Below are 59,967 nucleotides of genomic sequence, written 5' to 3'. Positions count from 1 at the left end.
GTCTTTTAACCTCTGAACTTCAGCTTGAGCCTGACTCCCCGAAGCCATGTATTGCTGCGAGCTGGATCCAAAATATTGGGTTGAACTAAGAAAAGATCCTTGAAATTATACCCGACCATACCTTTCAGGACCCAAAACTTCAACAATAATCCGGTTATCAATGTATTCTAGATTAACAGAACTATCACTAGAAGCAATCGCTTCGTACTCCGCCTTTTTATCCTTTAGTTTTTCCTAATAAATAAATCACATAGTTAGGAACACAATATATATTAAAAAAAAACAAATGCAACATAACAATAGTCGCATTACAAGCAATGAATTAAACCATTAGAAAATTAACACTACAACTAACTAAAACAAGTCAAATCGTATTAAGTAAAGGTACCATAATTTCACCAGCTTCAGGAGTCATAGCAAATCCATCTTTCTTCCTATGTGTAATTTCAAAAAGTTGAAGGCGTCCAACTTTTTGACTAGACGACCGTTCCTAAAATATAGTAGTAAAAATATTATTTAATGGAAAGTTATACATATTTGTCAATATTAAAAAATTAAAAATACCTCCGCCTCAGCTACACATGCAAAACTTCTCGACCCGGCTGTGTGAGTGAATTTTTGTTTCTGCCTGCTGCTTTTTCCAACTCGTTCACGATCCTACGTTATGAAATTTTTAGTACGTAAATAGTAAATACTATAAACCAAAATAATTACAATAGTTTGGAAGTACGTCATACCTCGCCTTTCTTCGAATGCCAAAATCTAACCGCATCTTCCCATTGGTACCTCAGCATACCCAGCGAGACATTTTGCAATTTCTCATCGAGGGTTGTTTTTGTCTTGTAATAACATTTCTTCAAAGTACTTTTGTGGTCTCTCCATCTTTTTCCCAATGCCTTCTTTACATAAGCATCAGAGACCTCTAAAGCAAACTTCCCCTACAAAAAACACAAGTTAATAAAGTAAATATAAATGAAACTATTTCCCAAGCATTACAGATGACATTAACATTTTGTTACCTTAATATTATCGAGGGCTTGGTTTTTGTTGCTATCGGGCATTTGATGCCATGACTCGTAGTTGATAGGCAACATATTCGCATTTCGTGCTAAAATGCCCATGTATCCTGCTAAAAGTCGAGCTTCTGATCCAACAGGCTGACCAAAATTGTTTCTGCATACCTTGACACGCTCGACTGGATCTAACTCGTATAAATTTGTAAGTAGCGTACGTCCTCAACCTCTGCGCGTCCCACCATTTTCAGCTGCAAATGGTATATTATAATATAAGAATTTGAAAAATAAATCAATTATAAGTCAACACGCATGTAAATTAAATGTAAAATTACTTTGAACTTCTGTAGGATCCTCAGGTGTAATCGAAACATTTGAAGATCCAATTGTTGTCTGTTGTTCAGTACTATTTGTTTCTGTCGAGTTTGGATCATTTTGAACAATGCTTTCCCTTGGAATTTTTCTTCTAGGCATTTTATCTACAATAAACATAAAATAGTTGAAAACTTAATAACTAATTACAACAATAAACAGCACATATAAAATAGTTGAAATATATAATAAGACCAAGATTTAAATTATGATATTACATATAATTAAACAATCGTAAAATCTTACTACATCATTATTCGTAAATATCTTCATCCGTATCCTGACGAACCCATTGAAATTGTGCACTAGTACTAGGGATATTATCGTTTAAGTTTTGTTCTGGAAAGGGCAAAGCTTCTGATCTGTCGTCGATGTTATCTCTACTTCCACTGCCCATGTCAAACAAGTCTCTAGGGATGTAACGGAGTACAACGTACCAACCCTCATCAGTTGGATCTTTTGAGTAAAAAACTTGTTTGACTTGAGATGAGAATACATACGGCTCATCTATCAGTTGTTGTCCTGTGTGAATCAATCGGGCGAAGTTCACCATTGTAAAACCAAATTGATCTTGCTTAATTCCACGAACAGTATTAACTCCGCTGTCTTCGACGACATGAAAAACTTTTGAAGCCTTGGTATCAGCGGAAAATACCGCAAAATCTTGACCGGCTTCTTTCTTGGTTGTGCATCATTTTCATCGTCGTTCCCAGGTTCTGTGTTTCTATTTATCCAACGTGATTAGCCGCACATATGACAACACTGTTGGTTTCTCCGATCATCCCAATACAACATGCAGTCATTCGGGCAACTATGGATTTTGGTGTACCTAAGACCTAAATCTTTTATCATTTTCTTCATATCCTTGCATGATTGAGGGATTTTTGCAAACGAAAACATCTCTCTCAAAAACTCTAACAGCATTGTCAAAGAGTTCCCGGTCCACCCTCCCAAACATTTTAACTGAAAAAGACGAATACAGAAAGACAATTTTGAGAATTTTGATCCCTCATACAGTTCTTCGTTCATGTCATTAAGTAGCGCATAGAACTTCGCCGCTTCTCCATTCGGCTCTTCATGATGTACACTTGTTCCGGGTTCGGTAAAAGCATTTCCACCGAGATTACAATCATCAAATGCCACAAAGTCGGCTGGGAACGACTGTAAACCATGATTGTGAATATTAAATGCTTCTCGCAACATCCCTTCCATGTCATCCCCTCTAACAGTATGATGGTAAGCAGTGCTATCATAAGATACATCCATCCTTGAAGAGGAAGTACTAGGCGGACATTCTCCATGAAAAAACCATTGTTTATAACCCCGAACAAATCTATCAACAATTAGATGCTTGTATACAACTTCACGATAAAGCCAATTTATGTTGACACACTTCTTACACGGGCAAAGAATCATGTTCTCTTGGCTTGCATATTTAAATGCAAAATTTAGAAAAGTCTATACTCCATTTCGATAACCGTCGCTTACCCTTGACAAATTCATCCAAGAGCGGTCCATTTCTTATTTCTTGAAGTCTGATTGTCACCAGAAATTACAAGGGTAAGTTGTTCAGTGGTAAATATAAATGAGTTATGTAAGTATATCATATGATATATATTTATGTATTAAGTAAATTATGTAAGTTATGTACGTGTATAAGTTATGTAAGTTATGTATTAAGTAAACTATGTAAGTTGTGTATTATGTAACTTATGTAAGTTATCAAAGTAATGTATGTTATGTAAGTTGTAAGTTATTATGTATTATGTAAGTTGTGTAAGTTATGTAAGTTATGTATGTTGTGTAAGCTATTTCAGTTATGTAAGCTTTGTATTATGTAAGTTATGTAGGTTATGTAAGTTGTGTAAATTATGTATTATGTAAGTTTACATATAAGTTTATGTGATAGTTATGTAAGTTTATGTAAATATTAATAAGTTATGTAAGTTCTTGTACATACAAATTTTGGTTATGTAAGATATGTATGATGTAAGTATATCACTTTTATGTATCTTATTTATAACCGATTTAAAACTATAATATATTTTAACAAGTTATGTAAGTAATGTAATATATACTTAAATTTTAGTAAGTAATGTATTTAAGTAACATATTTAAGTAATAAATTTAACTTATATATATTAGTAATAAGTTAAATTAAATTGTAAAAATATAAACATATATATTTTTAATATTAATAAGTTATGATAAAATATATCAATATATACTTTTTTAATATTAATAAGTTAAATAAAAACTAAAATGTGTCAAAATTATATATATATCTTTTAAATATATATAAATTAAGGGATTTATAGAAAAAAAATCTATAAAAGAAATCATTATTGCCTATGTATTATGTTAATTTTCCTTTACAGCACACAGTACTATACAAATTGAGATTCATAATGTTGTTACTTGTAAGATAGAATCATCAAATTGAACCAATCCTCTCTAACATCCTTTTGTCATCACAAAACTCAAAACCACATCAAAAGAAAAACTTTAATTGATGATTTTGACAAATAATATTTTTCTCAATGTTTAGCAATCCGCTGATACAATTTAATCTAAACTGGACAACCTCCTCAAGATGGAGCAGTGGGGGAACCACTCGGTTTTTGTTTCCACTTGCTTCACACTTCATTCAATAGAAAATAGCAAAACAGAAAACAGAAAATAGAAAACAGAAAACAGAAAATAAAGAAACATAAAAATGGTACAGAAACATAACATGCTAGAGAAACAGAAAATTATGTGTCTATATTCCTTTCAAAGTTGCAAGATTTGTTACCAAGTAAAAGAATTGATTTTCATGAAAGAAATCCGAACAAATAAATACATTTTATGATTTAAGCAAAGTCTAAATTTGATTATGAATCAGTTTATAGTTTCTATTCCTAAATAAAGAAAAAGAAAACTATATATAATAAAGAGATTGAATCAAAAAATGTATATAAATTTATATAAATTTTAAACTAGATATTAAAACTATATATATTATATATTAAAAATGTATATAAATTTTAAATATATTATAAAAGCAAAAAATAAAAATAAAAAAGATTGAATCTTAGATTTCAACCAAAAATATTACTTTGCTCTTTAGAAATTTGAACTTACAAGTTTTGAACAGTGTTGTAGTGTTCAGTTCCTTGCCACTATTGAAATTTTTCTAATAGTAGTATAGTAGCCCTGCGATAGCAAATATTAATAGATATCATTCAATAGGTTTTGAACAAGGTAGCAATTTTCGACAGAACAGAACAGTAGTAAATGATTCAACAAGGTAGTAATGGAAACTAACTTTATTACCCATATACTTTAATTACAGTCAAAAAAACTAAGTAGCAGGCTTAAGTATGCAATTTTCCAATACCTTGTAACATGTCATCCCGTTTGTTTTTGGAAAAATCTACATACATACATACATATTATGCAGTTTGGGACAAGCTAATATCAAAACCTAATTTACACAAAACTAAAAAGACGTAGAACCATGTCAGTTAGTTTGCTGGCACAGTTATTTAAAAACAAAAAATAATTCCCACAATCTTGTTTCAATTCTGTATATACATATACATATACATATACATATACATATACATATACATATACATATACATATACATATACATATACATATACATATATATAAATTTTCCCATTTTTTCAGCTCTACTATATGAAATGTCCATATCCAAAGGTCGATATCCATTTCCCGGACATAAAAATCCAATTTTTATTCGGCATTAACAACCTATAACGTTTTCTCAATTTGAAATGAGAAAATCCAAATGCTCAAAAGCCCCAAATTCCAGATATATTCGAAAGACCCTTAATGCATTCACGCAATTAGTAAATATTTGTTCAAATTCGGTATTCCAGAAACATTCGTGCATGAAGAAGATGAAGGAAGTAGTTGAACTTACCGATGGTTGCGGCACCGGACACGGACGAAGGCTGTGATGCTGTAAAGCAGACGGCACCGTAATGTATTATGTCGGGTTTGGGGAACTGTTAGGGATTACGAAAATTTTAGGGGTTTGGGAGAATGAGAGGTTGGGGATGGAGAATCGGGTTTTAGCTTCAGTCAAAAGGATGGGAAAAAATGACGCCGTTTTCATCAAAATAATTAACCCATTTGCGGCGTTTATATACCAGCGCCACTAGTAATATGATCAAACGCTATCGTTTCCCGATCAGTTAACTCAAACTCATGGCGTTTTAGAGAAAACGGCATCGTCCCCATAAAACTTAAAACATATTTGCGGCGATTCAAGAAAAGCGCCACTAAAAACAAGGTAAAACGACGAAGTTTCCTTAACTCATAAAACATTTTTGTGGCGTTTACTAAAAGCGCCACTAAAAGTAAATAAGAAAACGAAGCCATTTTCCTAAACAATTTCTGTAATTTGCGGCGTTTATATATAAGCGCCACTAAATATCAGGCCAAACGCAGTCGTTTAACTCAAACTCCTGGCGTTTTAGAAAAATCGCCACTAATAATATAGATAAAACAGCAGCGTTTGCGTAAATCTTAAAACATATTTGCGGCGATTTAAAAAAGCGCCAGTAATAAAAACTGAAACGACACAGTTTCCTTAACTCATAATACATATTTGCGGCGTTTTTCAAAAATCGCCACTAAGAGCAAATAATAAAACGGCGCCATTTTCCTTAACAGTTACATTAATTTGCGACGTTTTTTTAAAGCACCACTAAAAGCAAATAATAAAACGGCGCAGTTTTTTATAAAATGGTATGAATCTCAGCAAAAAACTGCACCGTTTTGTCTTCATTATTAAGAACATTTTGCGGCGTTTTTCTTAAAACGCCGCTAATGTCTAGTTTATAACGGTGTTTTTCATAAAAACGCCACTAGTACATTAAATTTTCTATTGAAACAGCACCGTTTTGGCAAATTTTAATGCATAGTTTTGTTAATTTAGGTAATATTTAAAAAAAATTAGATAAAATTATCAATTTCAGTTTTTTAAGTAATATTTATAAAAATTAGGTAAAACTAAAAATTTTAGTGTTTTTATTTCTTTTTATTTTTTATTTTAATTTTATTTTTTGTAATTTTTACAATTTTTTTTACAATTTTACAATTTTTACAATTTTAAATTATTATATTCAAATTATTATATATTGCATATCAATTTTAAATTAATAATCTTTACAATTTATTATTATCTCTTTTACAATTATATAAAGAACTTATTTAATATATAAATTAAAAAGTACTAATTAATCCAAATCTTAAACCCTAACCCAACCCCAAATCCCTAACCCCTAACCCCTAAACTTTATTTAATATATAAATTAAAAAACACTAATTAATCTAAACCCTAAACCATAACCCGATCCCTAGCCCCTAGCCCCTAATCCCTAACCCCTAAACCTTATTTAATATATAATTAAAACACACTAATTAATCTAAACCCTAAACTCTAACCTAACACCAAATTTATAAACCCTAATCCCTAGCTCTTAACATCTAACCCCTAACCTAATCCCTAACCCCTAACCCTTAACCCATAAACCCTAAATCACATTAACCCTTAAATCAGAATCCCTAATTCATAATCTCTAATTCCATAATCTATAAAACTTAAAATTGTAACTCCTAAGCCGATCTTAAATCCTAAATTAACCATATATATACCCTAAATCATATTTATTAAACCCTAAATTATAATGATAATTAAATTAAATATTTTAAAATTAATACTATCTTATCTCTTACAATTATATTTGAAATAATTTAGTATATAAATTAAAAATCAATCAGTCATGTACCCAAAAAATTTTAAAATTATGGCTTAATAATAGTATTTTAATTTTTCTATTTTTAACAAATATTTTTCTATGTTTTTTATTTCAATTTATTTCTACGTGTCATTATTTCAAATTAATCCATTTTTAACAAATATTCATTTAAAATTAAATTGAATTTTAATTAATAAAAATAAACAAATTAAATAGTAATTAATTCAATATTTTAAAATTAATACTATCTCTTTTACGATTATATAAGAAATTATTTAATATATAAACTAAAAAAATAGTAATGTAACCAAAAAACTTTAAAATTATTTTAAATAATAGTATTTTAATTTATCCATTTTTAACAAATATTTTAAATTATTTTAAATCCCTGAGTATTAGCGGCGCTTACATACAAACGTCGCTAAATCCCCAAAAGCTCAAAAAACGGCGTCGTTGGGCTTAAGTATTTTTGCGGTGCTTTCCCAAAAACGCCGCTAAAGCCCTGAGCATTAGCGGTGCTTACATAAAAACGCCACTAAATCCCCGAAAGCTCAGTAAACAGCGTCGTTGGGCTTAGGTATTTTTGCGGCGCCTTCCCAAAAACGCCGATAAAGCCCTGAGCATTAGCGGCACTTACTTAAAAACGCCACTAAATCCCCAAAAGCTCACAAAACGGCGTCGTTGGGCTTAGGTATTTTTGCGGCGCTTTCCCAAAAACACCGCTAAAGCCCTGAGCATTAGCGGCGCATATTTAAAAACGCCACTAAATCCCCGAAAGCTCAGAAAACGGCGTCGTTGGGCTTAGGTTTTTTTGTGGTGCTTTCTCAAAAACGCCGCTAAAGCCTGAACATTATCAGCGCTTTCTGGGAAACGCCGCTAATGCTTATTTTCAGTAACGTTTTCCATGAAGCGCCGTTAATGATCGATCTTTAGCGGCGTTTTTATCCAACCGTCGCTAAAAACGCCGCTAAAAGTCGTGTAGTGACACGTAGTTAAATAATGAAGAGGTGGCGGCTAACATAACAACTAGCATGAAAAAATGATGACATTACAAACACTTGACGTGAAAAAATGATAACTAAGTTAATTCTTTGTTTTTTTATATTTTATTTATTTATCTATCTACTTATTATTATCTAACATTATTTTTTATTGTTACTATTATTGACATTAATTTTTCCTTTTGTTGTTGTTTTGCCTTACTCCTTTTAAAATTTTGTAGCTAATTATTATTTGACAATTTTTTGAAGTTTTTGTCGCCAACAATCGAAGTGTTTTCGGTTCTTCGGCGATAAAACACGCCGGTTTAAGAAAAAAGATATGATCATAATCTCTTGCATTTTCAATTTTTTGAACTTTGAAATTTTAATTTTTAAATAAGGATTTCCCATTTTATTTCTCCTTCGCCTTTTAAAATATCAATTTTAATCCTTCGATTTTTTTAACTCTTAAAATTTTTAAATTGCAAAAGTGTCAATCAAATAATTTTGTTTCTCATATGTTTTACATGTCTTGGTAAAGTCAATTTTATATATAATTTTTTATTTTAACGTATTTACATGATGTATATCGCTTTTTATGGATGTATGATTAATATGTATAGTGTAAATATGATTTATTTATAATTTTCGATTTACAAAATAAACTTGATGTATAGAATTTACGTATGAATATGATATATAACTCTTATTTTTATAATGCATGATATATATATTCATCAACTTTTTATGCATTATTTTATAACACATTTATATATTGTCATATGTATTAGGTACATTAAATTTTTATGTATATTTTTTATTTATAAAATTTGTATATATTTTTATGTATAATTTTGTTCGTAATTTATATATAATATTTGTGAAAAATTATTTTAATTGTAAATATTTTTTAACTTCTTAGCTCAAACACACCCTTGTTCTGCCTTTGTATCGCATAGCAGCAATACAATTCGAACATTTATCACTAGACCCATATATTTTGACTGAGGGTTTGTGCATCAGTAAAGAAAATGCTCTGAGGGTTTGTGCATCAGTAAAGGGTTTGTGCATCAGTAAAAAAAATGCTCTGCCACTGGAAAGTATTTTTCCAAATTTGTCTTTTTTACTAATTTACACTGTGTAAATAATGAATAATGAAAGTTGCTTCTAATTTATTTTATTTAAAAAATAAAATAATTTATATTTAATATTGTTAGGAATCAACCCGATTAAGCAACGAACAAGTAAAAATAGCAGAAGAAATTGAGAAATTGAACACACAAATTTAATGTGAAAAAACCTTCCAAAGAGAATAAAAAACCACGGGAAAAGATAATTTTACTATAATGGCAAAAGAACGAAGAGTACAAAAGATGAATATAAAAACTAAACTCCGAAAACCCGAAAACAAAGAACCCGAAAAACATAAACATAAAATTCTCTAAATGTGTTATGAGTTCTAATCTAATGGGTGTATATTTCTAATGTTGTAAAAGAGTCTATTTATAGACTAAATTAGTAAGTCAAATAAACTATATTAATAAATATTAAATATATTATACTAATAAATACTAAATCTTCTAGAAAGAAAATATATTTTTGTTTAACTTGACTTGCAAGCAATCTCTTAGAATTTGAGTCACACAACTCTAACAATTTCCACATTGACACAAATTATTTCAATGCCATCTTTGCCAAAGCCCGCCACGAGCCTATCTTAAACTATGCAGGGAATTAACTGAGTCAAATCTGTGCTTAGAAGCTGGAAGACTTTTAGCCTTCGACTTGTGCGCTGCCAAATCAAAACCAACCCGAGTTTGATTTTCACGAACACAGTGCCCTAACTTTTCAAAACCTACATCCAAAAGAGAACCTCTCTTCAACGAAACGGTCATACCTTTTTCTCTCCTATGACCAAGTTGCCTCCACTTCAAACGAATTGACTTTGACTCTGTAACGGACGAGGGATGTAACACCCCCTAACCCCTAATTTAACAATTTGTTCAACATGAATCATGTTCAAAAATCTAAGAACTTACAAAATTTTAGCTTAAATTCAATAAAACTTTGTTCTAAGACTTCTAAAACATCAAAATTAAAAGAAAAAGACTTGATTGACTTACTAATTAAAACTTCAAGCTTTTAATCCTTAGTTTTTCCTTCTATTTTTCTTTCTTTCTTTTTCCTTCCCCTGTTTCGAATGGTCTCTGTAACTCTTTCTCTTTTTCTTTTGTTTCTTTATAACTTATTAATATATATATATATATATATATTAGTTTATAATAATTATTATTATTATAAAACTCTATTTTATAACAAATACTTATATTACAATTGGTCAATTATATATTTTATACTTGTCTCTATTTAATTTGTTTACCTCATAAAAATTTTATAATTCAATTAATTATCTAGTAAACATCTTTTATTTAATAATAATAAATAATAAATATCTATTGTATAATTAATCACATATACACATTTGTACACACATAATTTATTACATTTGTACATCATCTATGTCATACATTTGTCATCATTTATTTTATTTATCACACACACAACAGCAAAACAGGCTTTTAGCGGCGTTTTTTTAAGCCTATAGTGGCGCTTTTAAGCGCAGTTAAAACTATTTGTGGCGCTTTCACAACCAAAACAGATGGGTGTCGAATCCACCAATATAAACCTACACCTAATTTGCAATTTAAGCAGTATATGGAGTAGGGTCGATCCCTCAGAGACTGTGTTTACTACAAATTGTTGCTCTCTTGACCAGATTTATGTCGGGACAATTGTTGTGCCCAAGAAGTTCGGGGGGATAAAATTTGAAACCTGAAATAAATAAATAAAATGCGTAAAAAGTAAAAGCTGAAAATAAAATAATAAAAAGTAGTTAAATAAATCTGAAGCAAAAATGAATTAAACTAAGCTCAGCTTTAGGCACGGATTTTTCTCGTCTTTGAACCGATCCTGGAAATTAGATGAATCCCTCTTTTCCAATAAGCTAGTTATAGCTACCAAGGAGACACCAACTCTTCATTGTGTAGATTAGTTATGGAACGTCCAATAACTAACCCTTACCGATCGAACAACCAACGAAATGTTCGTGATTTAGAACTCAGGCAGCTTTGCATTCTAGAAGAGCCTAGCTCGAACCAATGCCCTCAACCGCGTGAGACATTTAAATCCGGTTACTACTTCCCTTGACGGAACCAAACAGCAATACCCACTTGGCACGCCAATGTGTTCACGGAAAACCAATCAGATAATCGATCCATTCGGGATTCCAACTATACATCTAATCACACTAACTCAAACGACGTTTTTTTGACTTAGTGTTGATCTGACTTTGTGAGTTGACAAAATCATACTCTTAATCCGAAGAAATAATAAGTATTAAAATTTAGGAGTTAAATTGCTCGGATTCGTAACTCACGGGTTTTGACGAGGCTAACTCCGACCTAAAGCTGAAAATGGATTTAGTTAACTAAGGTTTAGGGCATTTTAGTATTGGGCATAATTGGATAAGATTGAATAAATGAAAAAGAGATGAAAGTAAATGGTGAAGGTGACGCAAGATTGGAAACTAATAGATGGAAAAATATAAGGAATTTGTGTCAGCAACTAAATTTGCAAAAAGGAAAGAAAAGATTGAATTGCAAGAGATAAAAGCTTAATTGAAAAACTTAATGATTAAAAACTTGATGGAAAATTTTATGAAAAGACTTTATGAAAAACTTAAAAAGAACTTGATGCAAAACTTAATAGAAAAGACCTTGATAATTAAAATTTTGATAAAAGAACTTGATGAAAAACACTTGAAGAAAGAAAACACTTAATGAATGACTTAATTGAAAGCTTGATTCATGAATTAATTGAAAACTTGATGAATAAATGAACAATGTAGGCCCCTATTTATATTAGTAGGCTTGCTAAATTAAGAGCCACTAATCATAGAAAATCAAGGAAATAAAATATTAAAAACTCCTACATAATCTCCCATTAAGTCAACAAAAATTTCAGCTAATTATATATTAGAAAAATTCTGCTTTGGTCCTCCTTCGTTGCTTCTTTCTTCAATCTAGCCCAATTGTTTCATTTTTCTTCTATTTAGCCCTAAATTGCATCCCTGTATAAAATTCAACATAAACATGGAAAAAATCGGTGGTGCACTCTCATAAATTAACCAATTTAATTACATAAAATATGTAATTTTAGCATTTAATCAGCCGCAAAAAATGCTGCTATAGACGACGCCGCTAAATTTTACGGCGTTTATGATAAAAGCACCGCTAAAGGTCATGTTCTTTAGCGGCGTTTGTGATAAAAGCGCCGCTAAAGAACATGACCTGTAGCGGCACTTTTATCATAGACGCCGCGAAAAGTACCGTTCTTTAGTGGCGTTTTTTCATCCATATACAACCCTTCCTATAGCATGAAATCCAACAAAAAATAAAAAATCTAAATAATACTTCAAATTCAACGAAAGATATATGATATAAATTGATAACTGAATTCAAAATATCCTTACAATAATGTTAAAAGTTACAATGTTAAAAATATTCTTACAATAAGAAAACAAATGTCTCTAATTTTCTATTAATTTTCTCTGTTTCTTCTAATCTCTCTAATTTTTGGTGTAATCTCTAGATTCTCCTTTTTTCTCCTTCAGCCCTACCCTAGTAAAAGCCAATATTGGAATAAAGCTTAGGGGCATGGATTTTCAAGACAAAAATAGATAGAAGTGAATACACGTTAACTCAAAACACAAATAAAATTACAGAGGTTAGTTTGACCTTCATCTCAATGTTTTTCAGGGCATTATGCGAACCCCAACCTCCAAGACACATACACACACACAGAGGAATAGAATGTACCAAGCATGAATCTTTGGTAAGAACTTGTTCTTTTTCCTTTGGTAATCTTTCTCGGTCATGTTAACCTGCAGGTTCAATACAATCCGGAAACAATGAAAGATGAAAGAAACTACTTCCTTTAAACGAGTAACATTATCAGAACAAGCAGCTACAACATGCAAATTGGTAAGGTATTACACAATATAGCAATAAGAAATTGAGAAGTAAAATAAAAGGAACACCGACCAAATAAACAACCGGCTTGGCACTAAGCAATTGAAAAGTATTCAATATCTCAATATCAGCTAATTTCCAGTCCCCAAGGCGAACATCTTTTTCATCTGCAAGCCATGCCTTAATCTGTAATATAACAAGCAACATCAATTTTTTGCATTTGTATAGCCCACCCCATAAACAAATTTAGCTCAATAGCATACGCTCATAAAGAATAAACCTGATAATCTGATTAAATGAATCCTTGACTATGCTAACTAGTCCTTAAAAATTACAATAAAAAATATAAATTAGATAAACATAGACTTATATATGGTGATTGCTTGTCTTTAACAGTGACATTTGACCACCACCAAAGTCATGGTCTTCAGGATTTGAACTGATGATTTTAAATCAGTCTTACGTGTTTAATTTTAGCAACATCTTTTAGGTTGTGGGCATAAGACCATGAACCATAAGGTGAGGGAATGGCAACAACTTCTAGGTCTTGGTCTCCAGTGGTCTTCAGTTTTGGAGTCAAAAGTTGTTGCTAAAAGTAAGAATTCTTAGATCAAAGCACCACTATAAAGACAGAACAGAAGCGGGCTTCCTAGATTTTACACATTAAAAAAAGACTAAAGTTGGCAAATTAGATAAAACCACAAAAAATTAATATCGAAGTCCCTAGACTAAACTTTAAAGGGCTGCCAGCTGGAAGAATCATGAGACAAATCTCCTCTATTTACATCACATTAGCAACAACAACAGAACAGAGCCAATGAACAAGACCCACAGAAAATGAAAGAGATAATGAGACATGCAGTAAAACTAAAAGATCGCGTTCAAAACCCTACCCTTTCACACAATTCATGCTCTATTTTTAAATTGCTTGTCATTACTCCTCTTCACGCTCTTTTCAATATCCTCTATCTTCCTTTCCATAAATTCAGCATCCTAGAGAAAATGAAATTAGAATAAGTAATCAGAAAGGTCCTGTTAGGTTCTTCAATGTTGAAGTAAAAGTAGAATAAAAAAATATTATCAAAGCGAAAAGGAAATTCATAATGAATTAATAGCAGGATTCCAAGTGTAACAAGCTGAAAATAGTATACCGAGTGAAATCTTTTAGATGGTGCCACAATTTAAATTTCAAATATGTATATAGCTAAATTTCTTCAAATATTAAAAACCAACATAAATATATTAATGAATAAGGAGATGACAAATATTAGGAATACAAAAAAATCCAAACAAAGCCACGTGCAGACAACAAGTGCACGAACATACATGTCTACATGTATTAATCTTTTTAATTCAAATTTCATTTTCAAGCTTATTAAATGTGTTACTTAATCTTCCAACTCCAAATGAAAAAGCAGACTATTTGAATTGTATTATAGAAATCAAAGTTCCAAATACCTATTGCAAGAACATAAGAATTCAAGAACAAACCTTTAACCTTAACTCTGCACTAATAGTCTTTAAATCCCTTACAGGATCCACAGAGTCATCGACATGGAAGATGTTTGAATCTTCAAATGCACCTATAAGATTGAGTGGAAAAATAAGATTCCAAAGAGTTCTTACAAAAAAACCACAGAAGTAAAAACTGTCAAATCAAAATTGGTTTTAGATAACCTCAAAACAGTACCAACATAAACCTTTTGATAACTTTTAACAAGCCCTCTGTCGTACATGCAAAATTTATATACAACAAGATAATGATAGACTTAAAACCTTACGCTGCATATTAAGCAAAAGCTACCATTTTTAATAGAAAAACATAAAATAGAGATATTTCCAGCTCAAAAGACTAGGTATCTTACGTAAAACATGAAAAATGCCATCAACTGCACGAATGTGAGACAAGAAGTTATCCTTGCCCTTCATGACTCATGAGCACCTCTAACCGGTCCAGCTATATCATGAATTTCTAGGAAAGCTGGAACCTGTTGCATCGAACATCTCAAAGTTTTAAGAGGAAACAAGCTAAAAAAATAATAATACGTGTACAATCTACCTTGTAGATTAAAAATGGTTAACACACTAAAAAAACCCCTAAACGATTTCACTTGAGTAAGCCCCTACACTTGAATTGCACCTAAACAAGCCTTCATTTCAAATGAATGGCTAATTATAGTAAACACTGAAGGTTCAGGACTTATATGGCTATAGTAAAAACATAGCGGCTTAAGTGCAATTAATGCTAATTACATGCAAAGACAATCAGAACAAAGCAGAAAACAGATCACACCTCACTTTTGGGCTTGAACAACTGGCAAAGCCATTCGAATCGCTCACTAGGGGCATTAACTCGGGCTTCATTAGGCTCGATTGTACAAAAAGGGAAGTTCTCAGCTGAGATTGAAAGCTTAGTGAGCGTGTTGAAAAGAGTAGACTTCCCAACATTAGGCAGTCCCACCTGCAAATGAATGAAAAAGAGATCCAAAAGAGGAAAAAGTTTAGCTTCGAGAAGTGAAATGAAATGAAATATATATAAGAAGAAAGTTACGATTCCGATCTTGAGATGAGAAGAGAATCGGTCGAGGATGGGCCTCTCCGCTGGCTTAATAGAAGAATGCCAACGAAAGCGAAAGACCTGCGATTGTAAGTCGACAAAGAGAAAGCCCTAACTACTTTTCCAATGGCTTTCTAAAGGGTGTAATGGAGCGATTTTTTTTTAAAGTAAAATGATTTTTGGAAGCATTTTTATAAAACTTATCTTTTGAAAAAAGCAATAAAAAAATCGTTTATTTTTTCTGTTAAAAAATATTAATTAAGTAATTTTATAAAATATTTATTATTACTATTTTTTATAAATTGGATTTTTATAAAAAAAACTAAGTACTCTCAAAATAAATATCGTATATTTTAATAAAAAAATAATTAATTTGCTATAATTAATTATTAAATTAGAGTTATCTAAGGTAAACAATCAATCTCTCACATATCAAATTTCTATTAAAAATTGAGACGTTAATCATGATTTTATATTATTCTCTTCTGATCTAATTTCCATTTTATTAGAAATATTTCTTCCTAACTAAAATATAATTATTTTGCTAGATGTTCGATGTGGAATGATTTTAGTTTTTTATTTCATTTTTATTTGTTATAATTTGTTTCTATTCAAAATAGATAGTTATCTATCCATATCAATCTGTTACTTATTTATTTATTTATTTATCAATAATTTTTAAAATCTAATATTTAAATATATCAAATGGTTTAGATTAAATATTTTTAAATATAAAAGCATTAATTGATTATAGAAAATTTTATCATTTAACAAATCTCAAGTAAACCTTAAATCCTAAACCATTTAATATATATAAAGTTTATCTATTATCTCTTAAATAATTTAAACTATAACCATAATTTTAATATATTAAAATTAATATTATCTCTTTTACAATTATATGAGAAATTATTTAATATATAAATTAAAAAAACAATCAGTCATGTACCAAAAACTTTAAAATTATTTTAAATAATAGTATTTTAATTTTTTTCATTTTTAACATTTAATATTTTTCTATGTTTTTACTTTCAAATTTTTTCTACATGTCATTATTTTTTTCTGAAGAATTTAAATATTCAATTAAAAATAAATTATATTTTAATTCATATAAATAAACCAGTTATATAATAAATAGACATATAAAATGTTTTTTGTGGCGTTTTTGATAAAGCGCCGCTAAAACTCGATCTATAGCGACGTTTTTTAAAAAGCGCCGTTAATGCCACTAAAGCTCAACATAAAATGATGGCATTGTGCTTAATTTTTTTTGTGGCGTTTTTCAAAAAGTGCCGCTAATGGTCGACCTATAGCGGCGTTTTTTTTTTAAAAGAGCTGCTAAAGCTCGATCTATAGCGGCATTTTTCAAAAAGGGTCTCTAGTGCCACTAAAGCTCAACATAAAACGACGGTGTTGTGCTTAATTTTTTTGCGGCATTTTTTAAAAAACACCGCTAATGGTCGACCTATGGCGGAACGCCGCTAAAAACCTGTTTTGCTATAGTGACAAAAATCTTATAATTTAATTATTTATCTAATAAATATCTTTTAACTTAAAATTTAAGTAATTATATGTTTATTTTACATTTGTACTAATATTTTTATTACAATTGTCATTATCTAATTTGTTTATCATACCAAAAATCTTATAATTTTAGTTATTTATTTAATAAATATCTATCTAATAATTTAATATAATTATTACAAATGTATATATTTCTATCAATACATTTGTATTAAATCACTACTATACATTTGTCTTTGTTTAACTTATTTCATAATATAATGATTAATATAATTTATGATTTAATATTAAACCTTAATGATTATTAATGAAATTTTAATAAAAATATCACATAAAAATCTTCAATCTTACCCAACTTATATCGCCTCATACTTGTGAATTGACTTAATTGCCATTTTGATCCTTTATACTTTCTTTTAATCTATAATTAAACTTTTACCCTTTACTCAATTTAGTCTTTTTTGCTAATTACCCTAAATTAAGCTAAATTCATCTAATTAAAACCTAATTAAACACACTACTAGACTCACAAATATTTCTGATAATTATCTACAGGTTCAATTTTCTAAGACAGAGGCCTGATACTACACTTTTCCGATGCTAGTGAATTTTGGGTCATTACAAGGGACATCCAATTTCACCAGTCACTGAAGAACCTTCCAGAATATAAAGACTGTCGGTTCTTTTACCTTTTAACAAAACGAGAGCTCCATGAGATATTTTAATGTCGCTCGACTCAATGTTGATTTTGCATCCTTTCAAGTCTAAAATACTCAATGAGATGAGATTCTTTCATAAATCAAGTACATTCCTGACATTTGAAAGTGTCCTAATCGTCCCATCGTGTATCCTAATTTTAACAGTACCAATACCAATTACCTTACTAGATGAATCGTTTATCGTGCGCACAACTCCGCCTTCAACCGAACTGTATGTAGAGAACCATTCTTTATTGAGACACATATGGAAAGAACATCCTGAATCTAGGATCCACTCAGACGTAAGCTTGGAGTTATCGCTCGTTGACACTAATAAGAAATCATCACTGCCTTCATCGACTAAATTAGCACCAACTACATCTTCCTCGTTACTCTCAACAGCTCTTTTATTTCGTAGTTTATAACAATCTGTTTTGATGTGACCTAACTTTTTACAATAGCGAAACTTTTTGTCTCATTTCTTTGATGCTACCAAAATGGAAGCTTTCCTATCTACCTTGCTATCCAAACCAAACTTATTGTTGAGTTTGTCTCTACTCAACAATTAAATCTTCACATTTTTGAACGAGAGTTTGTCTCTGCCATAAATCAAGGTCTCCTTGAAAGACTTATATGAAGGAGGTAAAGAGAACAATAATATCATAGTCTAATCTTCATCGTCAATATGAACCTCAACGTTCTTTAAATTATTTAAAAAAAGTAATGAATTGACTGATGTGATCTCTAAGAAGCTCACATTCGTTCATACAAAACATAAATAGACGTTATTTCAACACTAAACGGTTAGTTAGAGACTTAGTCGCATAAAGAGTTTCTAACATTTTCCACAAGGCAGATGAGGTCTTCTCCATCAATACCTCTTGCAATACCGTATTCGCGAGGCACAACTGGATTGCAGACAAGTCCTTTTCATCAAGCTCTTCCCATTCTGTTTGATTTAGATTCTTAAGCTTTTTCTCTATAACAACTTTTTTAAAGTCGGTTTGAACTGGAATTGCCATCATCCGAACTTGCCATAGATTGAAATTTGTCTCACTATCGAACTTTTCAATTTCAAATCTTATTGCTGTCATCTTTGAACGAGTTGATTTATGAAAATTGAACTAGCTCTGATACCACTTGTTAGTAATCAATTTGATTAAGCAACGAACAAGTAAAAATAGCAGAAGAAATTGAGAAATTGAACACACAAATCTAACGTGAAAAAACCCCTCTAAAGAGAATAAAAAACCACAGGCAAAAATAATTTTACTATAATGGCAAAAAAACGAAGAGTGTAAAAGATGGAGATAAAAACTAAACCCCGAAAACTTGAAAACAAAGAACCCTCAAAACGTAAATACAAAATTCTCTAAATGTGTTATGAAATCTAATCTAATGAGTGTATATTTCTAAGGTTGTAAAAGAGCTTATTTATAGGCTAAATTAGTAAGTCAAATAAACTATGCTAATAAATGCTAAATATATTATACTAATAAATACTAAATCTTCTAGAAAGAAAATTTATTTTTGTTTAACTTGACTTGCAAGCAATCTCTTAGAATTTGGATCACACAACTCTAACAAATATAATATAATAAGCTAATACAATATAGTTTATTATTTAACTAATATATCAAAAAAAAGTAATCACGTAAATATTAAATAATAAAATATATTATTGTTAAAAATATTCAATTTTTGTTTTCTTAATTTATTTTTAAAATAAGTCAATTTTAATTTTAGTTTTAATAATATATTCTACATTTTACATATGCTTATTTTATCTAATATCATTTTTTATTTTATCATTTATCGCACCACTATTGATGCATTTGAATCAAAATGATAAAAGTATCATGGAGGTCCCTGTATTAGAAGTCAAATTGTATTTTGCACCCTTTAGTTAAAAAATAGTTAAATTAGTCCTTGTGCGTTAGATTAAAGAATAAATTGGTTATTTCTATTAAAAATTTAATCTACTTTTACTGTTAAAAACTGGCTCGGCTAATGGAATCACTAGACATTACATGTGGTGTGACATATATGACGTACAAGAACTATTTTTTAACAACAAAAATGAATGAAATTTCTAACAGAAAAACTAATTTGTTCTTTGATCTAATGTATAATGATTAATTTACCTATTTTTTTAATAAAGAGGTAAAATAAATTCGACTCTTAATATAATGACCTTTATGATACTTTTATCAAATTCAAGCATATATTTTATCATTGATTTTAATATTACTATTACAATATCTCATTTCACTGCTACAATCTCATTAGTGATCCAAAGAAAGTGTGAAATATAAAATCAAGCTAATTCATTTTTAGAACAGCCCAAAGGCCAAAGCCCAAAGAAAGTAGAAGACCAGAAAATCAAAACTGAAGCCAGTAACTAGCTAGTAAGCGTGTTGTTTACTTACTGTTACGGAAACAGTCACCCTTATCTTTCTTTATTGTTTAAAGAAACAATATATTCTAAGTAAATAATTAAAAAAATAAAATCAAGGTAGTCGCCACTCGCCACCAGGAAGGGGAAAATTCCCTTGTAAAACACTTTGCTTTCGATCTGAGAATTTGCCAAGAGAAATCAAATCCTATATCTTCAATTTCTGGTAAGCTCAGCTTTCTTTACACTGATCCCACACTTCTTCTTGTCATTCTTTTTGTCTGAAGAATGAAAGGGTTCCTTTTCGTTATGATTTTTTTTAACGAATATTGGTTCTTATTGATTTTGTTTAGCAAAATCTTGTTGGTTAATGAGTATTTCGAGAGAACATTTTAATGGGTCTGGAAAGTGAAATATAAGAATCACGCTACCTAATGTTAGCTGATATGGTTTCTGTAAAATTTCACGGTAATTTAAAGAATTTTGATTCATCATGCTTGGAGGTCTAAATTGCATGATTGATTGCCGCAACATTTTCCATTTTCCGTTTCTAGGTTTAATGATTACTAGTTATAAATTCCGGACTGCTTATAATTTACAGTGGTGGTGGAATTTCTGCACTCTACAAACACGCTTTGTACTTCTCTATAACTATAGACAAGAACATGAAACGAATTTATACGGAGATTTCAGGCTCCATTGCTGCTTTGTAGAATCATAAAATCGTAATATTAACTTATTTTTAGTTTGTTTTGGCAACCCTGGCAAATGGTATGCATGGGGCCTGGGATCTTCTATTTTGATGAAATGCATAATAAAATATGAAGGTGATTATTACTTTAATGCAGTGAAGTTTTCTTTAATTGGAGGCTATTAACCCTTTGTGTGGTTGGGAATTTTCTTCTTTTCTGAAGCATATTTTTCATATTTTTCTGAGGAATTGCAGATAGAAAATTCACGCCACGAGGCATAGGTTATTGAAAAATCTGCAAGTACTTGAATTTGTGTGAAGGAAAGATGCAAAATCAGGATGGAGCGGTAGCTGATAGGGAAAAGGAATCTGCTGTATCCATTCCCATTTCTGAAGTTGATGACTGGGCAAATTTCGCAGATGATGATATCATGCAGCAACAATCTGCCATTCATGCTGAGGAGGCCAAGAAAATTCCATTTGTTGGTGACAAGGTGAGAAAAACACATGACTCTTCAAGATTACTTAACATGGTTGCATAATTGCATTTGGATTATATTTTGGGTCTTTTTTTTTTCTTTTTTAATATTCAATTTGCTGCTCTGCATTATATAAAAAGCAGTCTGTCTATTTTTCTGTTCTTGAATTTATCAGTTCATATAGGTAGTATCTTTTGTGTTGCAATTTGACTGTTCTTGCATCCTACTTGCTTTATGCTGTCACTTTGTTCCAAGGCAATTCCTTCAGTGTTGTTTCCTTATCAAACACCAATTATCCAATGCCAATGAAGAATGGATGGTAATTTCTATGTATGTTCATGTTGAGTCATTTTTTTATGTGGATCACTTGCATCACCATTTTTGTAAAGCTTAAATAACTAGTATGCAAGTCTTGGTATCGTACTGTTGTTCATTTGATATTCGAAAATCAACTGGGCTATTTTGTCGCTTGCTTCATATTTTGGCTTTTCATGAACATTACGATGCAAGGACAGTTTTCATTATTTTTGCTATACTGATCACATGTGGGATTGAGAAATTTTGTTATATGGAACTGCAGGAACCACTCTCTATGTTGGCAGCTGAATATGAATCAGGAAGTCCTATATTGCTAGAAAAAATAAAGGTTTCTTGCTTTCATGGCTGTCTGTCCATTTGTTCTTTTTACTGCCTGGTGCCACAATTGTTTGCTTATTTAGTTACTTTTCTAAACAAGAGGCGTTGGTGGTTATCCTTAATGCAGGTGCTTGATCAGCAATATGCAGCCATTAGAAGAACGCGAGGAGATGGAAACTGCTTTTTCCGGAGTTTTATGTTTTCATACCTTGTATGTCATAGTACCTTTTATGAATGCCTTTTATTTATATTCTTCTAATTGATCTCCAAGCTTCTTGTTGGAGGAACGACATTTTCTCTAGGAGTGGTAAGTTATAAAATTTTGAATATGGAATAGGAACATATTTTGGAATCTCAAGACCGTGCTGAGGTTGATCGTATCAAAGGCAATGTTGAAGAATGTAGAAAGACACTTCAGAGCTTAGGCCACACAGATTTTACATTTGAGGACTTTTTTTCGGTAACCTATTATATCTTTCTAACTTTTTTCTTTCTTAGCTGATGGGTTATTTTATTCCATTTCTTATGTATTTGGCAATTAGATGTCTTGGTTTTTTTCATTTTGCCTCATTATAACAAATGTTGAGGTGTATGCTTGAAGTAGACATCTTTAAATACCTTATCATGCAAGGATTTCTGGAAAACCACTATTACCATCAAGTTGTAATTCTACACCTTCCAGATTTGTTATTATTACATCCCCCCCCTCCCCAAGAAGCCTCCTCTTGAAAGTGGTGGGTATGGGTAAAAAAGGGAACTATAAGTTCTTCAAGGCACTCCTTGTAAAATCCAGTTCTGACAGATTTGTCAGATGTTACTCTTATGCAGTGGGAATCCCAGTTCCTATTATATGCATGTTGGGTTGCAGTAGCACTGGTTCATTCCACCTAATTGTCTTGCTTCTGGCTTAAAAAAATGTTTGGGACAGGGTAAATCAGGAACTATTTAGCCATCATGGTATTTCAATCCCTTTTACTATTTTCAAACATAGGGGCCTACTTTACCATTCCAAAAATGAATTATTAACTCAACGCATATCAAGGTTATTTTACAATTTCTTATTAGATGTTTTATTGCTGCTTGCTCATGCATTTTCATACTTTCTTCAGGACAGAAGCCCTTAGTATTTATCTTGTTTAATTTAACTCTAGGTTTAATGTCTTCTAGAGAGTATGGAAGCTATAATATTTTAATTTCTAGGTTGCAGCTTATTTTCTCCTGCACTTGAAGAGTTAGTTTTCCTGTGTTGCTTTTGGGTGCAAAGTTTTCTTTCTATTTCATGAGTTGTTTTTAAGCACCTTGCTTATGTTTTCTCATCTGTAATACCAATATTTTGTATATGTGCTTCCATGTGAAAAAAATTTTCAGTTATTCCTTGAGCAGCTGGAATGCGTTCTTCAAGGAAATGAAGATTCCATAAGGTGTGTACATATTTTTACTTTGCCTTGATATTTTCCTTGTTTAAGTTGCTTTCTCTTTTCATACCACATGTACTGATAACCATGACCGACTGATAGCCGTGTAGCTTGAATTTAGTTGCCTACATCTATTGGTAATTAAACTAGACTGATCTTCTGAACAAGGATTTCCCCATTTTTCAGTCAGGATGAATTAATACTAAGGAGTCGAGATCAGTCAATTTCCGACTATGGTGAGTGTGTTATAAGATTTTGAGGTATTGATCTGTCTTTCTCCTTGGTATATTTCATAACAAGTTTGGTTGGTTAGTTGTAATGTTCTTCAGGTTTGTTACCTCTGGTGAAATACGAAAGCGATCAGAGTTTTTCGAACCCTTTATTTTGGGATTAACAAATGCAACAGTGGAACAGGTTTGTTTAATATGATAAAACTTTTTTGTATGCTAACAAGAACATGACATCCCTTCATGCATCATTAAAGAAATGGGGTTTTGAATGGCACTTTATTTATAAGCATGCTATTTACAGATGCAATCTTTGTTCTTTTTCTTTCAGGGTTGAACCATGTTTGATTACTGGTTCATGCTAACATAATGCATGCAGCAACTGTTTCCTTATGCCTTCTTGACAGTTCTCCAAGTCGTGTATTGTGATAATGTTTATAATATTGAACAGTTTACATCAACTGTTTCTTCCAATCATACCAAAATTCCTTTGCATGATCACATTTAATACTAATGCATTCTGGTAAGTTGGTGATCTTAAATTTCCCTCTCATCATTTAATCTGTTTTGTAGTTTTGCAAGTCATCCGTAGAGCCAATGGGTGAAGAGAGTGATCATGTGCACATTACTGCCCTTTCAGACGCTCTGGGCGTGCCAATTCGTGTTGTGTACCTTGATCGGAGCTCTTGTGACATTGGTGGTGTTAGTGTAAACCATCATGATTTTCTTCCTACTTCGGGCGATAAGTCAAATGCTAAAGGTGGTAGCACTGTCCCTGTCAAGCCTTTTATTACCTTGCTATATCGTCCAGGCCACTATGACATTCTCTATCCAAAGTGATGCATTTGCATTTTCTGGTAAGTGGTTCCTCACATCTTTCAGATCATCAATAGAGTGCTTTGCTGAACCTTCCCAAGTTTAGGAGCACTAGGAACCTAAGTTTACTAACAAAAACCCTAAACCTTTTGAGCCACAAGGTTGGTTGGCTCGAAAACATAGTATTTTACATAGTTGTGCGTGGCACTGCCCTTAAACTATTTTTGGAGACACTTAACACCCTCGATGGCAGATTGATGCTGCTAAATGTTGACAATATCTTTGTTGCAATGTGACATAAAGCTTTTACTAACATTCGTTTGTTATGGCTAAAGAGGTTTGGTGCGTTTGTTTTGCAGGTTGTTGACAATGTCCTAATCAGTGGTCCTTGGGGGAAAATTTACCTTGCAGGCTGACGTGTGACTGTAATGCAAACGCATACGCTCGTTATTCGGATGTTACTCATGCTTCTAAACTCTTTATGTGCTTCTTAACTGTGTGGTATGAACAAAAGGTTTCCTCAAGACTTGGAACTTTGTGTCTTCCTATTGAGAATGGCCTCACCCAGAATCTGTGAAATTGCATCCATCCAAATATAAAATTTTCATTCTGCAAATACTTAAATTTGAACTCTTTTTTTTTAACCTTTTAATTCTGTTCCCATTAAATTATTAAAATGAATATTATCTTAAAAAGCATCTTAATTTTAATAATTTTAGAATGTTAAAAAATATCAAATGAACAATGTTTTTTTATTTAAAATGTAATTTTATATACATTATGCAAATTTTATGGGTTTAAAAATTTTTATACATTCAAAACATGATTTCGCACTGTAAAAGTGTGCTTATCGCCTTTGTCCAAACAACAAGGTGCTTATGCTCACTTTAGTCTCATGTTGCTATCGTAAAAAGCTCTATTGGTAAAAAGCTATATAAAGAATAAGTGGTTTAGAAGTTATCTGAAAACTAGTGAAAATTTATGGTTTGAGAATTTTGAAGAGGTTTTTTTTTTTAGATATTACGGTTTATGTTATTATTGATCAAAATATTGGTGTTTTTCTTTTGTTATTTCTTTACCATGTTTTTATTCCCTTCTATATTAGATCTCAATACTTATGAATCTCGAGATTCATTTTAAATTTAGGCCAAGTCATTAAAGTTGGTGAGTAGATTAATGGATGAAATCTTGCTATTTAAAAATAGTAAAGATTCATTTTAAATTTAGGTCAAAAAGTTTTGAGGTCATTGAAATTGATAAATAAATTAATGGATAAAATATTACAAGAAACCTCGATCAAAGGCCCATATTCATTCTATAATTTTAGGTAAAATTTTTGGTTTATTAAAATTTAAAGAAGCCTCAACACCACGAGTGCTGAGGTCCAATTAAATACCTTAATATACTGTTAACCTTAAATTTTCCTTCTTTATTATAGAAAATTATGAAAAACTTAAACAAGTCTTAATGCCTATAGACATGGAGGTCTAAGGGGATGTCAAGATTTGTTCAAGTTTTCCATAATGGAACCTAATCTGAACCAAAATTTGAAAATAAAGAACGAAAAAGTTAAATTATTTTCGACACCCATAGAAATCAAGATCTCTTTGACCATGACTTTAAACCTTATACAATCTTACTTATTTTTTATAAAAAAAATTCCTTACTATATATTCTAAATAGAAACATTATAATGGCTGTCTCTTCATTGAGATTGCAAGAAGGTCATCTCTCAGTATGCAACAATGAGGGATGAATCTTATTGCCACAAAAATATGGAAAGAGATCCACTATACCGTCGAATCCATTCTCACTTATGTGCAATTGGTTCCTGTCATGTTAGTCAATTTGACAAGATGACTTTTGTGGTGGTATTTATTTTCGCAGTAATTGAATGATGAAGGCATTGGCCTATACTTTTCATCTCTCATGCCGCTAATGTGCTAGAATAATAAAAGATGTATAACACTATTGGTGAGCCTTCCAGTCAACCGTTTACCAGTTACAAAAACTTTCGAATTTGCTTTAGGAAATTTACTCGTTCAGTTGTTTGTCACATTCACCAAGAATAAGGGTAAGAGTTAAGACCAATGCTGCTGCAGATACCTTGTCTATACAACATGAAGAGCTGGGGTCCTGTCAAGTCTTATCAACTACTATGCTGATTCCTAAGTGGGTTCAAGAAGTGGAAGTTAGTTACAAGGGGGACGCATATGCTGCAGAGTAAATTACATCCCTGACAGTAGATACTGATAATTCTTCCTTCACTTTTGGACAAGGGATACTAGGATTCAAAAATAGAGTCTACATTGAGCAGAATGGTGACTTGAGCTAGCAACTCATTCAGACACTACATGAGTCACCATAGGGAGGCCATTCAGGGTCCCAGGCAACATATCAGAGGCTCAAACTTTATTTCTTTTGGCTGACATGCTGAAATAAGTACAATAAATTGTTCAGCAATGTGACACTTGCAAAAGAAATAAGTTTGAACATGTAGCTTATCCTAAGAAATTGCAACCAATTCTTATTCCTCACCAAAGCTGGGAAGTCATCACCATGGATTTCATCGAATCCCTTCCACAGTCCCAAATGTATGGTTGTATCATGGTCATCATAAACAAATTTAGCAAGTACGCTAAGTTTTTACCCTTGTCACATCCATATACTCTGCTGATATAGCTAAACCTTACTTAAAAGAAGTTTATAAGCTATATGGTACTCCAAAGGTGATTATATGAGATAGGAATAATGTGTTTTGCCAGCTTGATATGGTAAGAGCTAATGAAGCTTTTAGGCACCAGTTGGCACCTTTCTACTACTTATCATCCCGAATCTGATGGACAAACTGAAAGATTGAATATGTATGTGTTTCCTTAAAGCAAAGGATTGGGTTAAATACTTACCTTTAGCTGAATGGTGGTATAATAGCAGTTTCCGTACAAACATAGGTATGACAACCTTACAGTTATAAACCCCATGATTTTGCATGGGAAGCAAGCATAAATGCTAGAGTAGTTATTGTTGAAGAGCTGCTTGAAAAAAGAGAACAACTTGGCGAAATGTTGTTTGAGCAATTTTAGAAAACGCTGCAAAGGATGAAGTATTATGCAGATAGGAACATGTCTAAGAGAGAATTTCAAATTAGAGATGAGGTTTTTTTTGAAGATTCAACCTTACAAGAAAACTTTAATAGCTCAAGAAAGAATCTCAAATACTTTGGACCCTATACTATCATTCAAAAAATTGGACCTGTAGGCTGTACCTTACAAATTAGATCTCCCAAATGATGCCAAAATTCATCCAGTGTTCCATATTAGTCTGCTAAAGAAGAAAATTGGCTCTAAGGCAGTAGCTTGATATAAATAGAATGGTTTGAATCTCGTTCGATTTGAGTTTATCCAAGGTTTATTTTATTTGAAATTTGGGTTTAGATTCGTTTTAAATTATTGTGATATGTTTTATTTTTAAATTTAAATTTTAGTTATTTTATGTTGAGATAAATCTCAAAAGTATATATAAATTTTGATTCAATGTACAATATCAAACAAAAATTTTGGTCTAGTGCAAATTCTGTATGTAAAACTTTAATTCTGATTCAATTTTCATGTAACACTTACAATGTTATCTAAGTAGCATTATTTTTCTTGAAGTCGTGAAAATTCAAATTACTTATTGATATTTCACTAAACTAAAAAATAAATTAGTAAATTTTAATATTTCCACATAATTAAATTATTCTTTTTGGAAATAATTTAAATGATTTCTACGTAAATTTAAATTATCTTTCCACTGGTATACTGGAAATGATATGTATTTTTCTAATCTATATGAAAATAATTTAAATTTATTAATTTATGTTTTAGTTTAATAAAATGTCGCATTAACAATTTTCACATAACATGATGAAAAATAGTGTCACATAAATGACAATGTTATTATATTGTGAAAATTGGATTAAAATTAAATTTTTATACATGTAACTACATCAAATTAAATTAAATATATAATATTATATATTAAATCGAATAATTTTAAAATATTTTTTCTTCTTACCATCCTAAACTTTGAAGTCCAATCCCTAAAAATCTACTCGACTTTGATTTGGGCTTACCCACGGTCCCTCGACATGCCTAGTGGGTAGTGGGTGGCACAAACTCTGGAGTAATATAATTTTGGACTTCTTTTTTCTCAATATTTCATGAATGATTTTATGTGTTTTTAATTAAATAAATATAATTAAACATATTAATTATTATGATAATTAAAGTATTTTAATAATATAAAAAAATTATATCATAAATAAAGTCTGAATGATGATATTTTTTTTACTAATTAAATTGGAAATATTTATGTTTTTTTTAAATTAATTTTTTTGGTACAATAAAAACTTACAAGTTAAGAGATATTATAACACTTGATTTTTTTTCTGAAGCATGTGTGTGTGTGTGTGTGTTTTTTTTAAATATTAATATTTTTATTAACATTTTAAATGTAGATTACTTAACCTATTTTTCTAGTTTTCACTAGAATATTATATATATTAAAAAGAATAAAATATTATATACTTGTATTTTATAATATGTTTATATATATATATGATATTGGCAAAAAAGTTGAATGAGAGAGCAGAATCTAGAATGTGAGAATCATGCTTTGAGACTTTTATTCAAATCCGTCAAAATCTCAGCTTTCCCGCTGCTCTCAATCTCTAAATCGGAAAATCCATGTCAAGAAGAATAGTTTTACGAACCCTAGACTCGATTCTAAAAGACGGCAACTTTCCAGTTCAGTCTCCTCCAACATTCCAGCTCTCCCTTCACTGGTAGGCTTCTCCACTCTCTTTTCCCTCCTTCTTCGATCTTCTTTTCTTTTGTTTTTTTTTTCTATACTTGCAAATCAATTTTCCATCTAGAATGAGTCTAATAAAACAATGCTGGTTCTTTGTGTTCTCAAAGATTTACTACGCACCATGAAATCGATTCTGCTAATTCACTCCTTTCTTTTTTTTTCTATGAAAATTTAGAGAGCTAGTGTGATCCGCAGACATGTTTTTAGTAGAAAATTTCTTTTGTATTTCCGCTTACTCCGACATTCTAATATTCCTAATCTCTGCATGCAGATCTTGTAGCGTGGTTTCAATTTTTTAAATGGAAATACAGCGAAGAGTTAGTCCAAGGTTTCAAAATCTACCAAACTGTGGTAACTCGAACATTGAGAAGATATGGAATGCAACTAAATCAAGAAAAACATTAAATACTAGAGGTAGCCCAAGGTTTCAAAATCTACTAAACGTTGGGAACTCAAACATTGAGAAGATAAGGAATGCGACTGACTCAGGAAAGAAATCAAATACTAGAGCTAGCCCTAACTCAAATATTGTGAAGATACGGAATGAAACTGACTCGGCAAAGATATCAAATACTAGAGTTAGCCCGAGGTTCCAAAATCTACCAAAATTTGTGAAGATGCGGGATGCAACTGACACAAGAAAGAAATCAAATACTAGAGTTAGCCCAAGGTTTCAAAATCTACCTAATGGTGGTAACTCCAACAATGAGAAGAAAAGGGATGCAACTCTCTCAACAAAGACATCAAATACTAGAGCTAGCCCAAGGTTCCAAAATCTACCAAATATTGAGAAGATATGGGATGCAACCGACTCAAGAACAACATCAAATACTAGAGTTAGTTCAAGGTTTCAAAATCTACCTAATGGTGGTAACTCCAACAATGAGAAGAAAAGGGATGCAACTCCCTCAACAAAGACATCAAATACTAGAGTTAGCCCAAGGTTCCAAAATCTACCAAAATTTGAGAAGATATGGGGTGCAACCGACCCAAGAAAGACATCAAATACTAGAGTTAGCCCAAGGTTCCAAAATCTACCTAATGGTGATAACTCCAACACTGAGAAATTAAGGGATGCAACTCTCTCAATAAAGACATCTAATACTAGAGTTAGCCCAAGGTTCCAAAATGTACCAAATGTTGATAACTCAAACATTGAGAAGACATGGGATCCAACTGACTCAAGAAAGACGTTAAATACTAGAGTTAGCCCAAGGTTTCAAACTCTACCAAATGGTGATAACTCAAACATTGAGAAGATACAGAATGTACCCGATTCAAGAAAGACACCAAATACTAGAGTTAGCCCCAGACTCCAAAGTATTCCTTTGGAGAAGAGACCCTTTTATGGTAGTAGCCAGAAGAGGAAAACGTTGAATGATTCTCAAGATGAGATCATGGTCAAAAAACACAAAGTTGGTAATACAAAGCTGGAGTGTTTATCTAATGGTTATGTTACAGTTGAAAATGGTGAAAAAGATGTTGCTGATTTACAGGAAACTGGTTCAAAAGGGGGCAACTATGGTGATGATTTGACCTCTATTCATGGAATAAGTACGACTATGGCAGTGAAAGATAAACTCAGGCTGTTCAATAAGTATTTCCTCCACTTCTCTAAGGTGAATTGTTTATTTTGTCTGCAATGGTTTTATATAGAAGTAAGAATTGGTGCATGTTTATATATGTTTTGTTGAAGGGAAAATGTAAAAAGAAAATGTTTTATGGATTTTTTAAAAACTAAATGCAGTACTTATTGCAATTTCTGTTTAATGTTGTGTTCTGCAAAAGGAGAAAACAGAAAGAAGTTGAAGATTTTATTAAATGTGATTATAGAATACTTTGGATAACTTGGAACAAACTTTTTGTTATGAATTCTTTTTATATTGTGTTATAGGATGCAAGTAAGGTTTAACTTTGATCTGTTTGTGTTCCCAAATTATGCTCTCATATTTGTATTATGTATGAACTAATAACAAGGTACCTTATTTCTATGTTTCTGTGCATAGGCAGAAGACGCAAGATGCTATAGAGTGAATGGTAGTGCTAGTGATCATGAAATTGCGAATGGTAAAATTAAGGATGTAAGCTTCTAAACTGTAAATTTTATTGCATTTAATGTTTTTTAAAATTTCTTGGAGTGCTTATGTTAAAATCTTTTGTTAATTCCTTGTGCACTAAGCTAGTTTTTTTCTGCGACACTTTGATATGTTTTGATTAAATATAAAAATGAAGTGGCTTTGATTGCAGTTGTTTTTGGTAGTGACTTCAATATATATCCTAAATTGAAGTGATGCATTCATCAATTCTTTTAATTAGGTTAGTTAGGTAAGGAAGAAAAAACAGACTCTTTAAAGCTGTATTCTTCTATGTTAAGGACCTTTGTCATGACTTACCAAATTAAAATTTTCTAAGCTAAAAGTGACTCCTGGAACCTTTATGAGCTGAAATTCAGTAAGCAATTCAGGAAAAAACTAGTGATAAGCGATAGGAATTGGTCCAATATAACATTATTGGACATCAAAGCAAAATAGATATTAAATTATGACAGTCTATGTCTTGATATATGGCATTAAATATCCTCTGGTTGAATAAACCTGGGTACATTACCTCCTAGTTACCCAGTTTGTTTCTTTTTGCTGATTAAATTCCACAATGATGTTACTCCAATAAAAAAGGCACTGCTCTATGGTTTAGAGGCAATTTGTATCCTGATTTTTGTTTAATTCTAGTTTTATTTTATTTTTCATTTTCTATATTATCAACTTGATTCTAGTAGTGGTATATTCTCTTCTCTTCCAGTCTCATTTTACATGAAAAGAAAATGCTTTATTATTTTTGTTAATACTGCAAATTTACAGAAAGAAGAAGGATGTGAAGGCCATGTTAAGCAGGCTAAGCGATCTAAGCACAAAGGCTGGGTGACTAAGCGCCCTGATCTGAAGGCGATTTCTGAGGCAAGTTTATGGTTAATGCTCTGCACATGTACTTTCAATATTTATGCTGTATGAAGCTTTTGAATTGGATTTTCATATTCAACCCACTGCCTACAGTCAGCTGTCATTCTAGGGTTTCTTCTGGTTTTGTTGCTTTAGTGTAATTTTGTTCCTGCTATCAGTCTGCAAGGATTGATGTGAATACATTCAATATGTAGAGAACTGGTGCTCGAATTAGATTGATATGTAAAGTTTGTTTATTATTCACACGCCACTAAAATGTGAATAAAGTTGTCTTTTCTGTGTATTTGTTACCACATCAACAGTAAAATAATCTGTATTTTGCTTGATGAAGTCCGTATGACATATTTTATCTTTTTAAAATTCATGACAGATGTTGAACAAAAATGAAGTTCTGTATCATGAGAGATACTTTGGTGATCTACCTGGTTGGTGAATCTAGTTCTCCCTAATATATATTTATATTGAAATATCAATTAGTTCCGAATGGAGTTGTTTTAAAATAATTTCTTTCGCTTCTTTATAGGTATTGAAGTTGGGCATCGCTTTTATTCTCGAGCTGAAATGGTTGCTGTAGGACTTCATAAACTCTTACTGAAGAGAATTGATTACATTGGAAAACCTTATGTGAAATCGGTAGGTTATTGTACCTTCTGCTTGTGCTTACATCAAATATCAGAAGGATTCCATGTTTTTCTTTTCTTATTTTCCATTGGAGCAGCAGAGTAGCAGGCATGAAATGGTAATTTTATCAACGCAAACTGTTAACCTTATTGATAAACTAGAAATCACATTTTATCAACTATTTGTCATAAAAGTGTTTTATCACATGGTAGAGCAATGTTAGTATTCAACTTAGATTGACTTGTTCAGAATTCTGCACTCTTTGTCATAACAAGAGATAACTGCACATGAACATGCTTAGTAATGGTGCAGCCTAGGAGTAATGACCATTCTACTCTATTTGTCATTTTGTTTTTTACTTTATTTGTTCAAGTTAGGATTATAAGACTTAAGTAGGTATGATTTAATTTCATCTGCTTGAGTTGATGACAAAAGAGCTATTACTATTTTGTTATTTTATTGTTTCATTCTTGTTTATTAATTATTAGACATATGGATGGATGGCCAGAATTATAAGCTATCTTTAGAATTTTAACTTAGGGCTAGGATTAAAGCTTTACTTGTAACCTTAGTACTGTAAAATAGATTCACAGCCACATTGTTCTTTTAATGAATAGACTTAAAAACTAGAGGTTCATCTAACCCTATGTTTTTCAAGTATTCCAAATTCTATCTCACTCATTTTCAGCCTTTGTTTTATCGTATTGCTGCTGTTTTCTCCCTAAACCACATTAGTTGGTTAATTAATTTTGAAGATTTTCCTTTGTATATAAGACTGATTAATTCAAGAGTCCCCTATAAGTTCCTATATAATTTCCCTATGCAAATAATTTGAATTATAAGCTTCTCTAGTCCTACTTTGCTTTAGTAATCTCTTGGTGCATTTCAGGAGTACAATGGCTATACCTTTCCTCTTGCTGCTGCAATTGTGATGTCTGGCCAATATGAAGATGATTTTGGTAATAGGGAAGAAATTGTTTATACTGGTGAAGGTGAAAAGGATATACCTGGTAAAAAACGGCAATTCAGCGATCAAGTTATGCGTTGTGGTAATTTGGCTCTTAAAGTATGTGACTTGCTTTCTTTATTTCCTTATTTACACTATTGTGTTTGCACTCTTTCCATGCTTAATTGCTATAACATAAATGTTCAGGGTTTTCTTTGTTTTTTTTGAAATGCTGTTCAGCTATTAATTAGTAATGGCTACAAGTTTCAAATTTATCTTTAATCAAAATTTAAACTATTTGCAGTTATTTTAATCAGTGGGTTTACTTTCATAATAATTATGAGATGACATGTATTGCTCAATATCCACATGTAAACTTGCTTAGATATGGTAAGAAAAACAATGCTCTCACTTGTTATTTGAACCTTGACTTACAAAAATTCCAAACTTTATTTTTAGGTGAAAGTTTTAGAAACATCTGATTTTGGCGATTAGAGAATTCTTTTAAACTTTTTATTGCAATTTAACCATACCTTAGTGACATGATAGGTTATAGTATGCTACCTTATGTTTAGTATCAAAGCTATTTGTTCTTTCACTTATAAACTGGTCATTAGGTGCAAGCATTATAAATAAATCATGTAATTGAATTATATTTCTCAAAATATATAGCTGACATTTGCTGTGAACACGGTTATGGTGGTAGGGCTAATTGTGTGTTGGACTGTTGTGATTCTTTTTAGTTTGTTAGTGTCATCTCCAGCCTGTTAAAAAAAAATCAAATAGGTGGTTTTTTTCCAGTAGAAATCCCTTATTTTTAACTTCCATAAAATCTCTTAATATGACAATAGAAGTATAAAACTATGTCTAATGATTCTGAAGTGGTTTTAATAGCTTAGGATAGATTTAGATTTGATCGAATATTGCTCTTGTAAAATAAATGATTCACCAGTTGAGCCATTATTAAAAGGTCTAAACCATCCTATTGATGTTTACCCATCTAAACTGAAATAGGCTTTCAGCAAGTATTGATAGCCTCTTATGAAGCTACACAATTAGAATAAAGTTAACCATTATATGTATGTGTGTTTTTCTTCTCTTGTCAACCAAAGTGCTTTCTGAGCTCAGCTTACTGATATAGCTGCACTTTTTGCCTTGTTTTTTGTTATCTACATGTTATGATGTTTGATTTAACTTGCAATTTAAATTGTTTCTTTACTCATTTTTCTTGTAATCTATTTGCAGAACAACAAGAAGCAGTCTGTGCCAGTTAGAGTTATTCGTGGACATAAATGTGATGATAGTTACAGCAAAAAAGTATACAGCAAAAAAGTATACATATATGATGGCTTATACAAGGTTAAAGTCTTGAAATAAAATTCTTAATACAATTGATCTCTAAAACTAAATTTGTGCTGCATTTGAAAATTTACTTGATGTGTTTGTGTAGACTTGGGAGTATTTTGTTGCTTGTATGAAGTGTCATTGTTTGATAACGTCACTGTTTTCAACAATTTTCTGTGCATGCTAATAGTTGCTCCTATCTTCTTTCACCCCCTATAAACAATAGAACAATTTTTTAGGTTAGTGCATTACTTATCATCTACAAACAAAAATTACATTTTTCTCATATTGTGGCAATAGAAAAAATAAATATATGGTTTTGCCCCACTCAGAAATATATATATTTTATCAAATTAGGATGATAATTTGGAAGTGAGACTGCCTTCTTACCATTCTGTTTTCCCCTCACTGTTTATCTATTTCTTGATTGGTGTGTTCTAGTACACACTATTGTGGAGTATTATAGATGTTTTATTATTTGAGAATCTGGGAATATAATGGATGAATCTTGGGATGGTATGCAGTAGTACCAATTCAAACTAGTAATTCTTGTTCATTATTTATACATTCTTTTACATTATTAATTAATATCAAGATATTCTATCTTTAGTATTGAACTAATTATCATTTGCTTATGCTCAGTTTGTATTTTTCCTTTTAATAGGTTACTGGCTATTGGGATGAGAAAGGTGTTTCTGGCTTTAAAGTTTTTAAGTACAGGTTGAAACGACTACGAGGACAAGATAATTTGACAAGCCAGAATCAGGTAATTTATTTGTTTATTTTTTTCTTTTAGCTCACTGTCCATTGGATTTATACAGGCTATTTTATCTATGGTCACAAGGAATATGGAACACACATGCACATATGTGCACATAGACACACAGACACACACAAACTCCGTCCTGAGTTATTAATGAGACACTTCCTGCACTTTATTTTCTCTTTTTGCCTTTTATAATGGTATATCTTGAGCCACTGGTGGTTGAGGAATAATGCTTCCCATACTGTGCTAAAAAGTCATTAAGTGGCTTATATTTTTCATGCATTTTCTTGGAAGTATCTCCTAGGCTTCATCTGTCTTGGCTTTCAATGTTTGGCTAAGCTTGCTTTGTGCATGTAACGTTGACATGGGTTTTGCACTAGGCTGTAGCTTGCTTATATTACTATTCTCAGTTTTAGTTTGACTTCTTATTTTAGGTTCACTTTGTACGAGGAAAAGTTTCTAGAGTTCAACAAGAATTGCCTGGGTATGAATGCCACATATATATGCTTCTAGATAGATTTCTGAGATGTCAAATTCAAACACTACAATTTTATGTGCCTTAGTCACACTATTTGACTTCATGTTTTCTTTTTTCCCAAGGCTTGTGTGCAAGGACCTATCAAATGGTCAAGAAGATAAATGCATCCCTGTTTTTAATTTTTATAATCCTTCTTTGGCTCCAACAGGCAAGTTAAATTGAAATATTGAGTAAGGTTGGGTATATGCTTGCTAATGGGGCTAGATGCCCTTGCTTGCTGGCAAACTATTTCCTGTATGTGGTTAAAAGGCTGTGTTTATCTCTGGATTGTCGGCTAAGCTAATAATATATGCATAGAACTTGGAAGTAAATTTGTTGAGAGAAAACCATCCACAGATATCCTCGTAAATTGACTATTACATTAATCATTTTATATTATCAATTTATGTGGTAAAACTATAAGAGACAATTGATTTTTGTTTAGGTTATTGTATTTTTCTTTCTTGTTAGTTTTGCTTTATTCATTTCTCTAGGTAGGATTAAAAGGGCCACTGAAATTTCATGCATTTAAATTAAAAGAATTTCTGAAGAATTATTCTTATAAATCCATTAACTAGTTTTAAGATATTTTAACGATACTGCTATTCTATACATTTCAACTATACATGTCTTCCTTTTTTCTCAAATGTTTATGCAAGTGCAACCAATATATATCAAAGAATGCTCATGTATAAAGGAAGTGATTTTACTTCTATAAATTTTATTTGATGCCTTAATATATCCCATATGTGATGTCTCCATTCCTTTGTCTGCTTATTCCTTCGTAATATTTTCAGACTCTTTTTTTGTGTAATGGTTTTTCTTTGTAGGCTTTAAATATATCAATTCCATTAAAGTTGCCAAAAATGTGAGCATCCCACCAGATGCTCCTGGGTGCAATTGTAGAGGAAAGTGCACAAATCCAAGGTCATGTTCTTGTGCTCAACTTAATGGTGGTGACTTTCCATATGTTTCTCGTGATGGAGGCAGGTGAGATTTGAATTATATGGCTTTGAAAAATTCAGGGTTTTGCTGAGTTAAAATAACTGACCACAAAACCCTAAACCATGTCAAGGTCTTGTGGTAATTCCCACAAGATCACGAGATCAAAACTCATTTGAAATGGGCTGATCTTTTGTTATTCTTCAAGACCGTACTGTCTTTACTTAGTTCATATTCTCTCCATTTAATAATTTGCAGATTGTTTGAAGCTAAAGATGTTGTATTTGAATGTGGTCCAAATTGTGGCTGTGGGCCTGAGTGCGTCAACCGTACATCTCAGCAGGGACTAAAATACCAGCTTGAGGTAGAACACCTATAACTGCGAAGCAGTGCATTTGGTTATGCAGTTGCATACTTGCATTGACACATTGAGTAAACATTTTTATTCCTTACAGGTCTATCGCACTAAAGAAAAAGGATGGGCAGTTAGATCTTTGGACTTTATTCCTTCTGGCGCTCCAGTTTGCGAGTATGTTGGAATCCTAAGGAAGAATGATGAATTAGAAGATATTTCAGAAAATGACTACATATTTGAGATTGATTGCTGGCACACTATGAAAGGGATTGGAGGAAGAGAGGTACAGTTCAAGAGAATAACTCAAGTAGTTTCATAAAGCTTGACATGCATGATCATTGATAATTGCATAACATGAGAAAGCATACACTTGCAGTATGATCATGATTTGATAGCTTATGTGCTGAGGTATGCATGCTAATTGATAATAGAAACAAAAATAGGCTAATAGTCTTTCAACTTATTGTGTATTATATATATGCAACGGACTGTAAACTATAATTATTGAAATGCTACTTTTGTTAGCTTCACATGCCAAGCAGTCCATCCATACTAGGCCTTCATGCTGTGTTTTTTGTTCTTTTCACTGCATGCTTTTTGTTCCTTTATGTGTTTGCCTTACTTTACATGCATAGAATTAATTTTGTATATTCTCTAAAGCATTTCTCCTGATAGAGACGCCTAGGTGATGTATCTCTTCCTATGTCAAACCTTGTGGATGAAGTTGATGAGAGAACTCTAGAAAGTGAACCTGAGCCTGAGTTTTGCATAGATGCCAGCTCCTTTGGGAATGTTGCCAGATTTATTAATCACAGTTGTGATCCTAACCTCTTTGTTCAGTGCATTCTAAGCTCTCACCATGATGTTAGACTTGCCCGTATAGTCCTCTTTGCTGCAGATGATATTCCTCGAATGCAGGTTAGTCCCCATAATATTTCTTATTATTTATTTTTCAGATTTATTTTGAAAGATGGTGCATTTTGTATTTGAAATTTCATGGTTTTATATGGATTTTTCAGAACCATACTTAATCGTGGAATTAAAGCCCAAATAATGATGTTGGGCAATATAACCAATATACTACAAAAGCTAAATAAATGAGCAATACAACAAATAAAAGAGTAGGGATAGGAAAAATCAAAATACTTAAATTTCCTGCCCTTTCTACACCAAAATGAAGGGGATGTACATGTTGTCATGTGTATTCACAGCTTGCCTGTATGATGCAGTTGAGTAACGCATGTTATTCATCAACTCATTGATCCCTATATTTCAAATGGTATCAGAATCAAGGTGATAACATTTTCCTCAGAAACTAGTAGTCATTTCTTGTTCAGCTTTGAGTATGCGCTTCAGCTCCAGTATGGTGCTACTAATTACTATAATTTCTTTATAGTTTCAAGAAGATTATTTGAAGAGCCCCTAGCTTCAATTTCTTGTTTAGTAATATATACACGCACACACATATTTAAAATTGTCAAATTTCAACTGTATTTTAAGATGAAGAATAATCTGTTTATGTGACAAACAGGAACTTACATACGACTACAATTATGCAATTGATAGCGTTATTGGTCCTGATGGCAAAACAAAACAGCTGCCTTGCTTCTGCGGTACATCTGAATGTAGGAAGCGATTATATTAGGTTTTAAGCAACTTAAAAGTTTTGGAATTCTGGTAAGCGGAAGCCCATTCCTATCTCCTCTCTCTCTTGTACTGGAGAAAAGTGTATTTGATTTAATGTTTATATAAAATATGGGGGTTTTCAAGAAAGTTGATTTACTTGTTGGACAGTTTTTAATCTCACCATTATCGATGGGCATATGTATAGATGAAACAAGAAATACTGTCATGTTTCTGCTCCTGGACTGATTTGAAACGATGTATTATAATTTTATGCTTTAATCTTGTTTTTTCTTTTAAATCTTATATATTTATATCGGCTAAATAAGGCCTATAGGCTGGGCCAATTTTAAAATTATTTAGGAAAATAGGACGATTTTAAGGGAAAGTTTGTCTAGCTAGATGCGCTTTTATTTAAGTTACAATTTTTGACTTTTTTAATATAATTAATTTCTTCAGTTAGATGGTTAACTGTTAGTAGTTTTGTCCTTGAGTCCTAGATTTGATTCTTCTCCCACTCATGTTTATATTTTTTTGAACCTAATTACTCATTCAAATAACATAATTTATCAAATCAAAATTTATTATAATCTATATTTGACTCATAAATATTAAATAATATTTACGAATTCACTCATCGAATTTGTAGTCCTGAAACTATTATTTTTTACATCAACAATTTGTTCCTTAAATGTCTTACAAAAATCAGAGAAAATATAAAAGAAAATTTGATGTTGGTGCTATTTGATCGGTCAATCCATTCAATTGACTCTCAACCAATCACGTTATAAAACTCATCTTGCACAACTTTCAAGTAAGCTAGGCGTACTATACCTATGGTGGTAACTCGCATATGGTGTGGCTTTAAAGACATTTTAGCCCTTTACAATATTAACCTATACTTAGTAGGAGTATCATGCTCAACTAAAACTCTGGGACATACTATTCGCTTGTCGTACTTTTTCTTCAATTGAAAAATACTACGATAATAAATTGTGAGATACTTCTACAACGGATACTTTCCGTCAATCTTCAGTTCACCAAAAGCCTGAAAATTGGCGAACTAACTACTTTAGTGCGCCAAAACAGGTAACCTTCACATCTATACACCTTATTCTCGGATCTATCAAATTTGGGATGTGACAAGGCGGATGTTCTTTATTAGGGCGGCGAACTCCACCCAATCTATCGAGCTACTAAGTCACTATGAGTCCTTCGTTTAGTCGGACTCACCACTTGACCGTATCCCCGGTACTTCGCCATACCAGCGAACTTATCCTACATTCATTCCACATCCTCTTTCTTAAGGTTTCTGTTGACCTTTATTTGACCTGGTCATTCATTGACTTCCCTTTATGAACCCCTTTTTTATATTTTTTTATTATCCGTCCAAGGATTCTTAGGACATACCTTCTTTGGTGGACTTGTTCGTACCAGTTATTGGCAGACTCTTTCTATCCAAACCTTAGTCTTGAATGACTTGTTGACCTTTATTAGGCCTCGTTACTATGGCAAACACATTTTCATTTCATCCTTTACTTGGAAGCCCGTCTGTCTCGTACGTGGAGGTCGATCTATCTCACTGAACCAACAAGTTATTGCCCATACGACTACTCGGTCCTGTCATCTCATCTGCTCATTTCCTCCCTTCGAAGCTATCATTTTGAGGTTTACTTGCAATAGACTTTCCTCAATGAAGAATAGTCTTAATAGACATACTGTCTAAGACAGTATCCTTATCTCAGGAGTGAGACTCCTATCCCTTCCACGAGAGTTGCTTCTTGGGTACAACTTTATTGAGCTCTACTTGACGGCTCTTCATTTTGGATTCTCACTTGCAATCCTTGGATATTTCCTTTCTTCATTTCCACGAACAGGTCAGCTCTCGCTTGTTCTATCTTTCTTTAATTCTCGTTAGGTCTTTGCCTATGCCTTATTGACTTTCATCACTTTTGGTAGATTCCTCAAGTTCTACTTACCTTACTTGCGCTTTCCTTTAACTCTTTTTTCACCTACATGGGTTCTCATACTTGGCGTACTGGTAACATGCCTTACCTTTAATGTCCCTACGGACTATCGGTACCCATGTCCCGACGAACTTTGTTGGCTGTCATAGTCGAGATATGATCTTATGTTCTTTTCATCCCATTTCCCTTATCCTAACGGACTTACCCTATGTTTACTATCCCAACAAACTTACCCTTGTTTATTGTCTCGTCGGATTGTCTAATTTGTGTTTACTGTCCCAGCAGACTACTCTGTTCCGCGCTTACTGTCCCGGCAGACTTACTTTGCGAATTGTCTTCTACTTATCCGCCATCCTGGCATACTATCAGTTGATGCAATTGAGTCGTTTATCTATGGTCTTACTCATTATATATGGCTGCCACATCATTTTTCATCTATAATCTTACACCGATTACCTTATACCTTATTGCCATGGCATATTTCATCCATGGTCTTATGCCGTATACCTTTACCATACTGTAATAGTGTAACACCTCTAACCCACGTTCGTCGCCAGAATAGGGTTTCAGAGTATTACCGAAACTTATCGATCAAGCAGACATAAATTTCATACACTTCATATCATATAATATTCAAGTCAAAACCAATTAATTTCATACATATTGTCCCTTATTTGAGCCTTCGAGGCCCAAAATGCGCATTAGAAACAAATCGATACTAATTCAGAAACTCAGAGAATTTTTCGAAAAATATTAAAAAATTTCAAAGTTGTAGGGTTCACAAGGCCATGTGGCCAAGCTGAGAGACACAGCCAAGAGACACGCTCGCGTCTTACACTGTGTGGACATTCGAAATAGGGACACACGACCGTGTCCTAGCCCATGCCTATACTCGTGTAACTCTCTGACTTGGGTCACACGGCCAAGCCACACGCCTGTGTGCCAGACCGTATGTCTTTTCGAAATGGCCGCGCACGCCCGTGTGCTAGCCGTGTGTCTCACACGGCCGAGTCACACGCCTATTTGTCTGGCCGTGTGGGCTCAAAATGTACCTTAAACAACAAGTTTACCATTCCCTACAAGCTTGGGCATTAAACAATTCAAAAAACACTCGTTTAATCTATTCAAAACACGATCAAACACATCCAAAACATGTCAAAACAGTTATCCTAGGTGCCTAACTAATGTACCCTCATTGGTACCACAATTATATCATCAAATTGTATCATCAAGCATCATTCAAATTCAATTTATAAACATACCAAATTCAATTCATTTTGCCTAGTTCATGAGCACTTAATCATCAATTTAACATGTCATAATATAACTTCAAGCACAAACACATATTCATATGTATATATTAAACCAATATTAAACTTATAACCTCATTTACAATCAAACCACAAAATAAATATTATTTAGACACCCTAGGTACATGCCGACACAAAAGAATAAATATCACCACATTTGAGATCGGGATCGTTGTTGGATGCTGAATCGGCGATAAAAAAGATTAGTACCTAACCTGCGCATGGAAAACAAAACCGTACACCGAGTATAAACTCAGTGATATTTCTATAATCTGAATATTTAAAGACAATAGATTACAAATATATAATTAAAATATATACACATATTAATATTTAAAAATCATCACAACTACCATATACCAACTCTTTGAATTCATACACGATAGCATATCATAATTCATTTGTTTCACAATATCCCAATTCTCATACTTGCTATATAAATAGCTTTTCACAATTAGATTCACATTCATTCAACAATAGCATTATCCATTCCATATTCAATTCATGAGTATATAACTCATATATTCCATGTATTTACAACATATTTCACATTTTATTTTCAATTCACTATATCACTTCCATTTCTCATACCATTGCCATTTCAATAACAATTATAGAACTTTATTATTTATTTACCTCTATTAACTTGACTCGGACTCGAACGGATACACGAATCCAACCAAACACACCAATTTGACATCCAATGCCTCATCGGATAATTCGACGTAGTAAATTAACACCCAGTGTCTCATCGGTTAAACTGAAGTAAATTGGCACCCAATGCCTCATCAACTCGAAGTCCTTGAACTCATCCAATCCTATGGTATGCCATCTATATCTGACTTAGCCCGATACAATTAATAGGGTTTAATTTTACTTTCCAAATACAACCAAAATTCAATTATCATATTTGCACATATATATATTCATTTCAATTCAATAATCAATACATTCATAATATATATCAATTCAATCCATTCAATCAACTTTAATTCAATTCAATGTCAAAGTGCCAAATACTCACCCCAACATTAACCATATGCATTAAATCAGAAATACAACAATTAATAACTAGTTTCAGATTATAGAAATACAAAACAAAAATTTCGAGCTATTTGATGTCGACTTTATCTTTCCCCTTTTTAGTCGAGGATTCTGGTACGACGTTAGCTACAGAATTAAAACAATTAAAATTCATCAATACAACACAATTCAATTTCATATTGAATATTTCAATTTTTACTCAATATTTTCCTAATTTTCAATTTAGTCCCTAAATCAAGACTAACATTATTTCTTCACATTTAATTCTATATTTCATTCAATTTCCACTTTAAACTAAATTTAACTCACTATTTTCACTTAAATCCCTAAATTTTAAATTTTCATAATTTAGTCCCTATTACTCAAAATTTACAATTTATTCTACAATTCAATCCTTTTTCATTTCTAACTTAAAAATCTATCAATTTAATCCCTAATTTTAAAATTATTCAACATAGACAATACTTAAAAACTCAATAATTTCTAAAATTTCGACATGGGTCAGGTAGTATTTAACACTGAGATTCCAAAAACATAAAAATTACAAGAAAAAGTGACAAAATTGACTAACCAATTAAACTTGGAAACTTTAAAACCCTAAAGCCCTTCGTCTCCTTTCTCCATTTTCTTTCTTCTTCTTTTTTCTTTCTTTTTCTTTTTGTTTCATTTTGGTTTTCTTTTTCTTTCATTTATTTGTTTTATTATTATAATAATATATATACTTAAATATTAAGTAACATATTATAATATATATTTTAACTTAAAATTTTATAATAATTTCACCCTTATTATGTCGCCTCATTTGTAAACTATGGCAAAATTACTTCTTTAGTCCTTTTAATTTTTTTCTTTAATCTATAATTCAACTTTCACCCTTTATGCAATTTAGTCCTTATACCTAATTACTCTTAATTCATGCAAATTCACCTAACCAAAACCTAATTAACTACACGACTAACTTCATAAATATTTTTAAATATTAATGTAGAAAGGAATTAGGATCATTCTGCCACCAATTTGACATCAGGAATGAGCCTTCTTCTTCAAAAACATGTTGCCCTAAAATCTACAGTGTCCAGTTAGCCATGGGTTAGGCGTGTCAAGGACTAAGTATCCCCGTAGGCAACTTAATTAATTCAGAGATTCAGATAGTAGAACCCCCTGTAGGAAATACGAAAACAAAGAATGTTTCCTTTCCTTAGAAGAACCAATTCTTCTGCTAGCTTTGTTTCTAATCAATCCCAAGAATCTGACCAAACCTCAAACAATACTGTTAATGAACAAGAAGAACATTATGAAAATATTCCCCAAAGATTTGATAATTGGACTCTTCCAAGAGTTCCAACAAACCAAGTTTACAAAAAAATAACTTTTAAAAATTTAAATGCTTTTTGCAGTTATGTTATAAAAACAAAAGAAAGGAGTTTACCTATTCAAAAGAATATGAAACAATCCAATTATTAGATAAAGTCGTCATTAATAAACTCAAAGAACAAAGATACAAATACATCCATTTTGGATTAGTCCAGGTCGGAGTCAAACTTCTTAGTGTTGAAGCCACTAAAAATACCTCAATATTAGTAGTCTTAAGAGACCAAAGGCACATCATGTTTAATGACTCATTATTAGGAACTAAAGAAACAAGCCTATGTACTGGCCCAATACATTTTAATTGTTATCCAGATTTTATGGTTTCTTTGACTGATAAAAACATTTTACAATCTTTAACACTTCAAATACATACCCATAACTACAAAATGCTTCCAGGTACAGAAGTATTAACTTTGGTTTATAGACTCCATTTCAAAGCCATGTATTCTGTAGTTAATACCAAGGCTTTACTCCAAAGCCCAAAAGGAGAAACCCTCTTAATAGAGACAGACACCACAAGATCTCATACTACAATCCCCAAAACAATACAATGGCATGAGATAAACCTTCCTGATAAGTGGAAACTTGAAGGTGCTACAGACCCTGTGGCACCAACCCCCATAAGAAACACTTCATTAAGTGAAATTTCGCAGCACCAAGATGGCACAGTTGAATTAAAATTCAATAGGCCACAAAGAATGCCTCCAAGACACTCCTTCGAAATAGAAAGTACCAGCACAGCTTTTAGGAGGTTAAATATAGAAGAAGAGTCAAATCCAGAAACACAAACAGTAGATTTTAGGACAGCCAGAGCCTCTGTCTCTTCTATCCCAACAACATTTAGGACCAATTTACAAGGAATAGATAATTCCTCAAATATAGCTCAACCTATCTATGCCAGACAAGAAGAGAGTCCCCAAAATTCACCTAACATGTCACCAACTTATTCATCAATGACTAATAATGCAAGACAAAGAGAAAATTCAGAAATATTTGTCTTAGGAAAATTGTTTGAAATAAATAAAGAATGGTGTAGAAAGCACTTCTATTCCAACAAAAATAAGCAAAAAAGAGAAGATTACTTTAAAAATTATAATGATAAAAAAGAAAATATTCTTCAAGAATATTATAGATTTATGAATACTCATAAAGTCCATATAAAATTCTTTGAATGGTTTGAAGAATATTATTTAGGATCTGTTAATACAATAAGACATAATACTAGATGGCAAACTAATAAAGGAGAAGTTGAATCTCGACATCCCCCTTTAATGGAGGTTCAATATCTTCATAAGAATACTGGAATAAAAGTAAACCCTTTAAGAATGAGAGCTCTTGATGCAGGAGAACAAATCTCATCAAAAGATATCAAAATGATAGTAGAACAAAACAATTATACAAATATTAATCTTCATACAATAGAAAAACAATTAGATTATATTGAAAATTTGGTAGAAAGTCAACCAATCAAGAGAGAACCAGTAAAAGAGATAACCGAAAAAAGTTCCAAAGAACCAATATTCACACCTTATGAGATTCCAAAAGCTTTCCAAAAATCCCAAAATGATTTCCTAACAGAAATCCAAAATAGACTTAATGCTTTAGAAAACCATAAGTCTGAATTAATCGCCCCTGATACCCCAATACAAACCCAATATTCAGTAAATACATTACACCAATCCTCCCAATCTGACTCGGATCAGTCAGATGAACAAAAAATTAACAAGATGGCTTGGAAAGAACCAAAAAGATTATATTATCCAAAAATCACTGCACCTGATCTTAACATAGAAGAAAAACCTGTTTTCCAAAATAAATACAATGCTAATACAATCTATGAATGGAATATAGATGGAATGTCCGAACATAATATTCTTAGTTTATTACAACAAATGACAATGGTTTCAAATGTTTATAAAACCCAAAATCAAAATGGATTAATCAATGACCATGCTATAGCTAATCTTTTAGTTGCTGGATTTACTGGTCAATTAAAAGGATGGTGGGATCATGCACTGACTAAAACCCAACAGGAAGAAATTTTAAAAGCAATAAAAAAAGATGACCAAGATAGAATTATTTTAGACGAACAACGAAGAGAAATCCAAGATGCAGTAGCAACTTTAATTTTCTCAATCTCTAAACACTTCATTGGAGATCCTTCTCATCTTAAAGATAAAAATTCAGAATTATTATCAAATTTAAAATGTAAAAAATTAACCGATTTTAAATGGTATAAAGATGTCTTTATGACTAGAGTCATGCAAAGATCTGATAACCAGCAACCATTTTGGAAAGAAAAATTTCTAGTAGGACTTCCCACATTATTAGGAGAAAAAGTTAGGAATCAAATAAGAGAAAATTACAAAGGTATTATTCCATATGAAAAGCTTACATATGGTGAACTAATTAGTTTCACCCAAAAAGAAGGATTAAAAATTTGCCAAGATTTAAAATTACAAAAACAACTCAAGAAAGAAAGATATCAATGTAGAAAGGAATAAGGATCATTCTGCCACCAATTTGACATCAGGAATGAGCCTTCTTCTTCAAAAACATGTTGCCCTGAAAAGCCAAAAAATAGGAAAAAGAATATTTCAGAATATTATAAAAAACCTAAATATAAAAAATACAGAAAAGGGAAGAAACAACAAAAAACAGAAAACAAAATTGACAAAACAATAAAATGTTATAGATGTGGAAAACCAGGACATATATCAAAATATTGTAAAATCAAAAGAAAAATCAATAACTTAAATTTAGAAGAAGAGATAGAACAAAAATTAAATGAAATCCTATTAGAAACAACTTCTTCTGAAAATGATACATCTACTGAAACAGATGAATTATAAATAGACGAATTACATACAACATCCCAATCTTCTGGAGATGAGAATGAACCTTCAATTAATATGCTAACTAAAGATCAAGAATTTATGATAGAAGTTATTGATAAAATTCAAGACCTAGAGCTTAAAAGAGAATACCTTTTGAAATTAAAATCCTCATTAAAAGATAAACCAGAAAAAGAAAAAGAAATCATTTCTAGTCAATCACAAATGTATAATATACAAGATATAATATTTAATAAATATGAAAAAATAAAACCAAGACAAATTACAAACTCTGAATTACAGTTGGAAATAAAACAGATTAAATCAGAACTTTCTCAGCTTAAAATAGAACAACAAGAAATGAAGGAACAAATTAGATCCTTAAAACACGAAACCTCAGAAAAAAGTTCATCAGAAACTGAACCTGAACCTGAAGAAAATACACAAAAATATATGACGGTTCTAACTGAAGTATCTATTCAAAGATATTTAATAAAAATAAATATTGTCATAATTAATGAATTTCAATTAGAATCAATAGCCCTTTTTGATACAGGAGCGGACCAAAACTGCATTAGAGAAGGAATAATTCCAACAAAATATTATAATAAAACATCAGAATCTCTTAAAGCTGCAAATGGTAAAAAATTAAAAATTACTTACAAAATTCCCAATGCAGAAATATCCAACAAAGGTATAAAATATCAAACATGTTTTTTAATGGTAAAAGATATTACCCAAGATGTCATATTAGGAACCCCATTCATATCCTTGCTCAAACCTATAAAGTAACAAATAATTCTATCTCCACTAAAGTTTTAAACATTAAGGTAGAATTTCCTTTTGTAGAAAAACCGAAAATAAGAAACCTCAACCTATTAAAATCTTTATCCATTCATAATGGACAAATTAATAATTTAATTAATTACAAACAGAAGCAAATCTCTTTCCTAAAAGAAGAAATATGTTTTAAAAAATTAAATGAACAATTAAGAAAAAGAGAAATACAAAAAAGAATAGATCAAATCAAAAAGGAAATAGAATCAACAATTTGCTCTGACATTCCTAATGTCTTTTGGAATAGAAAGAAACATGAAGTAACATTACCATACAGAAACGATTTTGATGAAAGACAAATACCCACAAAAGCAAGACCAATACAAATGAACAAAGAAATGGAAGAATTTTGTAGAAAAGAAATACAAGACCTTCTTAATAAAAAATTAATTAGAAAGAGCAGTTCCCCTTGGAGTTGTTCAGCATTTTATGTAATAAAAAATGCAGAACTTGAAAGAGGAACGCCAAGATTAGTAATTAATTACAAACCTTTCAATCAAGCCTTAAAATGGATTAGATACCCAATACCAAATAAGAAAGATTTGCTATAAAAACTTTGTAAGGACTCAATCCATTTTTTGATTTGAGAACCAATCTCTTTTGGATCTTGTGCATCTTGAATTATTGTATTTTTGGAGGATTTTGACGATGATGATGATTTCTCATCTTCTTCATGGAAAATTTCATACCATGTTTTAATTGGTTTTGATGTGATTTGGGTTTTGGATGATTCTTCTATTTTCCCTTTTCCTTTGTCTCGAAGTTTAGGGGGCATTTTTGAAGAAACTCTCTGGTGAGAAAATCAGGCAAAGAATTAGTTTCTCCTTTGATGTATTCAATATCAAAATCAAATATGCTCAAAATTGCCTGCCATCTTGCAAAAATCTGTTTTGAGGCAATGTTTTGAACATCTTTTTGTAAAACTTCTTTTGCTGATTTGCAATCGATTCGCAAAAGGAATTTTTGATTTAATAAATCACTTTGGAATTTTGTAATGCATAAAACAATTGATAAAATTTCTTTTTTAATAGTACTATAATTTTGCTGAGTAGGATTCCAGTGTCTGGAAGTAAACTGGACTACTTGCTCTTTTCCTCCTTTAACTTGTTTTAGGATCCCACCATACCCTATTTCAGAAGCATCTGTTTCAACTATCTTAGGGGCATTTGGATCAGCTAAATATAAACAAGGAAGCTTAGTGATTTGTTTTTTTATTTGGGTGATAATATTGGATCTGAGGACTGGATTGGTAATGAGATATTTTTAATTTGAAAACTTAAGTTTGAAAAATTAATTTCAAATTTTCAAAATTTAAAAACTAAATTTTTGAAAACTTAAATGTCTTGAGAAACTTTGAGAAAGTTTTTGGAGAAACAACTCAAATGGGTAAAAACGAGTTCTGCCTTCCATTCACAAACTGATAGCCTTTTTATAGAGGGCTATTCTCTCCTTACATCATCTAAATCGTTTAATCATTACATTTGAAACTTTTGAAAATAAATTTTCAGAGAATATATTCTCTGGTTACAAAATACAAATTACATAACTATTCACTTGTCTTTTCTTGCAGGGAATATTTCCTGTTCACGCATTATTCTGTTGCAGGGAATCTTTCCTGTTCACATCATTTCTTGCAGGGAATCTCTCCTGTTCACGCATTATTTTGTTGCAGGGAATCTTTACTGTTTACATCATTTCTTGCAGGGAATCTCTCCTGTTCATGTATTATTTCTTTTTGGACCTGGTGATGGTTACCGAAGTGGTATCATCTGCAAGATCCACCATTTTGATTGAGGATGCCGGAGATTCATCTTCAGATTCGGAGTCCAATGAGCTGAGCATTTCAGCCATGAGTTTTTTGTATTCTTTTTTGGTCTTGGCTTGAGCTAACATTGCACTGGCTGTTGACTTTGCTTGAAGAAATTTTGCTGTGGTTTGATCCGGGGCTACAGACTTACATAATCTTGGATTCTTGTTGAAAAAATTTATCCAAATATTTTGAATCATATTTCTCATCATTAAATTTGTCCCACCATTTAGTCCTGTAATTGCGAACTAATAATGGAATTCCAGTGTGTTGGTCTTGCTCATAAGAATAATTCCATGAGACAATCCAGGAAATGCATAGTTTTGAGAAAAAATGGATTGTCCTGTAAATGTGATTTTGATATGGTTCAGGATGAAATTTGTCAAAGAATTTGGGCCATAAGTTTTGAATTTTTTCTGGTAGTATCTCAAAGGATAATGGTCCATACCAATTCCACCACTCTTGGAACCAGTTTGGGAATTTGAATTGGGTGCCATATTTGAAATATATGAGCCACGGAGAGATTTTGGTTTGTGTAAAACAATCTCTTTATTTTTTGAAACCTTTGCTGCTTCAGCAGCAATTTGTTTGAGAGGAGTTTCCTCTTTCATTTGCGAAAAGGCCAATGCTACTTCTGGAGATTAAGATAGGAACTCAATCCATTTTTTGATTTGAGAACTGATCTCATTTGGATCTTGTGCATCTTGAATTATTGTATTTTTGGAGGATTTTGACGATGATGATGATTTCTCATCTTCTTCATGGCAAATTTCATACCATGTTTTAATTGGTTTTGATGTGATTTGGGCTTTGGATGATTCTTCTATTTTCCCTTTTCCTTTGTCTCGAAGTTTGGGGGGCATTTTTGAAGAAACTCTCTGGTGAGAAAATCAGGCAAAGAATTAGTTTCTCTTTTGATGTATTCAATTTCAAAATCAAATATGCTCAAAATTGCCTGCCATCTTGCAAAAATCTGTTTTGAGGCAATGTTTTGAACATCTTTTTGTAAAACTTCTTTTGCTGATTTGCAATCGATTCGCAAAAGGAATTTTTGATTTAATAAATCACTTTGGAATTTTGTAATGCATAAAACAATTGATAAAATTTCTTTTTTAATAGTACTATAATTTTGCTGAGTAGGATTCCAGTGTCTGGAAGTAAACTGGACTACTTGCTCTTTTCCTCCTTTAACTTGTTTTAGGATCCCACCATACCCTATTTCAGAAGCATCTGTTTCAACTATCTTGGGGGCATTTGGATCAGCTAAATATAAACAAGGAAGCTTAGTGATTTGTTTTTTGATTTGGGTGATAATATTGGTATGGTTTTTTGTCCAAGGTTGTGGATTCTTTTTGAGTCTATCATATAATGGTTTACATAATTTGCTAAGACCTGGATAAAAGTCTATAACATAATTGAGGCTTCCTAAGAACCTTTGTAATTGGACTTTATCAAGAATTTGGTCTGGGAATTTGCTAGCAAATTTTATAGATCGTTCTATTGGGGTAATGGTTCCTTGGGTAGTGTAATGACCTAAAAACCTTACTTTGGTTTGGAATAAACTTATTTTGGATTTAGAAACAACTAAACCATTATTTCTTATGACTTATAAAGATTGATATATGTTTAAAATGTTTTTCTAAATTTTCTGAAAATACTAATACATCGTCGATGTATACTATTGTGAATTGAGAATATTGGTAAAAAATATCATTCATTATTCTTTGGAACTCAAATGGAGCATTTTTTAACCCAAAAGGCATTACATTCCATTCATATTGTCCAAATGGTACAGTAAATGCTGTTTTATATCTTTCTTCTTCTTTTATTTGGATTTGCCAGAATCCGGATTTCATATCAAATGTTGAGAAAATATTTGCATTACAAAGTTTTTGTAGCAAATCTTTCTTATTTGGTATTGGGTATCTAATCCATTTTAAGGCTTGATTGAGAGGTTTGTAATTAATTACTAATCTTGGCGTTCCTCTTTCAAGTTCTGCATTTTTTATTACATAAAATGCTGAACAACTCCAAGGGGAACTGCTCTTTCTAATTAATTTTTTATTAAGAAGGTCTTGTATTTCTTTTCTACAAAATTCTTCCATTTCTTTGTTCATTTGTATTGGTCTTGCTTTTGTGGGTATTTGTCTTTCATCAAAATCGTTTCCGTATGGTAATGTTACTTTATGTTTCTTTCTATTCCAAAAGGCATTAGGAATGTCAGAGCAAATTGTTGATTCTATTTCCTTTTTGATTTGATCTATTCTTTTTTGTATTTCTCGTTTTCTTAATTGTTCATTTAATTTTTTAAAACATATTTCTTCTTTTAGGAAAGTGATTTGCTTCTGTTTGTAATTAATTAAATTATTAATTTATCCATTATGAATGGATAAAGATTTTAATAGGTTGAGGTTTCTTATTTTCGGTTTTTCTACAAAAGGAAATTCTACCTTAGTGTTTAAAACTTTAGTGGAGATAGAATTATTTGTTACTTTATAAGGTTTGAGCAAGGATATGAATGGGGTTCCTAATATGACATCTTGGGTAATATCTTTTACCATTAAAAAACATGTTTGATATTTTATACCTTTGTTGGATATTTCTGCATTGGGAATTTTGTAAGTAATTTTTAATTTTTTACCATTTGCAGCCTTAAGAGATTCTGATGTTTTATTATAATATTTTGTTGGAATTATTCCTTCTCTAATGCAGTTTTGGTCCGCACCTGTATCAAAAAGGGCTATTGATTCTAATTGAAATTCATTATTTATGACAATATTTATTTTTATTAAATATCTTTGAATAGATACTTCAGTTAGAACCGTCATATATTCTTGTGTATTTTCTTCAGGTTCAGGTTCAGTTTCTGATGAACTTTTTTTCTGAGGTTTCGTGTTTTAAGGATCTAATTTGTTCCTTCATTTCTTGTTGTTCTATTTTAAGCTGAGAAAGTTCTGATTTAATCTGTTTTATTTCCAACTGTAATTCAGAGTTTGTAATTTGTCTTGGTTTTATTTTTTCATATTTATTAAATATTATATCTTGTATATTATACATTTGTGATTGACTAGAAATGATTTCTTTTTCTTTTTCTGGTTTATCTTTTAATGAGGATTTTAATTTCAAAAGGTATTCTCTTTTAAGCTCTAGGTCTTGAATTTTATCAATAACTTCTATCATAAATTCTTAATCTTTAGTTAGCATATTAATTGAAGGTTCATTCTCATCTCCAGAAGACTGGGATGTTGTATGTAATTCGTCTATTTGTAATTCATCTGTTTCAGTAGATGTATCATTTTCAGAAGAAGTTGTTTCTAATAGGATTTCATTTAATTTTTGTTCTATCTCTTCTTCTAAATTTAAGTTATTGATTTTTCTTTTGATTTTACAATATTTTGAGATATGTCCTGGTTTTCCACATCTATAACATTTTATTGTTTTGTCAATTTTATTTTCTGTTTTTTGTTGTTTCTTCCCTTTTCTGTATTTTTTATATTTAGGTTTTTTATAATATTCTGAAATATTCTTTTTCCTATTTTTTGGCTTTTCAGGGCAACATGTTTTTGAAGAAGAAGGCTCATTCCTGATGTCAAATTGGTGGCAGAATGATCCTAATTCCTTTCTACATTGATATCTTTCTTTCTTGAGTTGTTTTTGTAATTTTAAATCTTGGCAAATTTTTAATCCTTCTTTTTGGGTGAAACTAATTAGTTCACCATATGTAAGCTTTTCATATGGAATAATACCTTTGTAATTTTCTCTTATTTGATTCCTAACTTTTTCTCCTAATAATGTGGGAAGTCCTGCTAGAAATTTTTCTTTCCAAAATGGTTGCTGGTTATCAGATCTTTGCATGACTCTAGTCATAAAGACATCTTTATACCATTTAAAATCGGTTAATTTTTTACATTTTAAATTTGATAATAATTCTGAATTTTTATCTTTAAGATGAGAAGGATCTCCAATGAAGTGTTTAGAGATTGAGAAAATTAAAGTTGCTACTGCATCTTGGATTTCTCTTCCTTGTTCGTCTAAAATAATTCTATCTTAGTCATCTTTTTTATTGCTTTTAAAATTTCTTCCTGTTGGGTTTTAGTCAGTGCATGATCCCACCATCCTTTTAATTGACCAGTAAATCCAGCAACTAAAAGATTAGCTATAGCATGGTCATTGATTAATCCATTTTGATTTTGGGTTTTATAAACATTTGAAACCATTGTCATTTGTTGTAATAAACTAAGAATATTATATTCGGACATTCCATCTATATTCCATTCATAGATTGTATTAGCATTGTATTTATTTTGGAAAACAGGTTTTTCTTCTATGTTAAGATCAGGTGCAATGATTTTTGGATAATATAATCTTTTTGGTTCTTTCCAAGCCATCTTGTTAATTTGTTGTTCATCTGACTGATCCGAGTCAGATTGGGAGGATTGGTGTAATGTATTTACTGAATATTGGGTTTGTATTGGGGTATCAGGGGCGATTAATTCAGACTTATGGTTTTCTAAAGCATTAAGTCTATTTTGGATTTCTGTTAGGAAATCATTTTGGGATTTTTGGAAAGCTTTTGGAATCTCATAAGGTGTGAATATTGGTTCTTTGGAACTTTTTCGGTTATCTCTTTTACTGGTTCTCTCTTGATTGGTTGACTTTCTACCAAATTTTCAATATAATCTAATTGTTTTCCTATTGTATGAAGATTAATATTTGTATAATTGTTTTGTTCTACTATCATTTTGATATCTTTTGATGAGATTTGTTCTCCTGCATTGGGAGCTCTCATTCTTAAAGGGTTTGCTTTTATTCCAGTATTCTTATGAAGATATTGAACCTCCATTAAAGGGGGATGTCGAGATTCAACTTCTCCTTTATTAGTTTGCCATCTAGTATTATGTCTTATTGTATTAACAGATCCTAAATAATATTCTTCAAACCATTCAAAGAATTTTATATGGACTTTATGAGTATTCATAAATCTATAATATTCTTGAAGAATATTTTCTTTTTATCATTATAATTTTAAAGTAATCTTCTCTTTTTTGCTTATTTTTGTTGGAATAGAAGTGTTTTCTACACCATTCTTTATTTATTTCAAACAATTTTCCTAAAACAAATATTTCTGAATTTTCTATTTGTCTTGCATTATTAGTCATTGATGAATAAGTTGGTGACATGTTAGGTGAATTTTGGGGACTCTCTTCTTGTCTGGCATAGATAGGTTGAGCTATATTTGAGGAATTATCTATTCCTTGTAAATTGGTCCTAAATGTTGTTGGGATAGAAGAGTTCCTAAATATTTTTAAATATTTACGAGTCTGATTTACGGTAACGGAGTTTTAGAAATGCACTTTCCGGCACCCGTGACTATCGGGTCGTTACAAATAGCCTCTTTCATCTATGATCTTACGCCATATACCTTAAACCAGACTGTCATACCTCGTTCGTCTATAGTCTTATGCCATATACCTTATACCAGATTGGCATAACCTCTTTCATCTATGGTTTTACGCCATATACCGCTGTCATGGTGTTCCTCTAAAGGACCAATCGATACCGCAATTGTGGTAAATACCATTCCATAATTTTATTTTCTGAATCCTCCTCCCATTACCTCATTTAGACCACCTAACATTGATGTTCGAACACCGCAATGTTCCCCCTGCAAGGTTCGGAGCTTCACTCAATGCGGTAACTAATGGGTTTGCTCCCCATTTCCCTTATTAAACTTCATTTATCCCCTTAAGGTTTCTGACAGACATGCAACGCGTGTTCATATCATCATATTTCATGCTTATGCAAGCATGTCATGCTTAAACGACATTAAACCTAATAGTAGGTTTGGAGTCTTAGGAACTCACCTAAATAATTATCTTTTCCTTAGTTTATTCCTTCTTTCGAGCACCAGGGCTTTTATTCTCCAAGTAGTAGCTTACAATAAAAAATCTACTGGTTAAACTTATGCTACACCTTAAAATGGTTTTGATATCCATAACTTTATTCTACGTGCACAGGACGGTTAAGAACCTTACTCGCTTATTAGTTTCCCTACTTTTCCAGCTCTTTCCTTATGAAGTCTGCTCCATGCAGAACCTTTCATGGCTACTCCTTCTTCAAGCTATCAAATAAGATGATGAACAAGAGAAAATGAAACAAAGTCGGGAAGAAAATCATCACTGGGAGCCATCTCCCAACTATATATAACTCTTATCGTGCTTTTTCCAACCTTAGAAGATCCGTCCATTACTAATTATTATGTCTTCTACTAAGGAACGGACAGATTCCATCATAATCGAACTAGAATTAGATCTCAATCATGTCCAATTCAGTTTCCAGCTTTCTCGTTTCTTCCAATTTAGATTGTCAACTTACGATTTCTTTCAATTTAGTCCTCTAATTATTTAAAATTTTTAGGTTATTGGAAATTCAAGTGTTACAGGCAGTCCGCTAGGAAAAATGGAGGATTAGGATTTGAAACCTAAGAAGCCAATGTCAATTAGCCAATGAACGAAATGGGATCTTCCATCCAAGTTGGCGAATGGGGGGAAGAAAAAAACTTGGATAAGGTGTGTTCAGGTCTGTATTCCTCGTGAACCTCTACCTTGGTGAGAATTTGTGTATGCTACAAATTAAGTAGTCAGTCAGCGGTGGGCTTCAAGAAAAAGGGGAAGACAAAGACACACTAATACAATCTGTTAATGACCAAGAGTGACCAAAGAGTGGAAAAATATTTTTTTTAGTGTTTTATTCTTTAAGTTTAAATTTCTTTACATGGCCATCATGCAAAAACTCAGTAAGTTCTATCAAACTTACCAACGGTCTGTTTTATTGCAGGAATAAACTTTCACTTGGAAATCGCGCGGAGGGCTAAGCCAAACTTCGCCAACTTGAAGGAAAATGGATAGTCGTAACATGCTTATAGAGGGGTGCTCCTAAAGGTTATGCCTCAGAGTTTTAGTCAAGTCATAAAATTTTTGAGTTTTAAAGTCAAAGTATTAAATGAAGATTTAAAGCAACAATTTAAAAAACAAAAGAGATGTATATGCTAGTATAGACTATTGTGTATTGTTAATTAGTCGAGAACAAAATTCAAAGGTGTTAGCAAACTATTCAAGATTTGTATCATTCGGAACCCGAACTTGAAGAACGGTTTGGGTATGCGTGTTACAATATACTTACCTCAATGATCAATCAATCAATTATCATATATATACAAGCAATTAAATCTATCCCGAATCATAAAAGTACAAATCGAGGTTTTCACGTGTCACTCATCAACGATTTTTGCTTTCCCTTTTCCTTTCGACGGTTTGGTATCGTCGTTAGCTATGAATAATCACAAAACAAATTATACAATAAATTTCCAGCCAATTCATAATCAAATACCAAATTACATAGATTTTACAATTTATTCAATTTAGTCCCTAAATTCGAGACGAACATAACTTTCAATTTATGGCTTCAAATTAAAATCTGATTTCACCATAACTCATTAGGGACCTTCTATTTTCTATCCCTACTAACATTTTATAATAGTTTTACATTTTATGAAATTTGGTCCCTAATGTAAAAAACTAATAATTAAGCTTTACAATTTAGTCCTTTTCATAAACTAAGCTTAATTTCTATCACATTTATACAAATTTATTTATTTCTCAACAATGATAGCTTTTAAAAATTTAACATTTTTACAAATTGATACATGGGCTAACTAAATCAAGCGCCCACGATAAAAAATTCATAAAAATCAAAGAAAAATGGCTAAATACTTACTTGCAATTGAAGCGCCGAATGTGAAATACAAAAGCCAAGCTTTCTCTTTTCTTTCTAACGGTTGCGGTGGCTTAGGGGAAGAAGATGACAACTTTCCACTAAGCTTTGGTTTATATATTTAAGGGTATTTAGTGAGATCTACATTTTGATCAAAATATTTATGTATAACAATAATAAACAAGGTTTTGGTTGAGTAGTAAAATATAAATGTTAAAAATTAATTATGTTTACATTTTTTTCTATTTTTCATTTGAAAGATATAAAATGTTAAAAGCTGTAACAAAAAAATGTAATTTACTTTGTAAAATAGATGATTTTCAACATTACATGATTGAGTTGGTGTGATTAGCTCGTGACATTAACTCAGTCAAATGCTAAATGTAGAGTGTGTATGTGTGTATATAGATGTACCATTAGTTTTATCCAAAATAAGTTGTTGGGGCGTTTGAATCAAATAATTTCACATTGCCGGATGGAATATAAAATTCTTCATCAAATTAATATTGTAGGCAGAAATGGTGTAGAGGGTTGAGTTTGATTCTGATAGCAAGATAAGTTCGTATTTTTAATATATTTATTTTTGGCTAATTATCAAATAAAATGCTATTAAATTTGGATTTTTCTTATCAGGAATGAAGTTGGTGTGCTGAATTCAAACTCTTACAAAAAAGGGCTAAATTGGAACAAAAAGCAAAGAGGAGGGCTTGATTGAGAGATTGAAGATTCAAAGATGATTGGATAAAGATTGAATGATTTTTGATATTGTTACAACTCTGTAATTAGTTTAAATTTTAGTTTAAATTTGGTTTTTAAATTTTGAATTATTTAGTGATAATATTTAAGAAAAATCTAGCTAAATTTTAGCACTAAAAGTGTGTATAAATACCTAGTGGCTACAACCAATTGAACACACTTTACTTTTGACATTTAATAAATTCTTTATTTTTTTTCTTTTCTCCCTTCCTGCGTCACCCATATTGTGTTCTTTCATTTTTTTTTCTTTAACTTTTAGCTTTTTTATTTAAGTACCTTCCAAGGCCCTTTCCTATCCCACCTTTCACAATTCCACAAAACCACTTTCAAAACATGATTTTTTTCATGATTAACTAAATATTTTTTAGTCTTAGCTCGGTTATCACTTCGACAAAGTAATCGTGAGATATAAACCCACACTAAAAATCCTCTCAATTTGGTATTTGCTATCTCTCCGGTATATGAGATAGTACAAATTCGTCTCTCAAAGTTGATTCAATTTCAACTCAAAAAGCGCGCGTTGGGTTAGAATTGTTTGGCGTATAGTTGGGAAGTTAAGTCAACGGTGCTGTATTCAAAATCACGCGAACAAATTGGCGTGTTCAATTGAAAAAGCTAGTTGAATTTTGACAAGGGAGATAGTAATTGAATTTAAACAACCCACACGGTTGAGGCTGTTAATTCGAGTTGGGCTTTTCAGATCGCAAGGCTGTCGAAGTCTTAAATTACGGGTACGTG

The 59,967-nt window shown here is 31.5% G+C and overlaps 2 protein-coding genes and 1 pseudogene across 10 annotated transcripts; 2 read left to right on the top strand and 1 right to left on the bottom strand.

Annotated features, from left to right (window-relative positions):
• Positions 1-12,618: 12,618 nt before the first annotated feature.
• On the bottom strand, positions 12,619-18,214 carry LOC107907829 (obg-like ATPase 1; annotated as a pseudogene).
• A 2,145-nt stretch (positions 18,215-20,359) lies between these two features.
• Positions 20,360-25,224, top strand: LOC107909513 (OVARIAN TUMOR DOMAIN-containing deubiquitinating enzyme 1). 2 transcript variants are annotated; one of them, XM_016837063.2, is made up of 10 exons: positions 20,360-20,570; positions 21,291-21,529; positions 22,095-22,160; positions 22,278-22,361; positions 22,488-22,610; positions 23,519-23,571; positions 23,752-23,801; positions 23,879-23,979; positions 24,366-24,649; positions 24,968-25,224. In XM_016837063.2, exons 2-9 carry the CDS (start codon positions 21,362-21,364, stop codon positions 24,630-24,632), a joined length of 912 nt encoding a protein of 303 aa, XP_016692552.2. In that variant the 5' UTR covers positions 20,360-20,570; positions 21,291-21,361; the 3' UTR covers positions 24,633-24,649; positions 24,968-25,224. The 2 variants fall into 2 exon arrangements, with proteins under 2 accessions (XP_016692552.2, XP_016692553.2); XM_016837064.2 differs by having other exon boundaries at positions 20,406-20,570; positions 21,282-21,529.
• Positions 25,225-29,226: 4,002 nt separating this feature from the next.
• On the top strand, positions 29,227-39,812 carry LOC107888804 (histone-lysine N-methyltransferase, H3 lysine-9 specific SUVH4). 8 transcript variants are annotated; one of them, XM_041088998.1, is made up of 17 exons: positions 29,227-29,433; positions 29,731-30,874; positions 30,956-31,078; positions 31,466-31,540; positions 32,318-32,413; positions 32,787-32,841; positions 32,940-33,049; positions 33,927-34,103; positions 35,229-35,342; positions 35,992-36,093; positions 36,528-36,577; positions 36,694-36,779; positions 37,441-37,600; positions 37,811-37,916; positions 38,008-38,190; positions 38,583-38,825; positions 39,439-39,812. In XM_041088998.1, the coding sequence occupies exons 2-17, from the start codon at positions 29,759-29,761 to the stop codon at positions 39,550-39,552; spliced, it is 2,910 nt and encodes a 969-aa protein (XP_040944932.1). In that variant the 5' UTR covers positions 29,227-29,433; positions 29,731-29,758; the 3' UTR covers positions 39,553-39,812. The 8 variants fall into 8 exon arrangements, with proteins under 8 accessions (XP_040944932.1, XP_040944931.1, XP_040944933.1 ...); XM_041088999.1 differs by adding an exon at positions 39,137-39,200 and having other exon boundaries at positions 29,235-29,433; positions 29,731-31,078; positions 39,439-39,491; XM_041088997.1 differs by having other exon boundaries at positions 29,731-31,078.
• Positions 39,813-59,967: the final 20,155 nt, after the last annotated feature.

This window comes from Gossypium hirsutum, chromosome D02 (genome assembly GCF_007990345.1).
Source record: "Gossypium hirsutum isolate 1008001.06 chromosome D02, Gossypium_hirsutum_v2.1, whole genome shotgun sequence".
Lineage (NCBI taxonomy): Eukaryota > Viridiplantae > Streptophyta > Magnoliopsida > Malvales > Malvaceae > Gossypium > Gossypium hirsutum.
This window is presented reverse-complemented; position numbering and strand designations above follow the sequence as displayed.

Bases quoted from the DNA above. Each gene is read 5' to 3' on its own strand.
- LOC107888804 (XM_041088997.1), top strand. From the start codon at position 29,759: ATGGAAATACAGCGAAGAGTTAGTCCAAGGTTTCAAAATCTACCAAAC. The intron at 31,079-31,465 runs GTGAATTGTTTA...TTCTGTGCATAG, and splicing joins ATTTCCTCCACTTCTCTAAG to GCAGAAGACGCAAGATGCTA. The intron at 31,541-32,317 runs GTAAGCTTCTAA...GCAAATTTACAG, and splicing joins CGAATGGTAAAATTAAGGAT to AAAGAAGAAGGATGTGAAGG.
- LOC107909513 (XM_016837063.2), top strand. From the start codon at position 21,362: ATGCAAAATCAGGATGGAGCGGTAGCTGATAGGGAAAAGGAATCTGCT. The intron at 23,572-23,751 runs GTGTGTACATAT...CCCATTTTTCAG, and splicing joins GGAAATGAAGATTCCATAAG to TCAGGATGAATTAATACTAA. The intron at 23,802-23,878 runs GTGAGTGTGTTA...TTGGTTGGTTAG, and splicing joins TCAGTCAATTTCCGACTATG to TTGTAATGTTCTTCAGGTTT.